At 40.4% G+C, this 72,089-nt stretch overlaps 3 protein-coding genes across 3 annotated transcripts in view; 1 reads left to right on the forward strand and 2 right to left on the reverse strand.

The window, feature by feature from the left end:
- Positions 1-4,662, reverse strand: part of LOC143285793 (large ribosomal subunit protein mL52-like) — a 7,646-nt gene extending 2,984 nt beyond the window's left edge. The window contains exons 1-3 of the mRNA XM_076593214.1: positions 4,599-4,662; positions 1,264-1,366; positions 649-719 (exon numbers count right to left, since the gene is read on the reverse strand). Of these exons, the coding sequence (XP_076449329.1) occupies positions 649-719; positions 1,264-1,366; positions 4,599-4,635 (211 nt within the window). The 5' untranslated portion in view covers positions 4,636-4,662. The remainder of the gene's footprint in view (positions 1-648; positions 720-1,263; positions 1,367-4,598) is intronic.
- A 419-nt stretch (positions 4,663-5,081) lies between these two features.
- Positions 5,082-11,490, forward strand: LOC143286146 (F-box/LRR-repeat protein 8-like). The gene is made up of 4 exons (XM_076593750.1): positions 5,082-5,131; positions 6,559-6,782; positions 7,179-7,274; positions 7,695-11,490. The coding sequence occupies exons 2-4, from the start codon at positions 6,576-6,578 to the stop codon at positions 8,610-8,612; spliced, it is 1,221 nt and encodes a 406-aa protein (XP_076449865.1). The 5' UTR covers positions 5,082-5,131; positions 6,559-6,575; the 3' UTR covers positions 8,613-11,490.
- Positions 11,491-21,037: 9,547 nt separating this feature from the next.
- On the reverse strand, positions 21,038-53,681 carry LOC143286147 (protein phosphatase 1 regulatory subunit 16A-like). The gene is made up of 11 exons (XM_076593751.1): positions 53,592-53,681; positions 51,406-52,057; positions 48,574-48,644; positions 42,760-42,905; positions 40,910-41,013; positions 40,379-40,503; positions 39,533-39,658; positions 37,903-37,978; positions 36,728-36,851; positions 32,223-32,340; positions 21,038-31,723 (listed from the first exon to the last, which is right to left on the reverse strand). The coding sequence occupies exons 2-11, from the start codon at positions 51,674-51,676 to the stop codon at positions 31,001-31,003; spliced, it is 1,884 nt and encodes a 627-aa protein (XP_076449866.1). The 5' UTR covers positions 51,677-52,057; positions 53,592-53,681; the 3' UTR covers positions 21,038-31,000.
- Between the last annotated feature and the right edge of the window lie 18,408 nt (positions 53,682-72,089).

Consider the following 72,089-nt stretch of genomic DNA (forward strand, 5'->3'; position numbering starts at 1 on the left):
CAACCTTCCATCCCGTTTTTGAGACCCCTCTTCTTCCCAAAAGAAGTTTGGGTTAGACTTTGTAGGCTGCCAATAAACATTTTTTGTTCACCAAAGCTGCTGTTCATAACTACATACATTGTCTGTCATTCCAAGCTTTTATTAAAAAAAAAAGAAAGAAAAAAGTTTTAATAATAAGTATACAGGTGTAGTCTTTGCAGGCTTGTTCTGTTGTGTCCTTGGGGAAAAGCATTTACTCTGATTTCCCTCACTCCAGGCAGATGTGAATATGTACCTGACCTATTGGGGAGTGTTAAAGCAGCAGGAGAGGATTGGGCTCAATCTTTCTATGTTGAGCCCTTGACACAGTGAATATCAATTCATTTCCCCTAGGACCATAAGAGGTCATGGGACCTTTATCCTGTTTCCTTTGCATCTTTGTCTTTTTTGGCCTTTAGCTGCTTCAAGTGATGGCTCTCAACTCACTGACAGTGCAAGCATCATTTTCTGGTATGTCCAGAATAAGAAGACACATACATATAACAAAGAGCTGAAACTTTATTTAAGCTGGGTAGAGGATGGGAGCATGGTGGTAATCCAGAACAAAACAACAAAAGTGAAAAAAGAAAAAAAAAAAAAAGAAAATTTTTTTTTTGTGTATAATATCACCTAAATATGTGAAATCAGGCAAGTCGTACAAAGCACTTCGTTGTCTTGATCTGTCCTCTCGTGGAAAGTTTCTGCACATCAAAAAATAAATAAATAAAATAAAAATAAAAATAATCACAGCATGCTTTAATACTCACCTAATATACTTTGTATTTAGTTGCCATTAACATGACAATAACATCCAAAGCTGAAAGATACTGTCCCAGTCATTTAAATAGCAAAAATCACCCCCACCCTCAAACACATTGAAAAAAAAAGTGCTCAAACATGTGCACACTTACACACACAAACACACACTTACATGCCCACACACACACTAACACACAGTGTTCACACTCCACTGCTGTGTAAGTGGCATCATCACACACAAAGACAAATCCAGTCTAAGAAAGAGTCAAGCCAAAACTCTTTCTGCAGACATATCTTCAATTATAAGCAAATTTTAGGATTTCTGAACAACATTCACAATAATATATATATATATATATATATACACACACTCAGTGACACTGTATTAAGCAGAATAGTGTAAAATGCCCAATGTACTGGATTAGGGATATAACCAGGTAAATCCAAAATCTGATTATTACGTCATGGAAAGTATCAATTACTTACTCCAGGCCCCATTTTCTAAGAGCTGGCTCCTTCCTCCTCTTGCCTTGTAACACAATGGTAGTGCTCACATGTCGGCTGGCTGATGGTATTCTGACACTCACAGCTGAAACATAACAGTTAAAAACAAATTAAATACCTTGCACATGACTGGAGCAAATACATATGTTAAACTGATGGGAAATGCAAGGCAACAATGGCTTGAAGTTAAAAGTGTGTGACTGTATCTTACCAAGAGCAACAGTACTTGCTGTCTTAACCCTTTCGCTGCCAGGAAAATAAGATTTAAGTGAAATCTATTTGCCAGGGCTTTTTCACAAAAAAACGGGTATAAATTTTCAAAAAATTCTGTGCTCTTTGTTATTGGAGAAAGACCCATAAAAGTATATATTTTCTGAAAGGGAAATGAATAAAGAATACAAAACACACGATGTTTTCCCATTATATATATTTTTTGTGACATGCTGTTGTTTTGTTGTTTTGTTTTTTGTCACATTTTCAACTTGTTTATTACAAACATTAGTAAGGTAATTTGCACTAAAATATCATATTTTCTGGACAAATGGATATCTGCACACACAAAACCATACCAGAACAACCACAATATAAAAAAAAAAACTGAAAAAGAAACATACATAATGCACTGTGACTTCTGCAAGTGATAATATGGATGTGAGGCCACGCCCCCTCAGTCTCCACCCCCCTCCTCTTCACCCCTCTCACATGGTCACTTTATCCAGTTCTCATCAGACCGCATTGGCTGAGTGCCAAGAAAATAGCTCACACTGTGTCCTGCTAAAAATTCAGTGACTTCTGTCGTGTGCTAGAGCTGAACAGCCGGCATCACTCACTGATAGTTGTATCTTGGCCACTCTCTTGATTGCTCCCTTTATTTTCTATCAAATCATCCTGTAAATGTTCACCACTGTCTTCTTCAAATTTATGCTTCAATTCTTTTTGAGCATCAGCTAAAGAAAGTAATCTTGGTTGATTTAGTTCACCATGATCGCATGTCTTGAGCACAGAGTCAGTCCGACATTTTGTTGAGCGAGCGAGGAGAGGAGCCAGGCAAAGACTGCGGCCAGTAACCCAACCAAAACGTTCAAATAAAGGACTGCCTTATGATGCAGATGGTGTTTCTAGCTATGAATAGAATCTAGAAAAATTCCCCAAGCTAAGGCTACCAGCATTTTGTCAACGAACTGAATGCAAAGCAGGGAAAAGTCAGAATATTTTGATGACGAGTTATCTCGTCATTGTGGCAGCGAAGCATACATGCTTTCCATGACCAGTTATCTCGTCATATAGGCAGCCTAGGGGTTAACCATTCCCATACGTCACCTAAAATTTTGCATGCTATATGTTGTGGGTGTACAGAAACCCATGCTTTCTATGAAGGAATGAGTCCTTGCTGTACGTTGTGGGTGTACAGTAACCCATGGTTTCTGTATAGGAACTAATCCTTTGCCACACGTCAAAGATGTACAGTAACCCACACCTGTCCATAAAGCAAATTTGACTTTTTCTTCAGCAAACTTATAAGTTATATGTCACTTGCATGCATTTACTCAAGTGCTTGTCCAAGAGCACTGTGAATCTGGAGTGCCTGTGAGATGGGTCTTGTTACTGACGTCAAACATTTTTTCTGTGGATGGCAGTGCACATGCATGTATGTGTGTGTCTGTATGTTTTTGTCATTGCCAGTGTGTGTGTGTGTGTATGTGTGTGTGTGTGTGTGTGTGTGTGTGTGACTACCATCATTCCCACCCATCTCATTTGCAGACAGACATACACAGACAATGTGCTCACTCACGCATGCACAATGTACACAGGCACATGATACATGCAAATGCACCCACAAACACACTCTTGCATGCAGACATACTCACTCACACACATAAACACTCTTATTCTGCCCTCTTAGGTAATTTGTTCTTCCTCAGGTCATGCACTGCACATGTCATTCTCATATTCATAAGTAGTTCAGTGTCTTTAGATCAAGCTGAAGTGGAGGAACTTCCCATGCACCGATTTGGTGTAGTGGACCATTGGTTGGCCTACACTCTGATGTGGTGGACGTTGTGCCCAGGACTGTTTATGCAGCTGTGCAATGTGGTGTCATTTGCATATCTATAGATACAGATTGTAGGTGATTTCATTTGATTTTATATGGATAATTATATAGCGCCTGTCCTCGGTTGCAAACCAAGCTCAAAGCGCTTTACAAACATAGGGTCATTTGCATAACAGGTTGCATTCCTGGGTAGCTCTAGCCGACTGACGGCTGCCATTGGGCGCTGATCGATCATTTCCTGTGTCATTCAATCAGATTTCAGGCATGCACACATACACACAGACTGACATGTAATGTTTTATGCGTATGACCGTTTTATTTATTTTCCCTGCCATGTTGGCAGCCATACTCCATTTTTGGGGGTGTGCATGCTGTTTATGTTCTTGTTTCCATAACCCACCAAAAGCTGACATGTACAGGATCTTAAGATGTTATGCATGAGTATTTGATCTTCTGTGTGCTTATACACAGGAAGGGAGTTCTTCTTCTTTCCATTACACGACCAACATCGACTTGCCGATGATTCTGTCGTGGTTGATGCATGCTGGATATTTTCCTGTCTCCATAACCCACTGAACACTGACATGGATTACATAACATGTGCATTTGATTTTCTGTGTGCATATACACAGGAAGGGGGATCAGGCACTAGCAGGTCTGCATATATTTTGACCTGGGAGATCGGAAAAATCTCCACCCTTTACCCACCAGGCGCCGTTACCGAGATTCGAACCCGGGACCCTCAGATTTAAAGTCCTACGCTTGGCTATTGCACCCGTCAAGTTCAGGCACTAGCAGATCTGCACATATGCTGACCTGGGAGATCGGAAAAATCTCCACCCTCTACCCACCAGTCACTGTTTCAGAAATTCTCTCTGAATCGGTCCTCCTGCTGCACTAAGTATTCCGTTTGTGATGTGACTGGCGAGTTTATCAATTATCATTATTACCTATCTGCTTCAGTGCTTGGAAATCCCACTCCCCCTTTGCGATCGGGTGGGCTGTAACAGTTTCAACAAACTGATTTGATGTTGCAACACAAAAGTTTTCGTACACGTACTTAGTGCATGTTATATCATTCCATGTGAGTGCTGTCCACCACCTTCCCTACTTGTCGCAATCTGAAACGTCAACTTCTTCATTCATCAAACCTTCACAGCGTTCGTCACCACTCATTCATTTAACCATCTTTATCTTCACCAAACCCTTTCTTTCCTACACACTACCATGCGTATTTTTAGTTTAATACGAGACACAAATTTACCTCTCTGAAACAGTGCAGAACACCTTGAGCATGCCATTTTGTTTCAATGTCGCATCTCTTTACCGAAAAGTTTACAATGAAGTGAGATAGGCCTAGTGGTAAATAAATGAGCGACGACTGAAATACTCAGTGTTTGCAAATGAAGTAAACCTGTTTTTTTTGCGGGCATGTAACAAACAATGATTCTTTGTGACAGAAACTGGTCTGGAACTGTTTGTTTAAAAATGTTGTCACATTCTTTATTTCATTGAGCATTGCCAGTGTTATATGATTTTTTGCGGTTCATGAATAATAAAACCGAACAAAAATACTTTTTTGCTTTGGCTTTTATAAATGATAGATAGAAACAGTAAACAAGCAAACAAACAAAAAGTATGGACTTCGCAAAATCAGTAGATTCAGATAATATTTTCCATCAACGAGTACAGCAATGTTTGCACTCCAATAATACATAATAATACCTCCCTTTGCAGACGATTTATTCTAGGAACCCGTGACTGGCAGATTGCTTTCACTGCCTGTGACGCACACAGGTGAGATTATTACGAGCGCAGAAACCACAACAGTGGTTTAAACATAAGCAGATTTTTTCCCAGGGTACTTTTAAGCTATTCTTTCACTTGTTCGATGGGCGCTTTGTACAATTATGCGCAGAAATAACGACTCCTGGAACATTCCCTTAAAAGGAAGTTTTTAAAGTCGTCTGCTTCGTCATAAACACCAGTGACTGCTAAACGTGTTTGCAAGATGCCGTGAGCAAGGAGTAAACATACAAAACAATAGGGTATGGCAACAACGAAGCAGACAACTTTTTAATGCAGAACCGAGGTAAATGTACGCAAACCAAAGCAAAGAGAGGCAAATACCAATCGAGTGGTTACCTACACTCAACAGAGATCTAAAAACACACACTCGAACAGCCGCCTATTATTGTGTGTAAACAATGAAAATTCCATTGAATCAGTTGGTAAATCTTTCCTTTTATTGTTTAAAATCTTTAGTGCACACCAGATTGATTCCAGGCCCTTTTAAAAGTAGAGAAAAAGAAAAGAAACACACACGACATTCCACGACAGAAGTGTGGAAATGAGAACAGACACGCCCCTGAGTTGAGCATGTCATAATGACGAGATAGAGACCAGCAGGATACCCGTTGGGAGAACATGAAAATGTTACATTTCACATAACTAATACAAACTATGAAACACACTTGGCATTGATCTCACAATCAATGGGAACGGCCATACCAATTGATTAGTTAAGAGATAACATTAATTCTGTGGTATTGTGTTCAGACACATTAAAAATCATAGATAAAATGAGAGTGACATTTTGGTTTTCCAGTGATTTTTTTTTTTTTTTTTTTTTTTTAATATTGTCTGTGTGTAAGTCTGCTGCTCATTAATCCTTTAATGAATGATAAATAACCAAAGTCTGCTGCTCTTTGACCCTTCAACTCATTGAACCCTGCGCTCTAGCATTGCTAAGGCATGGAAATTTGTTACATAAAACAGATTCCAATATGCCTTGACAGCAAGCAAATAGTACTGATTTCTACAGTGTGTCTGGCTGTGTCCACATGTGTTATTTGAAGGTGATGAGCGGTCAATTTCATTATACTTCCTGTGTTTTTCAATATCAATATGGTAGGGCCCCAGAGTTGAACAAATGGGTTAACGAATGGTAAATGACTATGTCTGCTTCTCTTTGATCTTTTTTTAATCGTAAATAACTTATGTCTGCTTCTCTTTGATCCTTTGATGAATGGTAAATAAGTATAACTTGTATAAGTCTGCTTATCTTTGATTCTTTGATGAATGGTAAATAACTAAGTCTGCTTCTGTTTGATCCTTTAAATTAGTGAATGGTAAATATATAAGTATGTAAATCTGCTTCTGTTTGATCCTGAAATGAATAGTAAATAACTATAGGTCTGCTTCTCTTTTTCTGCCAATTCCAGCTGGATGACTCCCTGAAATGGCTGCGGATGAAGAATCAAGAAATGAGGATGGCGGAATGTGGGCAGCGTTGCCAGACCACATTCTGGTGATGGTGCTGTCCTACCTGACACCCCACCAGCGTCTCCAGATGGCGCTTACCTGCAGGAGCTGGAGCACCTGTCTCAAGCACCCCCTCTTTTGGCGTCGGTTCCTGTGTCACTTTAAATCACCAGGCCATGAAAAGGTGATTAACTGCATGACTTTTGTATTCTTGTTCAGCCGTTGTGAAGATGTGCACACACACACACACACACACACACACACACACACACACACAGAGATACACACACACACACACACACACATTGACGCACATACAGACACAAACACACACACACACACACTTTGACACACACACACACATTGACACACACACACGCACACACACACTTTGACACACACACACACATTGACACACACACACACACACACACACACACACACAGTGTCAACATACAAACAATTTAGGTATTGGGCACAGTGGAAACTCCATACAGGATATCAAAATTTAACTTTAAGCTACAACAAGATGTCAACAAGTGGTTTTTGATACTAACAAGCCAACTTACAAACTGTTCAGGTATTGAGTGCAGTGGAACACCATGGTCACCGGATTCGAGCCTTTGTAATGGAAATAGACCAAAGCAGTCCAGACAACCGCAAAAATGCCTGCAAAGTGAGTGACCTATGGGTTGTGGGCTGGTTGATTTATTTACAGTCCATTTGCACAAGTTGGTAATTTGACTCTGTAAATTAATGAAATAAGGTGAATTAATTGAAATTACACAGAAGAAATCATCTAGATTATAACAAAAATAATAATAAAAGGGAGTCAGGGAGGTGGGAAAAAAGAATGAAAGATTGAGTTAAGAAACTGCCTTTACTTGCAGCCTTTTTTGTTTTCTCATTTTTATCATTCAGTTGTTTTTTTATGCGCTTAGTGTAATGATATATATTGTCTAAATCTCCCTGTAATATGAATACGCAGAAAGTCAGTGATAAAAAAAGTGGGTTCATATGTCTGTCTGTACACCCATCTCTCTGTCCACTCAGTTGTTTCTGCCAGTCTCTGTTAACCTATCTCCTGTGTTTTCAGGCTTTGAATCGTCTAGCCAAAACCACCGGGCGGAAACTAACATCACTGGAAATTCATTTTGTTGGGCAAAATCCCTACTTCTATGCTGGGCAGGAGTTTGTTGTTGAGTTGAAACTTCTCTTTGGCTGTATTGAGGACAACCCAGAACCATTCAGTCTTCTCACACACATTGATCTCAGTGGGTTGGACATTGCATTAGATGATTCGTTGTTTGACATTCTGGCAGAAAACCACCCTCATCTGGAGTTCCTGAACATTCAAAACAAAAGCTTGGTATGCAAAGTCAGCTCAAGGTGTATGCAGCGCCTGGTATCACGGTGCAGAAAGTTAAAAGACCTGCGAGTCTTTCATCTGAGTTTAACGGATGACATTTTGACAGACATTGCTGAACAGAATGAACCATGCCTTCAACGTCTGTCCATCATTTACAGACGTGAGACAAAGTACACGTCAGATTTGTCCTCAGAGGCTTGGTCCAGGCTGGTCACTCGGATACCCTCGCTGCGTGTCACCCTGGGCTTTGACCACACATGCCCGCTTCACAGAATCAGTGAGGTCATGAAGCCAGAAATCCCTGTGACAGAACTTCGCTTAGAGACCTTCACACGGATCTACGAAGAAGTCAACCTGGCCACAAGCTTTTACAAGGAAACCTTGGAGAAGCTGGTACTGCAAACACGCAACTCAGAAGAGCTTGGGCAGGCACTGCTGAGGCTTGCGGAGAAATGTGAGCAACTGAACGCCTTGTTGGTGTACTGTGTTCTGAGCCAGGATGTCATTGACCGCATTCTGGACCTGCGCCCACTGATGAGGCAGCGAGGATCCTTCATTCTCAAGTCCACCTTGGAGGAGGGGCCCTGGGTTGTAGGAGCAGAAACGAATGAGGAGGCAGAGGAACAGCTGATTGAGCATCGTTGAGCAGGAGCTTTGACATTTTGTGCAGTGATCAGAGTGTGCGTTTACATCTATGAACTGTTGTGAGTATTGCCTGTGTATTTGTATTATTGTGATTGATGCCAGATGTGCAAAGCTTAATTTGTGTGTAGCAGAACAAAAGAGCATGTTGAATGTGTATTGTTGCAAAAGCATGACATTTTGTTGACATAAGAAAAAAAAAAGCTAGTGTCAGCATCTTGCTATATGCCAGGAATTTCTTGCCAAATGCATAAATCATTTCTGACACTTTCTGCATTATGATTGTTACAAGTTGATCAAACAGCTGATCAAAGAGCAGCTGCGCCAAATAAGTGAGGAGACAGAAAGAAAGAACAGACGTATTGTGTTATAATCTGTCTTGATTGTATCAGTTCATCAGTATATGTGTCAGCTAATAGCTGCATTGAAAGGCTCTTTCAGTCTTTGGTAATAAAAATAAATATACAGATTGTTTTTTAGTTTGACCAAAAACAAACAAACAAAAAAAAACCCATACCAATGAAAAAAAGGAAATTACTCATACCCCCCCAAACAAACCAGAAAGAAAAGCAACCACCAAAATGCACCCAAACAAAGAAACTAACAAAAATAAAACCGAATTACAAACAAAATTAAACCTGTTAGTTACTGTAATTATTGTTTACACACACACACACACACACAATCTCCATTCCTGTCTTGCCACTGTGGTTGGAAGCACATTGTGTTAGCTCTGAGAAACATTGTTCAAGCTTTGGTCTGGTCCACATGGTACTAGAACGTACCATGATCTGAGGTAGGCGTACAATTCTTTTCTTCAAATTGTTCTCCTCATTTCAGTCATTTCCTTATTCTTCTTCTGTCTCCTCCTGTGTGTGTAAATTTGTATGGGTGTGCATGCATGTGTATGAGAGTGAGAGAGTCTTTCATCTGTCCTCTTTTTTTGTTTGTTTGTTTGTAAACGACCTTGAACAATATTCCATTTATAGTATAAGGGAGGTAATATATGAAGGGCGACCATGGTCCAGTTATACTTTTGTTTTTGATGTTACTCAACTTGCGGACTAGTATTTTGCGCAGGACATTGATAAGACCCCTGCCAGTGTATGTAAGATTGTGCCACAGCAAGTATATAAAATCAAACATAATTTTGGGGGAAGAATCCTTAAAAACCTGTTGGAACTGAATGCTGTAAATTAGGTCCATCAGATTTTACTTGTGTTACGATTTGTAGATGTCACAATATTTATTGGCTATTATCACTTTATATCTTCTTTACAGAAGGGACTTAATTGATGCCTTACAAGCTAATTGTAAAGAATGTAGACTCTATGTTAATCAGGATAAGACCAAAGATGTTTTATTTTGTGGAAGAAAAATTCACCTGGTATTCTCACTTTTTTTTCTTCTAACCAATGCAAAAAGTTTAGTGGTAATTGGTATGCATATATTTTTCAAAGGATGAAACTGTGCATGTGATGGATTACTGAAATCAATGTTCTCTTTGTTGTAGTTGGCTCAAAGGAAGTGTTTGCCTCAGATTACTATTTCTCAAGCAGAAACTTTGTCAATCAAAGAAGATACCAGTTGTATGGTGGTGAAATTTTTAACACTTGTTCAGATTAATGAATAAACCTGCAATGATCTGCGCAAGAATAGGAATCTGTTATGTTCAATCGAATCAGTGATGGTCAGGATGGCTGGCTGATGAAACCTTCATGTTTCTGTTGGGATGGGTTTTTTTTTCTTCTAAGATAAGATAAGATAAGAAGATAAGATAAGAATAACTTTATTATCTCCACCTGGAGAAATTTGGTCAGGTGCATTATCACAACATAGACAAGTAAACAACATGGGGACCATAACTGTAAAAGCCAACAACAGCCCCAACAAATATTACGAAGATATAAATGTAAAAAATATCACATACATCGTTTCATACATACATCCACGCACTGCAGGTAATAACTAGTATTCTTAATGTAAAAACAGAAAGAATTAAGAAACATTATTTGAATATAATTATAAACATAGCCTACTATACTGCACATTGATTATAATAGACAGATAAGATAAGAATAAAGATGGATTGCGGAAAACCACAACCAGATAATCAGAACACTCCCGCACCGCACCCCCCCGCACACCCCCCACACCCCACCCCACACACGCAGATAACTTGATCAAACAAGAGTAATAAACATATGTTCTCAAATAAAAGCATTTCACATATTCGCTTTTAAAAACATTGCAATTAATTATTACATCGTAATTATTAAACAGAAATATATTTAGAATATGGACGTTAGCATTAGACATATTCATTGTACATTCATCCTGCATATTGCAGATTATTCTTCCTACATATTGCACATTCATTATAACCAATTGTCACGTTTTAAGCTCAGTAAACACACACACACACACACACACACACACACACACACACACACACCACAACTAGAACAAGGTACAGCCTATCATGCACGGACTTTCACACGTCTCACATGAGAGTGCGCGCGCGCACACACACACACAGAGTTCTCAAGAATTTAAAAGGTGGATTGAACGTGGAATAAAAGTCTTCAGAGCTCTGGATTTCAACTTAAAAGTTCTGTAGCGTCGTCCTGATGGCAATAGCTCATAATACTTTGCTAAAATATGGGTGTCGTCAGTTGCTATCTGCCTGCTTTTTTTAACCACTCGACTTTCATACAGCTCTTGCATACTAGCTTGTTTCACTCCCACAATTTTACTGCATACACTCATGACATCGTTCAAAACACGCTTACTCCTCACTCCCAAACTTCCATACCAGCACATAAATGAAACTGTAAGCACAGACTCGATACAACATCGATAATAACTTTGAAGAATATTTGAATTTATACCAACATTTCTAAGCTTCTGTAAACAAAAAATTCTAGATTGACATTTCTTATGAATGGAATCAACATTTCTGTCAAAAGTCAGCTTATTGTCTAAGATGGTCCCTAAATATCTATATTCATTGACCCTCTCCACTGTTTGACCATCAATAACAAGGTCAGCTACAGGCAAGGGGTCTTTCCGAAAATCTATTAACATTTCTTTTGTTTTCAATACGTTGAGATCCAGATAGTTTTTCTCACACCAGGAACAGAACTTTTTAATTTCACTGAAATAAATAGCATCAGAGTTGGACAGATCTTCAATTGCTGAATCATCAGAATATTTTATGACAGGAGTTTCCTCCGTGCCTCTGCAGTCATTTGTGTACAGTGTAAAAAGAACAGGGGACAGCACTGTACCTTGGGGTGCACCAGTAGAAGTAGATTTTAGAGAAGAGTGGGCAGAATGAAAGCGGACGGACTGAGTTCTATTGACAAGAAAACTTATTATCCAAAGAGTAAGCTTCGGATCAACATCCATGCCTAGCAGTTTGAGAGCAAGGAGATGAGGTTGTATTGTGTTAAAAGCAGAAGAGAAGTCAACAAAAAGGATACGAACGAAAGATCCCGTGTTATTCAAATGAAGGAAAGCATTATGAAGGAGAGTTAGGATAGCATCGTCAGTACTTCTGTGTGCTTTATAAGCAAACTGAAGAGAGTCAAGCTGCTGTTCAGTGAAAGAAAGAAGATGTCGGGAGAATAATTTTTTCAAAGCATTTCATCACTACTGAAGTCAGGGCAACAGGACGGTAATCATTTAGTGCGGCTGGGTTCTTTTTCTTGGGGATAGGACAGATAGTAGATTTTTTCCAGATGCTGGGGACAGAGCAGTCCTTCAGAGACCAGTTGAAAATTTTACAGAACACGTGACACAACTGGGAAGCACATGTTTTCAGTAATTTTCCGCAGATATTGTCGGGGCCAATTGCCTTCGTGACATTCAGTTTTAAAAATAAAGATTCAACAACTTTTGCATCGATCTCAAAGTCTTCTACTGTTTGTCTTCTTTATGAATAAGTTGGTAAGTTCTTTATTTAGTGTACCAATGTTGTTGTTTTTATGGGTTTTTTTTTATATTCTGTTATATTTATTTCATTTGTGTGTGTGTGTGTGTGTGTGTGTGTGTGTGTGATTGTGTGAAGGGGTATGTTGTTTCATCTTGCTTGCTGAATCACCACAAACAGGTACACATGACAAACATTTTTCTTTCAGTTGTTAAGTTCATCCAGATAGAGCATGTGTGTACACCACTGGATAACCTGTATGAATTAGTGTATTATACTGTATATACTGTGATGTTTAATGTTTTCATCTGGGATATGAGTGTGTGTGTGGTATTGTTTGATGTGGTGTAGTGTGTGTGTGTGTGTGTGTGTGTGTGTGTGTGTGTGTTTGTAGGAGGGTGGACTATACAGCTCTGTATATCTGTCTTAGAACTAGATGCTGGAGAGATGACAGGAAGGAAATGTATACCGGTACATATGAAACCAGCCATAGGTATCAAAACTTACACAAACAAATATAGACAAGCAGAGAAAATAGAAACCAGAAATTCCTTGTCCGTTTTGTTAGTTGCAAAAGATGTGACTGGTAATAAACATGAATAGTGGCAAATATACTGGAATGATATGTTACATTGCATGATTTCTCATGTTTTCACCATGTATGGCATGTTGCTATAATATCTGCAATGGCATAACTGTGATGGACTATTGCATTGATTTTCTAGCAGCAAGTTTGTTTCAATAAAATGAAATAAAAATAAAAAGCACAATGTGCTACCCATCTCTTTGGCATACAAATCTTATTCTGTGATAGAAAACAAACAAACAAAAAAACCAAACAAGAAACAAACAACAACAGAATTCTATTTTCTTAATACTGAATTTGGGTTAAGATGTTTAATTTATCATATCTTAATCTTACTATGGAAATTCATGATTTTATGATGAACTTCCATTACCTTTGAGTGTTTAACAATTTAATACAGTATTGATTTTATATTTAGCTTAACTTTGTATTTGTCCAATATTCCATGCAAGTGCTTAAGCATGTTACAGATGCAATTTACCTCATATTAAAATAAAAATAACCACCACAAATTCAGTCACCAATGTCTTTCAATTCATTTTTAGTGTAAAAAGAAAGGGAAAAGAAAAAAAGATAGGCCATTGCATAAATTTTCCAACAGAACAGTCTTATTCTCCAAGTGTTAAAAAACACAAACAACTATTATGTTGCCGCTCCTAAAAAAGAAAACAGAAAATAAATGGCATGTAGTCAATAATGCCATTTTCTTTTTTTTCAAAACAACAACAAAATCATAAAAATATGCATAGTCATAGATGTCATTAATTATCTTGGTAGTAAATGAAATATTAAACACACACACACACACACACACACACACACACACACACACAGAGAGAGCAAAGTATACATTCTTCAGTTTTCTTTTTTTTTCCCCTTGCAAAACGTTCTTTTCATTTCAAACTCTGTTTTTGTCATGATAAAAAAACAACAACAAAAAACAAAAACAAAAAAAGCACCCAAAAAACCCACCACATTCCCAGTTGTCAAATGACTTTGAAATTTCTATTTTTGACCAACCCCCCCCCCCCACACACACACACACAACACACACAAACAACAACAACAAAACCACTCTCATCACTCAAAAGCATGTTGCTGTAAAATATGCACACACATGAATTTTCCATGTTCTTCATAAAAAGAAAAAGAAAACCCACTGTAACAGAATGATTATAGATAGGTAGACTGGTAGGTAGATAGATAGATGCCAGTCATTGCATCGTGCTCAGAAACATTTCTGGCATTGAGAATATAATATCATGGATAATGCAAAACTATCCACCTGCTATGTTTTATTTACTAATTAATCATCCCCAGCCCCCATCACCCTTCCATCCCGTCAACTCATTACTACAACAGAACAATACCACCACCACCACCACCACTACTGCTGCTACTACTACTACTACTACTACTACTACTACTACACACACACAAAAAGCCCAAGGAGAGATGTCATACATGCAGCAAGTACAGCCATACCAGAATGGTGACATTGAAATGAAACCGACGTCCAAATGAGAGAGAAGTTGCGCTGTGAACATCAGTAATTATTTCATGTAAATGAATCATTGGTACTTCATTAAATCATTTGACATAATATTATTATGCAAAGATTTTACAGTTGAAATATTGTACTGGTGCTTCTTGTGTTTGAATATGAAAATTGTGATACTATTTCATTTTGTGTGATGACTAGGAGGGGCATATAACGTACAAAAAAATAAACTAATCAGTTCACAATGGTTTATAATATATACAAATTGCTTTGCTCAAAACTTATTTTGTTTTTTCTCAGAGCCAGAACTGACACAGATGTGTGATGGTAAGAATTTGTGCATTAGTGAACTGAAGGTTAATAGTTTTCTTCTGTGAATCATGATTACATCGGTTTATTTCAGATGAACATGCTGATCAAACAAAGCAAAAAACTTGTGGATCTTTTTTTTTTTACATATTTTATTGATAGCTGGTTAAATCTTTGTTTACACTTGTACAGTTAATAAAGTAAATCCAACAGTACAAAAAGTTCATGAAAGATCTCAGACAGGCATGTGAAGGTATGTTTTTTTAAAAACTAACCATGGAATGGGACAATTTTCTGAGTGCTTCGTGCAGGACTAACATTTGCAATATTATATGGAATCTATGTGTTTATGAATACTTGTTTTGTACACATTATTTTCATGTTGAATGATCAATGTTCTGAGCAATAGTCTGTTTTAACTTCCCAATATACACATTAAATTACAACAGTTGAAAAAAAAAATTAAAATGTCTACAAGTAGCAATATCCTAAAAACTGTTTAACTGTTGAACATGATGAAAAGTTTATAATTTTGGGCTACATTTTGGTGTTTTATCTATTTGCATGAAAGTTATAGTGTGTGTGTGTGTGTGTGTGTTTTGATGTATGTGCATGAGAGTGTTACAGTGTGCATGCGCATGTGTGTGTGTGTGGGAGAGATAGATAGATAGAGAGAGAGAGGGAGAGAGAGAGAGACTTCCTTTCACAACACATACAAATATAGATTAACTACTTTACCCACTCTTGACAGTCTTCACCCATCTGTTTTATTTGGAAGCATCGGCATCACTGTACACGACAACAAGAACCATCCATTCACCACAGGTGTTTAGTACACCCGACATAGGTACAGCTGTTTTACATCATTACTACAGAAGTTCAGGAAGGCAGGGATATTGCCAAAGAATGCCTCCCACATTTAAGGCAACAAGACATCAGTGTGATATTTATTTAGCTCCATCACAAACACTGTTCATTTTTGGGTCTACACATACGCAAAAATGTGTTTTGGTGATTTGTATAATTCTTCATTATTTGTTTTCTTATACTCTATCATCACTTTCCTGTCATTTGAAGAAGAAGAAGAAGAAGAAACAACAACAACAACAACAACTACTAATTAAACAACTAAAGTGGACAAGGAAAAAGAAAGAAAAAAAGCCTGCAGAATCCATGGTTGCTTTTGTTAAAAGTTGTCCCTTCTCAATATCTTCAAGATGAAAGTATATCCTCCTTTAACAATGGCAGTTTCAATGAAGAGAAAACTGAAAGTTGGATGGGGTGTAAGTGGGGTAAGGGGTTGGGGGAGGGATTTTGCAGGTAGAAATGTTTTTTATTCGCAAATATCATAAAACAGTTTCCCTGCTTCCACAAAGATGACATTACTTTTCTGACTCTCACTGTGATTTGTATAATTCTTTATTATTTGTTTTCTTATACTCTATCGTCACTTTCCTGTCATTTGAAGAAGAAGAAGAAGAAGAAAAAAATATCGTCACTTTCCTGTCATTTGAAGAAGAAGAAGAAAAAAAACCCAACAACAACTACTAATTAAACAACTAAAGTGGACAAGGAAAAAGAAAGAAAAAAAAAAAGCCTGCAGAATCCATGGTTGCTTTTGTTAAAAGTTGTCCCTTCTCAATATCTTCAAGATGAAAGTATATCCTCCTTTAACAATGGCAGTTTCAATGAAGAGAAAACTGAAAAGTTGGATGGGGTGTAAGTGGGGTAAGGGGTTGGGGGAGGGATTTTTCAGGTAGAAATGTTTTTCTTTTATTCGCAAATGTCATAAAACAGTTTCCCTGCTTCCACAAAGATGACATTACTTTTCTGACTCTCATCCTTGTCCCTTAAAATGGTCACACACTGCCTGTACTTTACCCCTTTCCCATTATTTCTGGCTGGTCCTTGTTTAGTTTCTAGTGAATTAAGTCAAACTCGCTCCTTTCTCAAAATCAGACTTGATGAAAACAGAGTTAAGGAAGAGATCAGACAGGATTTTTACCTGTCCATGTCCCCGTTTGGTCACCCCCCCCCCCCCCCCCCTCTTTGTCAGTGAATCATGGAGTAGTTTGGGCACTTCTGGTTTAAAAAAAAAAAGGATCATGGGGTGATTTGGGCACTTTTTGGTTCTTTGTCAGCCAATAATTGATTTGGGCACTCTTTGGGTCTTTGTCATGGATCATGAAGTAATTTGGGCACTTTTGGGGATCTTTATCAATTGATCACATGAGTAATTTGGGAGCTTTTTTGGTCTTTGTTTGTGGATCATGGAGTAATTTGGGCACTGCTGGTGTGTTTGTCAGTGAATCATGGAGCAGTTTGGTCACTTCGTGGGTCTTGCTATCTCTCAACCAGTCACAAATTTAATCACAACTCCATGCAGTAAAGTTGTCCATTCACAAGGTGCTGCAGAGAATTTTGGGCTGAACCTTGACCTGTTCTTAATTTCAAGTTGTGACAGAATTCCAAGGAAACTCTATTTGAAATGTATACAAAAATAATTTCTGGGTCCGACTAAAGAATTTTTTTTTTTTTAAGAAAGGCAACAACCAACAGTTTGACAGCAACTGTTAGCATGCTCCTCACAGACAGACATACTGACAGACTGATTTTGTTCCCACTTTCCTTCCACTGGCAGAAGAAACGTCAGGAATGCCTTGCAGTAACAGACCAACAGGACTGATGTTTATCTGCTCTTCATCAGCATTACATGTAGCACAGCAATAATCTCAAGCAATAAACAACAACAACAAAGAGCAGAAACACTGACATCACACTTGAAATATCAAAACTGCATATACAAAATATTTACAGATCAATTAATAAAACTAGAAATATATAAGTTCGTGAGCAAACTTTTTTCTATTTTTTTTAAGCAAACAAATGAAATGGAACACACTATCTAATTAAAAATACGAAAGAAAATAAATATAGCTTACAAAGTGTACACATTCCCAAATGGAATATAACTGCAAATGCAAAGTAAAAGCATCATATAATACTACCACTAATGTAGAAAACAGTGGTGACCTTGAGTATGAAAAGAAAATAGTTTTGATTCCATTACAATTTACCCATGTGTAGCATTAACTTAGCAAAAACTTGTTTGTGCACTGTTGAGTGTTACCACAGAGAGATTTCTGGTGATTTCATTCCCATGTCAACGTTACATTAACACAACACCTTAACCAATACACATACATATATATGTGTGTATGTATACATATATGTAAAGTGTAAGTAAATTGAAAATGATGTTCTGATATGTTTTCAAAAATTTTTGATAATGGAAAAGATTGAAAAATGGGCACAATAGCCAAGTAGTTTTGAAGCGTTGGACTTTCAATCTGAGGGTTCTGGGTTCGAATCTCGTAACGGCACCTGGTGGGTAAAGGGTGGAGAATTTTCCGATCTCCCAGGTCAACATATGTACAGACCTGCTAAAGCCTGAGCCCCCTTCATGTGTGTAAGCATGCAGATCAAATACATTAAAGATGCTGAAATCCATGTCAGCATTTGGTGGGTTATGGAAACAAGAACATATTCAGCATGCACACCCCAAAAATAGAGTATGGCTGCCCATATAGCATGGTAAATAAATACAAGAGAGGCAAGGCCTTCAAGACTCACTTGTGATAAATTAAGTCCCCTAGCATTAATTACAGAGTAATTTCCCTTTTTTACTATCTCCACCAAAACGTTTGCAAAATAAATAAAAATTCCATGCTTAGCAAAAGAAGTTCCTGTTTGAACAAAAAATGATAATAATGACTCCTCTTGTTGTTGTGTCAGAATAAGAGGTCAAAGTGCCAAGTTTAGAGAATATAAAAAATATAAATATAACAGTAAATGCAGTTTGCATATAATTAGGCTTTTTAAAAAAAATATTTTTTGTGCCCATCCCAGAGGTGCAATATTGTTTTAAACAAGATGACTGGAAAGAACTGAATTTTTCCTATTTTTATGCCAAATTTGGTGTCAACTGACAAAGTATTTGCAGAGAAAATGTCAATGTTAAAGTTTACCACGGACACACAAGACACATGGACACACACACACACAGACAACCGAACACCGGGTTAAAACATAGACTCACTTTGTTTACACAAGTGAGTCAAAAATGGTCATACACATAAAATGTTACATGTCTGCATGAGTATTATGTGTGCGTGACCGAAAAACCTGATTGAAAGACACAGGAAATGAATGATGAACGCCCAATAGCAGCTGTCAGTCGGCTCTACCCAGTCTGTTGTGCAAATGACTCCATATATGTATAGCGCTTAGAGTTTGGTCTTCAACTGAGGATAGCTATATAGGTGCTATATAGGTATCCATATCATATCAAAAAGATGGACGGATATGCTTGTTGCGTGTATGAAATGGAAAATACTATAAAAAAAAAGAAAAAAAAGAAGAAAAAAGGTCCAATGTTTAAGTGCATGGATGTTCATAACTTTGTATGAATGTTCAGAAATTTGAATAAATGTCAAAAAGGGAAGGCCACGACAACAAGGTTCATGCAATCCTCATGTTGAAGCAGTGGGATTCTCACCTCGGCAGGACAGAGGGTCACCAGTGCTGATCACATCAAAGCTAAGACACATCACCGCCAGCACCACAGAGAAATGCATCTTAACCCCTGCACTGAGCCACTTTACTGCTGCTGCTGAGTACGCTTGTCAGTGAAAGCTGTCATCTCACTGTGATAAAACTCAGCCAAGGCTACATTCACACTATGCCCAGCCAGTTACTGATACCCAATTGCCATCAGCCTAACACAGCAACACATCTCAATCAGAAACTGCAAGTTGCTGTCAGCTACGGCGCTCTCCAGAAGACAGAAACAAATATTATTGGGATTCACACTGCTTGTATCACTGAAGATTTCCATCCCTTGAACCAGTCATCCTTATCTGCCAACACAAATCAAAAAGCAGGCTGGAGGTGGCTGGTGAATACTTATCGATGGCATTCATGGCAGAATTTCACAAAATGATGTGAGCACAATTTCTGGCCAGGTGCTGTCAGTTGCTGTTATTTGGAATTATTTCTCTTGGGAATTAATACCTTTCACTAGAACCATTCAATAAAGAGCTTAATGCATCTAGAAAACAAAAAAATCAATCAAAAAGAAGAAGAAAAAACAACAGAAGTGATGGAAATTGAACAATTCAATGGGATATCCGCCAATCTTTTTCATCAGTGATGCAGCAGACAAATGTTGTTTTTTAAATTCTTTTATATACAATTTGGCTTTGTGTTTGGAAGGGTAAATTTTCAGTCTGGTGTGGAAAAAAGTGTAGAATTTTGTTAGGCCACATGTGTGTGAACCCTGAACAAGAACAGGAACAAAGTGAGCACACTGACAACACAGGACTACAGTAGTCTGGTGCTTTATAAAAGCTAAGACAGGAGAAAAATGCTCCTGAAACACCTTCTACAGTATCAGAATAAATGTCAGGATATCAGTACAGATGTCTTCCTTTAAAAAAAAAGTAATCTTTCATTCACAGTATCAAAATAAATGTCAGGATATCAGTACAGATGTCTTCCTTTAAAAAAAAAAGTAATCTTTCATTTATGAATGATAATTGTAAGCCTTTATGGAGACTGAGCTTGGCTGTAGTTTATTTCCATTTGCTGTTGGAATTATGTTATTGCAAAATTCATTGCATTCAGTGTTTTTCCAAGAGAAGGTGCAAACAATTCCATTCTGAAATATTTAACAAGTAATAAAGAGTGGTAAGTCTCTTCACACACAAGGTACACTTCCTCAAGTGTCGGGGTTTGCTCCAATGTACTTGTTATTTACCTGTGTGCTAGCTGAATCAGAAGCATAAGCAGCTAAATGATTTGAAGTTGTGTATCTTGTGTATAAAAAGAGTCACCACCCTTTATTATTTGTTAACCATTTATTTTTCTTGTGTTTGTGTTCTTTCATTCTGAAATATTGTTTGCATTCATTTTCACCTTCTATTAGAATTATTCTTTAAAATAGTTTGTTCTTGCTAGTCCTTTTCATATATCTATAATAATAATTTTACATGATTCCCCCCCCCCCTCCCCCAATCATTCTTAAGTATCAGGTGCATGCATTTCCAAACACATCATTGGATCAGTACTTCCTTGACTCGCAGAGAGCAGCCAGGGGCAGAGGAGGCAACAAAAAAAGTGGAGTACCTCTACTTCACCTGTTTCCTGTTTTGCCTACAATTTGTGGCCACTTGAAAGTTTGACTCTTTGTCCTGCTTCAACACCACTCACGGTTCACACATTCAGCCTACTCTCTCTCTTTTTTTGCATTTGTGGACTGCACCTCCCATCTTCACTTAAATGTACAAGCAGGTTTTATGTGCATGAACATTTTTACCCCTCCATGTAGGCAGCCGTACTCTGTTTTCTGGGAAGTGCATGCTGGGTATGTGCTTGCTTCCATAACCCACTGAATGCTGATAAGGATTACTGGATCTTTAACGTGTGTATTTCATCTTCTGCATGCATATATAAATGATGTGTGTGCAAGAATTAGCAGGTCCGCACATACCTGTGAGATCAGAAAAATCTTCACCCTTAACCCACCATGTGGTGAAGACTGGGGACTGAACCCCAGTAACTCTGGTGAAAATCCAGCACTCTAACCATTCAACCACCACACCCATCCCTCTCTAACACACACACACGCAATCTAGAAAGTGTTATTTTTTGTTTGGTTATCAAAACACATACACACACATACGGACACACTGAGAGCACCTACGTACACAGGTGAACTAGGAAAAGGTAAACTGGGATCAACAATTTAGTGACTGGTGAATCAGGAACAGGTGAACTGGGATCAACAATGTAATGACAGGTGAATCAAGAACAGGTGAATTGGGATCAACAATGTAATGACAGGTGAATCAAGAACAGGTGAATTGGGATCAACAATGTAATGACAGGTGAATCAAGAACAGGTGAACTGGGATCAACAATTTAGTGATTGGTGAATCAGGAACAGGTGAATCAGATTGATACCGAAAAGTGCGGAGAGAAAAACTCAAAATGTGACTTGACTGGAATCTGTTGATGCCAGACCGTATGGATGATGATGTCAGTGTGTCAAGCACTTAAGCCACACATCATCCACAGCTCCTGGACACCCATACCCCTCCTCACATTTTGCATCTCTCTCTCTTCCCTTTTCTCAAACTACAGTGAACTAGGAGATGGATGTGGTAGATCTTTGTGAGACAAGTGAAGAAACGGAGGAAGACGTTTCGATGATGAATGATAATATGTACTGGGAACTTCTAACCAGTATTCCATTATTTTACTAAACAAAATGAATCAAACAAAAAATTCAGGAATGTTCAGTGGGGAAGGGAGACACGGAGAGAGAGAGAGAGAGAGAGAGAGAGAGAGAGAGAGACAGAGACAGAGAGTGAAAAAGAGATAAGAGGGAGAAGAGAGGGATAGAGGAGAGAGGTTGAGAATGGGGACAGGGAAGGGTCCAGGGAGTGTGTGTTTGGTAAAAATAACATGACAGTGTAACAGATGATGCAGTCTGACAGAAAATGGAGCAGAATCCACAGCTATGGACCACCAACATTCAACGCATGTATTACCTGAATCAGCACAAAAAACAGTCTGAATCAGAAAAAAAATCACAGAAAATGTAAATCTTTAATGTAAACACGATACAATACACTACTTGATCCTGAAATTCTGGCTATTCAGCAAGCATAAAATTGATATGTCTGCACAAATTAAACATTTAAAAACAACAGATTTACAAAACATAAATAATTTTTTTGTGTTCAAATGAAATTTTCTAGGGGTTTACTATTGATATGTACAAATTGCTTAGAAAATAAACAAAATAATGTTTTCAAGGCTGAATGTATAAACAACTGGAAGGTGGGAAGTACATCATATATACAGAAACAATGTATAAACATCAAATTCTGACACGTTAATTATTTTCACAGACATGTTAGCAAACAGTCCCTGCAAGCGTGAAGCAAAGAAACATGAATGTTGACATACAATAAAAAGACCAAGAGACAAGGAAATGTAATTCTTCAGTCCTCAAAACGCTTCACTATGTCAGGGCACTTGCACTCACTTTGAACAACTTTACAACACCCTGAATCTGACACGTCAGAATAATAATAATAATAATAATGATGGATTCATCAGTTACAATGTTCCTTGCAGTGCAGCCACCCCTAAAGTACCTGCTGGGGCAATTCAAAGGATAATGATAAAAGATAGTGCTGATGGCAACATCTCTTTCTTACTTCATAGTTCAAAAGGTGTTACTGAGACACACTGTTAAACTTACACATGCTGGTTGAAGACATGTTGCTAAGATTCATTAACCTCACACGTACATATACCAGCAAACATATTTCCAGCCCCCTCCATAACCAGGCCATTCACTGAACCACTACAGACAATCTACTCATTCTTTCGTCAATGAAACACACACTCACATCCATAAGAGCAATAGAAAAATATCTCTTATCACATGTAACCGATGAAACTGAAAGCAATGGGGTTAATAAAATCAAAATCACAGGGATATCCCTCCATCAGATATTTTGCTCCAAACTTCGGTAAGTATCAACAACTGAAAACAGTGGAAGATGAATTACTGCATGTACTCAAACCAGGATGTACATCTGCATCAAGCATAGACCAATAAAGGTTGAGAAAGTCCAATCATTTTATTGCTGAAAAGGGCAAATATTCCATTAACTTTTCATCAATTTCACTGTCCAGTATGTTTCTTTGTAAGCTCCGACATTGTGTGACAAAACTTCTGTAACAAGTTGATCCTCCCAAAACTACCAGTTCAATCAGAACATGGCCAGCATATAACTGTGCAAGCAACATCAAGGCAATTTCAGCCATTGTCTTAGGAGTTTCATCAAGGCCTGATCACCACATCAGGATTATGTGAACGTCAGGCTTTTATATTCTATATCAATACATATTCTTTTTACAGCAAGCAGATGTGGTATAGCACATATGGATCAGTCTGCACTCTCTGGCACAGGTCTCTTTCAAACTGAAATCTAAGAGTTTGATTAACCAAGATGAAGTGTCTTCTGCATGTGCAATGGACAGGAAAGTATCTGCTTTTTGTTTTCTGCCTGAGCAGTTTTGGCCATTCTTGACATTTCTTAAGAAAACATAAAGTGTTTCCAAGGATCTGAGACCTTTGGCTAAAATTTCTTGAACAACAACTTGGAGGTGCAATGTTATGAATGTTCAAGTCAAACAGCTTTGAGCAAGAAACTGCTGTGGCCTCAACAGTGACTATGAATGTCAGTGTTGGTAAACCATTAAAGTTTTTCAGTGCATTGTTGAAAGTCTTCAAATTGGAAGTGCTCATTAAGGGAAATGTTGGAAATGAACAAAACAAGTCAGAAAATATGTGATTTTTTTCCAAATCAGTTTTTGACAGAATGACTTTCAGAAGTAAAGAGGAGAGACTGAGAGTAAAGAAGGCTAGAAAACATCAAGAAAGACTTCATTTTTATATTCTTCATTTGCAAGTCTTTGATTTTCATCCTCATTTTTCAAGACTTAATTTCATATTATTCATTTCCAACACTTCATTTTCAGTTAATCAAATGATGTGTCTTCAAAGCACAGCAGTGTTTTTGATTGTGGCATGTTGATATTGAGAGACATTTTGTTCATTTCTATCATAGCTGATTAACAACTTTAGATTTGATATTGAAAAAAAAATGTGTTGACCAACTGGTTTCAGTGTCCAATTCATCTCAGTGTGAAGAGGACAAATGTCCTGTTATGTCAGTCTGGGTCAGGACATTCATCCCATTGTTGTCCTCAAGGACACAGTATAGTCCTGCTCTGTGTGTTAACGATGGTTGCTTTCATACTTTTGTTGGATGACATGATCGTTCATAGTTATTGATGAATGATTTACTAATTTGCTCACACCTCTTCAAACTGGGCTTTGGCCTTAAACTGAAAAAATTCAATTCAACTCTGTGTTATTGGTACACCAGCACAGATGCAACAGTCAATGTGAATGGTTTTCTCAGCACTCAGCACTGACTGTGTCATCATGTTCAGCTGCACAGAACCCACTCATGCTTAAACGCAGTGGCCAGAGGATTTTCAACTTGGTACAGTTGTGTTACTGGCCTTCTTTTGTCAGAACAATAGTCTGTGATCGTGAACTTCTTGCTTTAAAGAGGGTGATATGAAATACTCAAATCAAAAGGCATTTCAACCAAATCATTACACTTCAACAACAACAACAAATATAAAAAGCTGGAAAAAAAAAAACAGAAGAAGAAAATACTGTTTTAGGAAACATTCACAAAGGCAGCCTCACCACAAGCTGAACAGATGTAGACACTGGAAATCATGAATCACAAAATGATTTCACTACCGTCTCTAAAAACAGTCCTTGCATTGTGTGGAATGTGTAAACAGCAAACAAGTCACCATTTACACAAAGAACATTCACATCAGTAAATATCCACCAATCAGAGTAACAAGTATCTGTGCACGGTGGACATAAGTAACAAATGTAATACCAAAATGATAATGGCATGAATGAAGTATAAGTACCCTGATCTGAAAGAAATACTGCCAGACTAAAACTACAATCATTACAGAATGTTTAATGGTAATGCCAGTCAGAAACAAGCAGAGAATCATGTTTATCTGTGTGTAGCATTAATACAACTGGTGACCATCTCCTCCTAAAACATTTACAGGAACAGGCTGTGATAATTGTACCACAATTGGTCTCTTTGTACACACATTGCACCATACAAAGAACAGGGAGAGGACGATGATGACATAGTAGCAGTAGTTGTTGAAGCAAAGATGAGTAGGAGACAAAGCCGACCAATGCCAGGAAAACGTGCAAGACATTTGACATTGTGGCTTATTGTCCAGGCGGCTGCACAGGGCCAAAAACATAAGAAGAATCATAGTGAAACACTACGAAGCAAGACACACACACGGGCCAGAAATGACAGCAGAGTCCAGCTCTTTTAAGGCAGTGACTGGACACTGGCTACCCCTCTCATCTCCATGCAGTGATGTCATGGTAACCAGCCTGTTCCTTTCAGAAACTGGTACCATTTTTGGACCATAGTTTAGAACACATATACACACTGATGAAAAGGCACTTTGAAACAGAATGATAAGGAGCAGAAAGACATGACAATAATAATGCATATTTGTAATGCACTCTACCTCCTTAGGAGAGGGGCCCAGAGCCAATAATAAAAACAGATGTGTTTGTTATAACTCTGTTATAAAGATCATGACAGTGAAGAACAGCCATGTATAAACATCACACAGGAGCAACATCAGGTGACATTACTGCAAGAAGCTTTTTGTTGTCTATGCTGGCTATTTCACACAGAAAAAACACACCAAAACATGCTAACTTCATTCTCTTAAAGTATAAGTAATTAATTAAAATACACATGTCTACTGAAATTTTTTTCTAGACAGATTTTCTACCTGTTATATCAGTATAACCTGTACTCATCAAGCAAACCAACCATGAACACACACACACACACACACACACATGTATACAAACACACACTTGTGTGCACACACAGTGACATACACAATAGAAGAGTAAGGGTAAGCAGACTGTTATAGTTTACTTGCACAACACTTCATCATGAAAATGTGTGTGTCATTGAAGTATGACATGTGCATCACAGACATTACTCACTATCTACAAGACAAAATAAAAGTGAAACCAGAAATGACGGTGTATGAGGGATTAGAAATGAGCAATACCAAACTGAGTAATGGAAGGAAAGACAGAAAAAACGCTGGACTCACAGCATTGCAAAATGAGCAGGAAAACCATTCGCAGTGACCCAGGCTTTGAAACACAACTCACAGAGGAGGAAGTCCTTCTGTGAGGCACCCCAACGACTCGTTACAAAGAGAAAGGGAGAGAAGAAGAAGAAGACGAGAAGAAGAAGAAGAAAACTGAGTGATGCCATTGCGGTGACTGGCAGCACAAAAAAGCTCCACAGAATGTAGAGGGGTGAACAACACAAACATATAAATACATGTCTGATATTTATCAACAGAAAGGATTGGATGATGGGAACTGACCCCACACAGAACCAGGTCACTGTGGAGGACACACCTTCTTCCCACATCTACTGCAGACCCTCTACCACTGAGTTCAGTGAGCTAGTTGACTGAGGATGCTTTTATGAGCAGCACCTGTTATCATTATTTCTTTAACTCTCTCTCTCTCTCTCTCTCACCCTACTTTACTATTTCTGCATTGGGTCTGACAGGAGAGTTCTTTTCATGTGCATTTTAAAAAACCAAGATCAGAGCAATAAACTGTACTTACCTATTTACTGCCTGTTATGCCCTGTGGCTTGTAAGGCAGCAACGGAGCATTAATTGCAATAAGGTACAATCCACAGCATCTGGCTATAGCATACACTCTTTGTGAGGTACAGTGTGCCAACAAGTGATGCGGAACAAGTCAATGACACTAGTGAATAACAAAGCAAGTCATTATATGACAGAGCCAGACAAGAAGTGACATACTGTGATCAGTGGGACATTCACTCTTGCTGTCTTCCTTGTTACTGTAATTATCTGTGACAATGGCCGAGGCTCAAGACCCGCTTGATTCTCAATATCTTAAGATCACCCACATAAACTTTGTAACAGACGGCAAACAAAAAAATCATTCAGAATAATATTCAGCACTGACTCCACCCTCCATCTACCCCTGCCTCACCATTCAGCTCCCCACTCTTCTTGTACCTTGTCAACAATAACATTCAAATGTGAAAATTAATACTTTAACAAAATGTCTACAGTCACCAGTATGTGTGATAGGTCGTCAGACAAAATCCCTCCTCCTCCTTCACCGGAAAAAGCCTTTGTGATTATGTCAAGACTTCAAAATCATTTTGACAAAGAATGTTACATTTAACATGGTAAAATGAATAGAAAATGGATTGGCAGATACATAGAATGTTGACTGAAAGCTTTTTAGTGTCAAATGAGCATACATAAAATGTTGACTGAAAGCTTTTTAGTGTCAAATGAGCATACAGGAAGTCATGGTCATGTCTGATTTATTGTGAAATTTGCCTAATAACTACTTACACATTCACAATGTCATAACTCAACTATATTTTCTTCCTGTCTGTTTAATCCCACATAGCCTTGAATAAAGTGTGTTCACAATTCAAGTTAGAGTGTTTTCAAAGAAAAGAACAATGACCAAAAATAAAGTAAGAAAGTGAGAAGTACTTCCACACTCAATCCATAAATCTGAGGCAGTGAGAGTGGGTGAACATGTATGGGTGAGTGAGGGGATAAGTAGAGGTGAAAGTGAGGGAGTGACAGAAGAGGGAAGAGGAGGACGATCATGATCAATTGACCTCACTGTTTCGTCCATCATTCACAAGATATATAATTATAGTAAATTTATAAACAAAGAACAGTAACTCATAATGATCAATTTTGTAATATTTGTTCTATGGAGAGATTCTGAAACAACTGATGTAAAATAAACACATACATATATACAAACATTCTGAAGAGATACTCATAGAATGGCAGTCAAAAAACAAACAAACAAACAGTAAAGCTTTATATTTTATGTAAACTATACAAAGAAAAAAATTGCCCAAAAAGCACCAATCCACTCCCCCCCCGCCCCCCTCCCAAAAAGGCCACATCAAAATCTTATAAGATACATTCAAAAAATGTCAAAGCAGAAATATTACTTAAAGACAAGAAGACAGTCAAGATTTCCAACTCCCCCCCCACTTCTGACGTAATATTCCAGATGTACTAGTATCATTATAAAACTGGACCAACTGATGTAGTACTACATGATCATGATTTTTTTTCAGCATGTTTTAGAACATGAAATTAGTGCAGATTGCCCAAGTGAAGACCCCTTTGTTGTTGTCAAACACTTAACCCCTTGTTGAAAATGCTTTGTTTTTAAGTTATAACCACTTGTTGAAAATATGTTGTCAAACTGTAACCCTTTCTTAAAAATGTGTTGTTGAACTCTAGACCTTGTTGAAAATGTGTTGTCAAACCCTGTTCCCTTACTGGAAATGTGTAGTTGTTGAACACTAACCCCTTCTTGAAAAAAGTGTTGTTGTCAAACTCTAAACCCTTCTTAAAAATGTGTTGTTGTCAAGCTCTAAACCCTTGTTGAAAATATGTTGTCAAACTTTTAAACCCTTTCCTTGCTCATGTCCAGTCAGGTACACTACTAAGTAACCTGCCCACTAACTGGATTCATGGGGACACTCAGCTGGTTAACATTCAGGCAGCTCAGACCATCAAAATCATGACCGTCTCCAAGTAAACAGAACAGGTTGACTCACTCCACGATATATGATCTCATGACTTCCCCATTTCATGATTGGAGAATGAACAGAATACACAACAAAAGCAACCAACAACACAAGCTTCGAAAAAAAGACTTTCACAAATACAATCAATGGCAGTCATGGAAGTACAATAATTTATCTGCATGCAGCTACTTATCACACAGTTAAAAAAAAAAAAAGGAAATACTAATGTCCAACAAACCAATCTAAATTTACAAGGTTTCTGGATTAAATACAGTCCTCTGGCTTACAAGTGAATACAAGCAAAATAATGGATAACAACAATAATGACAAGTACCTTCTCTCGCTCCGTCATTGCACTTTGACAACCCCTACACAACACAACATCAATGTCATTCTGCAGTATCACAGAACTAACACACCAAGAAAATGGCCACTTCCAGCCATCATTTTTTAGTTTCACCTTTCACTGCCACACTGTGACCATGCACTTTGGAAAGCAATATACTGTACACCAGAGATTCTATTCTTTCTTCTTTCTGTTACATGACCAACATCGACTTGCCAATGACTGGTTGATACATGCTGGGTCTTTTCGTGTCTTCTTAAACCCACTGAACACTGACATGGATTACAGGATCTTTAACATGCGTATTTGATCTTTTGCATGCATATACACATGACAGGGGTTCAGGCACTAGCAGGTCTGCACATATGTTGATCTGGGAGGTTGGAAAAATCTCCATCCATCACCTTCCAGGTGCATTCAGAACTGGGGGCTTACCTCAGGACACTCAGGTGAGAATCCAGTGCTCTAACCATTCAGCCACCACACCTGTCAAATTCCCATAAATTCATTTCATCGAAACAGAAGGGGTTGGGGCAAATGCCTTTCATGCTTTCTAGCAACCAATACCTGTTTGTTCCAATCTGAACAAACTTACATTCCGACTTGACTTCATTATCAAGATTCCTTTGAAGTTACGTATTAAGTATAAAATTCACTTCATTGAAATAGAAGGGGGTGGGGGTAAATGCCTTTCATGCTTTCTCACAACCAGTTCATGTTTGTTTCAAACAGAAACCAACTTTCATTCCAACTTGACTTTATTGTCAAGGATGTTTTTGAAAGTAGGTATGAAGTATAAAATAAAACACAATAGCTTTAGTAGACAGCAGACAGTTGGTCACACATAACATGAGGGATGTGAAATGCACTGTTAAAGGTTATTTTAAAGCAAATCTTATTTTCTTTCTTTTCTAATTTTTTTTTAAAGCCCTGTGGCAAAGTCTTTGTCACAACACTCACTTGGGTCTGAAAATAAAGTTCTTGCTTAAAATATTTGTCTTAGAATGTATCCTTAGACTACTCTTTACGTAGCACATAACTCACATTCCATGAACATTAAAGGCGAAAAAGGCATCAGGAATGTGAGTCACTTGCTCTTGTTCTTTCTTCTTCTTTTATATAACAATCTATCATTCAGCGTGGGTGAAGGAAACAAAAATGCTAGGTAAACCTTTCACAAAAGAGAGGTGGGAGAAGACAAGGCAGTAGCAGTGATAACTTACACACCAGAACAACACAGCAGGTCTGGAAACAACAGCATCAACACCTGATTTTTGATAGCAATGCATAAAAACTGCCACTGTTTCACAAAATAACACAACAGTTCTCCTTCTCATTGTGCCACAGTTTCACAAAATAACACAACAGCTCTGCTTCTCACTCTCATCTCCCCCAATCACTTGAGCGTGTTCTGGGGCCACAAACCTCCGCAACTGGCCGTCTGTCGTGGAGTTAAGCACAGAAGCAGCACTACTGTTGTTGTTGTTGTTGTTGTGTCCATTTTTGGTCTTCGCTGCTATAGAGTTGTTCCCTTGCAGAGTGCCGTCGGAGTGTTGGCGGCGGCCCTGAACACTCTCCAAGAACATGTCCTGAACCGCCAGATCCACCAGGTTCTCCCGTGAGTTGGACCGCTCCCGCTTCAGGGAGGGCAGTGTGGGGCCCACCCCCACCCCCTTCTGCTGCCCGCCCACCGGTGGGTGAAGGGGCTGGGGGTGGGGTGGGGGTGGTCCTGAACCCCCCCCTGCCCTGTGCGAAGAAGAAGAGGAAGGTGGACTGGGGTATGGACCCTGAGCAGGTGTTGAGGAGGGGATGGAGCCCGCGGAGTCTGGATGGGGGTGAACAGTGCTGCGTGGTTTGGGGGTGGGTTTGTTGACCTGAATGGTGGTGACTGCTGCAGGAGGGGAGATAACCTGCCCCTGTCCTCCGTCCACACTGTTCACTTCAACGGTGGCAGACATCGCGGCAGGAGAGGCAGGGGGAGATGGAGACTTTCTGTCCTCGTCATTTCCCACTGTGATGGTCACCTCATCGATGTCTGTGGCTGGTTGGTTCTCGTGCTCTTCCTCAGCTTCCTGTGGTGGAAATCAATCAATAAATCAGTCAATAAACATGTCAAATTTAAAAATAATGTCTGGGTTAAACTGGTCCGTGTGGCTGCTGAAGGGCGAAGGTGAGTACCACCAAGAAATCAATCAATAAATCAGTCAATAGACATGTCAAAGTTTTAGAAATAATGTCTGGGTTAAAATGGTCTGTGTGGCTGCTGGAGGTTGAAGGTGAGAACCACCAAAGCTGCCAGCATTCAGACACATACATCACGATTTGTGGAAAGTTGCAGGGGTAATTTTACACCAAATGTAGACTCAGAAATATTTCTTCCAGACTAAAAACACAACAAAAACAAAGTAAATACATAAAACTAACATTTTTCAAAACGTCTGATCATTTCACTGCACGTTCTTATTTAGAATAAAGTGTTGAAAAGTCCTGACCACTGTTCTCTCTGGATGTGATGACTAAACCTCAGAACAACAGCAGCATTATTATCACAATTCCTGGCCCTCAGCGTACCATGAGGGATTCTTCATCCTTCATGAGGTTCAGCCCAAAGTGCAGAGCCTCCTCCTTGTGCTCCTTTTTGAACAGCTGGCTCTTGTCCCCACGCATGCTGCTACGCCGTATTGACGCACTGCACACACAAACACACACATAGAATTAATTTTTTATCACTTTGGTTAGAATACACAGAATACACTGCGTGATGCTGCGCCATATGGAGGCACTTCATTCACAAAAGATAATATACTTACATGCATCACTTTCAAAAAAGCATTTTTCATTCATTAAAAAAAAAAGCGAGAAAAACAAAACAAAAACCACATTTATAGAGATAAAAAAAAACATTGAAAAATATGTACATAAACATACATTGGACCAACATGAACAGAGTTTAACCTATCGGCTTTACGCCCTTAAGGTCAAACATGAACAGAACCAATTTACAAAAATTATGCATGAATTCTAATCAGTCACCCCCCTTCCCCCATCTACTCTCCCCCACACGTAAAGTTAACCTTATGCACACCAAACACGGAGTTTGTTGAATGCCCTGTTTTCACAGCAGAGAATATATTGATCAACTTTGTTTAGAATTTGTAGAACACACTGACAATATGCAGCAGGAACAGGCACTGTTTATAATTTCCCCATCTTTTTTAACATGATGTGCTGTGTTTTGTGGCATGTTTATACATGCAAACTAGTGTAAAAATAATTATCACATTGATAACTCAAGATTATTATCCCTCACCCCTACAATCATTATCTCTTTCTGCACATCATAAGGCAAATGTAAACATAAATCTTTTATTGTCTGCAGGAAAAAAAGGGAGCAATTTATCAGTGTACATATGATCAAATGCTAATGAATGCCCTAAGTTGCTATGATTTCCCATCAATGCATACTGAAATGAAATTGATATAAAGAATTTGGGAGCAGCTCACAAAAGCTATAATTGCAATGAAATAGGTTAAATTTATCCAACATACATACCAAGGGAACCTCCTCCCCTCTCTCTCTCAGTTACACACACACACACACCAATGAAAGCTCATTCCCCCCCTCTCTCTCTCACACACATACAAAAAAGAAATCTCTTTCTTTCTTTCATGCACAATCACATACACATAAGCACAAACCAAATCAAAATATGGACTTGCATATGAAACACAAAAATCATTTTAAACCTGTAATATAATCTTTTCAACTTCCAATATACAAGCAAACAACAGTAACAAAAACTCAGTAGTATCCCCTAAAATACTCCCCAAAGAATTACACCCTTTGTAAACATTGTGTTAAAAAAAATATCAAAAATTATAAGGTGCAATAGGACTGAAACCAACAAATGACTGACAAATGCAGAAAGCAGTCATTTTTCCACATCCCTCTGGCAAACAGTACAGGAATAGGAAGTAACAGAATGAATATGCTTCATTTCATACAGTGCCACAGCCAGCACAAGAAATTCTATGGAGAAAAGGTTAGTTTGAGATGAAAGAAAAAAGACAAACCAAGAAACCAAACTAGTATTTACTATAGCAAAAAAGAAGAAGAAAGAAAAACTTTGACGGAAAAAATCCAAACATCCAGTAGACTATTTTTCTGTAATTCTGACTGGCTGTCAGCAAGAGAAGGAAGAAAACAAGTTCATTAAAGAGAGACAAGACATTTCAATCACTCAAAAGGTGCCCAGCTCAGCTTCTCTCTGGGTCCTCCACAAGAAAGATACAGAATGAGTTCCACTGGTATGAAAACAGGTGATGGCTATTTCATCATTTGAGGACTTGTCAAGCTCATGATCTCTGGTTTCCAACCCCACAGTCTCAAACATAAGCAAGAAGCAACTCCCCAGTGTGGTGAACTAACCTATTGTGTTCAGGATACATCCCACCTATATATCTGCTTCGTCACCAGACGGAACTTTAAGAAAGACATTCTGAATCAGGCACTCTGACAAAATGAGTTAGGTACTGGACTTCTGATCCAATGTTCACCAGTGACTGGGGTTCAAGGCCCCAATCTGGCATGGTGGTGTGTCCATAGGTAAGGCACTTTACCTGATTTTCCTCACTCCACCCAGGTGTGAATGGGCATCTGACTGGTTGGGGAGGGTTAAAATGGCGGAGGGACAGGACAGGGCTCTGCCTTTCTATGCTGAGCCCCTAAGGCTGTAAAATGCTATGGGACCTTCAACCTTCATCTAATTCTGAATTACTGCATAACTTGTATGACTTTTCTCCACTCAAGTATCTGAGGAATACTGAGCTACTCACTTCATAAAGAAATAGAAAATAATTCAAGTCAGGTGAATCCAACACCACTACGAGAAACCTACTCATAAATAAAAACACAGAATACATTATACAGTGAAATTCCTCACTCAACAAAATAGGTACACAGTGTACATTAATTCCAAATCACCAAATGGATTAACCAAAGAAGTCTGGCATTCAGGAAAAGAACAAAACAGCCCAGTGAACTTTACTGCTATGTCACTTTAGACCGAAGTATTCACTGTACCCAAAGGATTGCTTCTTCATTGTTACCTTAATAAAAGAATGTATGTCAAAGACAGATTAAAGACACATCAGATATGATATGGAAAAGATGGGAAACAGACAGATACAAATGATTAAACATAACTGTACATGAATTCACAACACAAGTGTGAGTGCACTTCTCATCAGATATGTATATACTACCAAAGGTGTACATGTGTGTATGTCCTCCATGGACAGACATGTTCACAAGTTTACACAATACAAAGAATGCTGGTGAAGTAAAGGTCACACACATGTTACGCCTATGTAAAAGGTGACTCATGACTCATGAGCTAACAACATTTGTTTTGCTCAGGGTGTTGGTCATGTCGTTTGTGTATTTTTTAAGGAGGATGGTGGCAGAATGTTTAAGATGCTTATTTTGCAAAATACAGTGTCTGTGACAGTTCTTGGTTAGAATTCCAGTCATGCCCTTTCTCCCAAGTTTGACTGGAAAATCAAACTGAGCATTTAGTCATTTGGATGAGACAATAAACCCACTTGGTGTATAGAAAAAGAAGACATAACAACATGAGTGCTTTCCTCTGACAAAAATCTGTAGATGAAATCCCCAATGACTGGAAGGTACACAAATATATATGCAAGCACTCAAGGCCTGACTAAGTGCACTGGGTTATGCTGCTGGTTTAGCGTCTGCTTTGCAGATATGGTGTAGTGTATACAGGTGTTTCCAAACGCAGTAACGCCTGCTTTAGAAACTGAAACTGAAACTGTCCATGCTAGATGTTCTGAGAGGGTAGTGAGGACTATGGGTATGTAGCCAAAGGGAAAATACTGATCAACTTTATTATTATTATCATTTATTTTGTAACAATAACATTGTTGTTGATAAACTTTTCTTTCTATTCCAAAGTACCAGGCCCCTCTCTTTGGTTAATCAAGAATAGTATGCTAAAGGGAAAATATAGACAAAAAGTAGGAGGTAAATTAATGGAAAGAGGTACATAATTTCTTATGTGTATCACACTAATTTGCAACACGAATGAGTTTTACCTCCCAACTGATAAAAACTCTGTGACATGGCCTCTGGGATTCACACTACATGAAAAAAAGCAAAGAAAAAAGAAGGAAAAAAAACACAACAACAAAACATGAAGTACTGTGACAGTCATTCCAGAATCATCAGTGAACATTACTATAAACACACACATGTGAAAAGATGTTAAATGAAAGTTCTGATACTATACACACATACACACAACACACGCACACACTCCACACACACACACTGATAACAAATAAAGAACAGTAGTTATTGCTCCTAACAAAAAAAAACAAAACCTCAAACTGGTGCTGATTCACATTTCCCATCAGCCACTTCACAGGTGAATCAACACCAAAGAGATACAAATAATAATAATGATATTTTCCTCTTTGATTACCGCATCTTTATTTAGCTGTGGATGACTGAGGAGAACAATATCTTTCTTCCTGACTACTAGTTGTTCCTGGCATGATATTTTGTTTTCAAGTAGTGCTTGGTCAGTCCTAAAATGGTCAAAGTACATTTTTTTCTGATCTAGAATTTTAGTTTTCTGCATAATCTGTACCTCCTCCATTATTCAGTTTAATCTGAACTGAAAGGCGACCATGCGTCAGTTTTTCTCTTCTTTAGTTGCCATCAAAGCAGTAGAATTCTTCCAGCTGATGAATGCCAGTTTACGAAATACTTACGTCTCATTCAACGCACCAAGAGATAATCATATATACTCTGATTCAAGACTGATGAATTAGAATCAGAAAACTCAAGCACTCTCCAAGAAATGTTTCTCCCCAGAAATATGCAAACACAATGAAAACAATTAAAACATCAAAGGCAAATGCCATACAGTAAAGAATGATAAAACCATAAAAAAACAATAAACTTTATTAACTATCAAATCAGATGATGATCACGTATGTACGGAGGCAGAACTGTGACCAGAACACACTGACACATGACCAGTCCTTACTTTCTGGAGCTGACGCGGTGTTTTCTCTGTGATCCCGGCCGCTGTTGGCGAATAACACGTTTTGTTTCAATCTCATCCTTCATGTCCAGGATCTTCTGTTTTAAGTCTGGCTCCTCACATAAATCTGGAACATGCAACAAACCCTGTACAGGGACACTGTTCCTTGTCTGCCGGTGGGGAAGAGGACAACTCTGTCCTGGAACCTCTCTTGCACATTTGTTTACATTATCTCCCTCAATCGACATCATTGGGGGGAGGGAGACCAGGTGAAGAAAGCATCTTGGATGCTGCACAGATTTTTGTTTGACTTTTACATGCTACAGTTACTTTTCTGTGTGCACTCTTTGTGTTTAATGCCTCTCCCATTTTCACCATCATCTCTTTAATTCTGGCTACCTCCATTTTTCAGACCATCACCTTGTCTAAAAGCACACAGAAACTGCATAATCAATGCTTTCTCCATACATATCTTGATCTGTTCTATGCCACATCATAATATCACAACTGAAAAAGAAACAACAGTAGAACTTTCTACACACATATCTTGATCTATCACACACCAATTCCAAATACCACAACAAAAAACCAAAAAACAAAGGAACAGCAGCAACATCACACAAACATACTGACGACACAAATATGACTGGTTATATACACGAATAAATAGGTCAGTCTCCACAAGGGGTGCAGTGGTAGAATGGGAAAGCATTTAACTTCTGACCCAGTGATCAGGGTTTGAGGCCCTGTTTCAGCATCGTGTTAGGGATAGACAGTTTCCGCTGATTTTCCTAACTCCACCCAGGTGTGAATGTCAATGGGTACCTGATTTTGGTTGGGGAAGGTTAAGACAGTGGAAGGAGAGGATTTGTCCCTACCTTCCTATGCTGAGCCTTGGACACCGTGGATATGAATTCACTGCCCCAATGGCTATAAAATGCCATATGACCTTTAAACTTTCTTTCAACCTTTCCAAACATTTTTTGTCAACTTGCAAATGAATATACAATCTCCCTCACCCTCCACTATGTCTAAAGTTTTTTCTTCTTCAAACTTTTGGTTGCACACCTTCACACAGTCATTGTTTCATGAAACAATTTAAATAATTATGACGGAGCAGAAACAAGGACTATTCTTCAAGACTGGAAGAACACTGTTCATATAAAACTGCACATTACCAAATGGAGTCTCTCCGCTCTTTGTCTTAGCGTCCAAGTCAGCACCACTGTCCACCAGAAGTTCCAGGATTTCTTGCTGCAAGGAAACACGTTTTATAATTACTATTACTATCATAATTATTAGTGTTACTTCTATTATTATCATTATCATGAAAATATAAAGAAAGTTAAATGGAAACAGAATGACCTTGCTGCAGAACATCTGATCACATGAAGCGTGGCTGTGAACCATAATCAGCTGATGACTCAGAACAGAAGAAAGGATTAAAGGATAGAGTGCAAAGCGCAAATATGAGTGAACAGCAAATCTGATTATTGCCTTGATGCAAGATTGTTTCAGACTGTCCTCGTTACTGAACCAAGAAAAGTCTAAGAAGAGGCACATATGATGGATAATTCTGTTCCTGTCTCATCTATGGAAGATGAAATTACAGTGACGCATCATTGGTGTGATCTGCTGGTGTTAATTCTGCAATATTATCTCCTACAATGCCACTGTCTTCTGCAGGAAACAGAGAAGCCACGCACTGTGTAGTGATGGCCTAGAGGTAACGCGTGCGCCTAGGAAGCGAGAGAATCTGAGCGTGCTGCTTCGAATCACGGCTCAGCCGCCGATATTTTCTCCCCCTCCACTAGACCTTGAGTGGTGGTCTGGACGCTAGTCATTCGGATGAGACGATAAACTGAGGTCCCATGTGCAGCATGCACTTAGTGCACGTAAAAGAACCCATGGCAACAGAAGGGTTGTTCCTGGCAAAATTCTGTAGAAAAATACACTTCGATAGGAAAATCAAACTGCATGCAGAAAAAAAATGGTTGGTGCTGTAGTGTAGCGATGCGCTCTCCCTGGGGAGAGCAGCCCAAATTTCACACAGAGAAATCTGTTGTGATAAAAAGAAATACAAATACAAATACTCCTTGACTCCTGACTTTTATCTCCCATATCTTCAACAGGAACAGCATCATGAGAGATTCTAGGGACTGCAACTATTCCAAGTCCCCATAGGGGCCATTATATTTATCAGCGAGTTCTAGGGTAAGCATTACACATATGCACATAATTATTATCATGGTATCACTGTTCTCCTTCTTCTTATTTTGATACTATTATTTGTTTCTATGCTGCTGGTGAAATCCAACACTACAGTGGAAGGTATGGAGCTCATATCACACTCCCCAAACAATAAATGTTGATAAAATACACAGACATCCCCCAGCTACTCACATGTGCCTGCACACACACACACACACACACACACAGAGCCAAACTCTCTTGCCAACCAATACACAGCTATCCCCCAAATATGCACATGTCCATGCACACTCACACACACACATACACACAAACGCTCATGCACCCATACTCTCTTGCTAACGCTCATCCTTAAGCTATGCAAATGTGCATGCACATTCACACACACTCACTCACACACCCACACTCTCTTGCCAACACTCATCCCGAAGCTATGCAAATGTGCATGCACATTCACACACACTCACTCACACACCCACACTCTCTTGCCAACACTCATCCCGAAGCTATGCAAATGTGCATGCACATTCACATTCACATGCACACACACACACACAACCACACTCTCTTGCCAACACGGCTTGAAGGTGTGTGTACCTGAGCCCAGTAGGCAGCAGCATGCACAGCCTGCCAGGAGTCCTTGTCCCTGGTGTCCACACACACATGGTTGTTCAGCAAAAAGTCCACCACCTCAATGTACCCATTGGCTGACGCTATGTGAAGCTGTCCACAAAAGACGGAGAAACACTATTAAAATAACCAATCCAATAACCAAAACAAGGACACACGAACAGTATCACACATTGACTGATGCAAAGTAGAGATGGACAAAACAAGGACATAGAAACAGTATTACCCATAGGCCAATGCTATGTACAGATGGACAAAACAAGGACACACAAAGAGTATTACAATAACCACAAAGTTAAATGACAATGATATGATATTACATGACATGTGACAAAGCAAGTCAACCTACAGTGTAAGGAAGGATTGTGACTGAAGGTTGCTGGCACTACCATGTCTCATAAATTAATACTTCTGATTTATATATAAAATAATATGCTCCTGAAACAGGCCAATTTTATAACAGCAAATGATAATGTTTTTTTTTTTCACAGTGAATCAAGAAAGAAGCATCATTAACAGTGTGTGAAAGTATATACTGGTGTAGTCAGCTCTGGGAAACAAACATCACATCAGAAGAACACATCTCCTGCTTTTCTTGCGAAGAGTGTAAGAAAATTTATTCTTCAAGAATCCAATCACTTGAACACAAAATCTAGACTTTGCCAGTTTATTTTCTTCTGAATTTCTGCTCTAATTCCTCTTGTTTGCCACCACCAACAAATAAGAACAGAAAAAGATGACATTCTGTTGAAACACACCTGTCATCTCTTATCAATTAATTTTCAGTCTTTGGATATAGTGACTTGAACTTACCAAAGTAGCACCTGTCTGGTCAACTATTTCCAGATCTCCTCCTTGGCTGACAAATTCTTTGAGGTCCGCTAACATCTGGTGTTCTGTAGCAAGCCGCGTCACATCAATCTGCTCCTGAGTTATACCTGTTTACACAATCACCACACAGTCTTTAGTTAACACAGACAGACAGACCCTCCCCATCCCCCATAGAAGCTGAAGTCTATCAAATATAACCTGTAAAACAGACCTACAAGTTTCAAATCTATTTCATAATGACTTAAAAAAAAAAAACCCAAAAAACCAAACAACCCACAACACTAACATTCAAGTTAGTATGGCTAGCACTCACTTTTCAAAACATAAATTTGAGGTAACTACAGCTTCAAATTTAGATCACAATTAAACATTTTCTCAACTATAGCATACTAATCAGATTTAGGATGGGAACTTTCATTCTTAATAACTGCTGAACTGTGGAGCATTCTTAACTAAGAACAACACACAATCACATCAAGAACTACAAAAAAACAAACAACAAAAACAAGCTACCTCTTTTGGACATTTCTGTTTCAATGTAGTCCAGAGTGATTTCATCCTCACAGATATCATACGGCATGTTTCCATCAGCATTGACAGCCAACAGTTCTGCTCCCCTGTCACCAAAAACACAATGCTTTTCTGAACATGTTCAATCTTTCACTCACCCACTGCCAGAAACAAAAAGGAATGGATATTAATATGGGGAAACCAGAAAGCATGAACTATTATCTAAACTGTGATCACTGTATTCTGATCATCCAGTCTTATTCAGAAAGAAACCATATGTACTTTTAACAAGATGATTGTGGAGTTTTCTTTGACAGGTTTTCCAGTCTGTGAAGACATCATCAAATGTGGAGGACTTAGCATGGTGTTCACTCCTCTTCCAGACCATAGGAATCTACCTCACATCACATGATGTCATCAGCACACTCTAAGATATTTGTTGCTTTTTGGCAGCTTACAAGCCACATGTTAGTTCAGGGAATATGATTTCCACCTATTGCCAGTGTTCAAGAAGGTGATGTGCATCACTTATTGTTCTCAATCATAGCATAGCCTTCTTCTCTATGAAGCTGATGCTTTTTTTCTGGTTGACTTCTTCTTGCTCTGAGTTTGGTGAGCTGATCTGCTGCTTTGTTGCCTGAGATTCCAAAAGTGGCTGGCACCCACTGCTGGACTACTTGTCTTCTCTTGGCAACTTCTTGGAGTCTTTCCATGAGGCGAGGAAGTTTGTTGCCTGCAAGGGCCTCCAGAACAGACAGTGCATCAGAGATGAAGACAACTTGGCGACAGTCGCTCTCTGAGTCTAGAACCATGGCGGCAGCCTGCAAGAGGGCCTGAATTTCAGCCGAGTAGTTTGAGCAGTGTTTCCCAGTTGGTATCCCTGCCATGGAGGTGTGTCCCTCAGGATATCTGATTAATACACCTGGTCCTCCATCAGTCACAGACTTGGTAGGTGAGCTGTCAATGTACACTTGAATCCAGGATTCTTTTGGGTACTTCTCAGCAGTCATGGCCAGTGTGAGGGTGCGTTTGACCGTGACATCCTGAGTGTCTCCTGAGGTAACCTTAGGAACTGTTGTTGATATGTGAAGATTTTTATCATCTTATTTCCATGGCTGTGGCAGGTCAGAGGGATTTAGATGGCTTGTGGTAGGTGGCAAGCAAGCCAGGTGCACCCTGGCAAGTCTTGCTTTCATGGATGAAACTACCACATCCTCTTATTCATCGGGATGCTGAGTCAGGCACTTGAATTTCTCTGCCTGAACCATGATCATTGCATCTCTCCTCTGATGGAGGGGCTGTATCGCAGTGACTTCCTCCATGACCTTGATAGGGGTGGATCACATGGATCCAGTGATGATCTGGGGGACTTGGTTTTGGACCTCATCCAGGGATTGCTGGTGGGTCTTTGGACTGATTTTCTTAAATCTTTCTAGTGTTGAATAAAAACTCCTAAAATCCTAGCATATTATATTGTATATATTTTAATCTGATTCGATGAACACTTATTGACTTTAATATGTACATTATACAGACTGGATGCAGTGTATAGACACAGACTCGCACAAACATGTGTAAATGAACAAATAAATGAGATAAACAACTCTAGCCTACCAATCTATGTGTAAATTAACAAACACCCCCCCCAACCCCCTCCCCCCCAAAAAAAAAGAAAAAAAAGGAAAGAAAAAAAACATTAATCAATCAACAATCAAACAACAACAAATCAAAGCAAATCCCACAAAATTGTACACACACAATTAGATAAATAAACAAATAAATGACTGTCTGACCAAACCACAAAGCCCAACACCCAGTCCAATGTGTGCAGGTGAAGGCACACCTGAGCGTACCTGTCAATGAGGTGTTTGCACAGGTTCATGTGACCACAGGTGGCTGCAGCATGCAGAGGGGTCCACATCTCGCTGTCGCAGGCATTCACATTGGCGTTGTGGTCCAGCAACAGTTTCATCAACTCTTCCGAGTCATCAATGCAGCACTGTAAAAGCATTGTTGGACAACATAAATTATTACAACTTTACAGTTTATTAGTCTATTTTAACACACTCATTTATTTTCTTAAAAATACTTTGGCCATGTGGCTTTGCAGATGATGTTTCAGCTGTGTTGGAAGTGGGAGGGGCCAAGGGGGCCAATGAAAATTTGGGGGGGCCAGAGTATCTTTTGGCCCCCTCAGTATTTTCTGTCTTGTTAATTCGTTAGTTGTTTTTTTTCGCAGCAGATATGCCAAGACCGTTTTTTCTCTTACAAGGGATGACAAACACAAACACACACAAAACAACCCCCATTGATAGGTTTGCTCTCTCTCCATTTTCACTAATACGAAGAGGTTTTCTTTCTCAACTCTGCTGGTAACATCATCAGTGGTGGGTAGGGGTGGGGGGAAGGGTAAGGATTTTTACGTCATGCTTAGGTAACTACTTTCTGTCTGGGTTGCTTCCTGTCTGGGTTTCCGGGGTCTCTCTCTCTTGCGCTCCAGTTCACTGACAGTCCTTTCAACAGAGAACACAGACATTACTGCAGTGCTATTACTATTTCTGATGATCAAAGATGCCTCCAAAGAAGAAATGGAAAGCAGACAAGAATCAGTTGTTTTGGTGTGTGTATGTAACATAGATGTAATGTTTTATGTTAACAAAAGCGTTTTTGTAAAGCACCAAGAGCAGATTTCTGGATAGTGTGCTATATAAGTATCCATTATTATTATTATTTGCGAAAAATACTGATCAAAGTATGCGTCTTGCGACTGGTGTGAAGAACAAGAATGAAGGTAAGTGTCAATGCTTTAACTTCACGGGCAGGAAAAATAATGTCTAATAAAGCTGGTGAGAGGGGAAGGGGGTGGGGGTGACATTGCAATCATTTTAAATGGCACTAAATGATGCAAGGAACACTTAGATCTAGTTTGATAGACTTTGAATGAAAAAATTAAACAGAAGATACGGATTCAGAGATCTGTGTGAAGACTCTTCAGAAAATGCGTACGGATGATGCCTTTGAAACTGTCTTCCAGGCATCCAAGGAAAAAGCTAAAGATGTTTGTGATGAACCACACCTTCCCAGACAACAATGCATACCCAAAAGACTTGATGATGGCTTGCAGGCTCATCAGTTCTCTGATGTAGCTTCATACTTCAGATGGCAATACTATGAAACTCTAGATACCATCATTGAGAACATCAAGAGAAGGTTTCACCAAAAAGTTTTGATGTGCCCAGACAGATGGAAGCTGTTCTTCTCCAAGCAGCTTCAGGGAAATGCCACATTCCAGAATCTCTTCGTAGGACATACAGTGCTGATATTGACTTTTTGCGACTAGAAACTCAGTTAAGAATGGTCCCAGATGCACTGGAAAAATCACCAACAACCCAGAGAGCTGACTCCATCATCAAAGCATTGTGCTCATTGTGCTTCTCAGCACTCAAACGAGTGAAGAAATACCATAGAACTTCCATGACCCAAAAACGGTTAAACCACTGCTTGATCATGCACGTCCTTAAGGAGAAAGTGGACAGTCTTGACTTGGCAGCAGTTGCCAGAGAGTTTGCTGGTGTGAATGAAAAGCAACAGAAATTCTCTGGCAAGGACAGCTTCTTTGGCAAGGACAGCAAGGACCGATGAAGTCAAGAGGTATGACCATTCATTTGTTTTTCTGTGGTGTCCAGTCTGTCTGTTTATTCCTGGCTGACTTACCATCTGTCTATGTAGTCAGAAATGACAAATGGACCTATTAATGATGTCACTGCCCATAACTTCATTTTTGCCTGACAAGAAATATATGTTGGAAACGATTTCACCTTTTATGACAATAGTTTTAGTTCGAGCATGTACATATTAATGTGGACAAAGTAAGTTTTAAATTAACATTAATCAGTCTGCCTTACCCCCACCCTCAAACTCTGTGCCCCCCCTCCTCCCCACTGCAAATCTGCTTCAGTCGCCACTGATGTTTGTAGTATAAGGTATGACCTTGAGGCTTTGCAAATGTATGCAGATGATGTATGTGTATGGCCTTGTGGCTTTGTACATGTTGTATGCATAATGTATGGGTTTGTGGCTTTGCACATACTGTAAACATGTGTATACTGCATGGCCTAATGGCTTTCCAGATATATGATGTATGTGGGACGGGCACACACAGAATTCCTATGCACTAGGTCACAAAACATCTACAAATCTCACATATTCTGTAAGAAAGTTATGAACTTGAAAACTTACAGGTAAACCACAACAGAGTAAATATCATAATATTGACCGAATTCTGTAACTTACTTTATATTCTTATACATACATAACACTATAATTCTTGAAATTATGCAGGTCATACATTTGGAAAAAAAGAAAGAAAAAAAAACCCAAGTTATATACACTAACAAGGATAACTAACAATTTATTGAATAAATTTACAATGTGCAGATACACAACATACACTTCTAAAAAAACAAACACCCCCCCAAAAAAAACCAACAAAACAAAAAACAACATACACTTGTCAACACAATACCTTTCACCAACCATTAGAAAATTCATCTGACATGACTCTATGGTTAAACTCAAAGGGTCAAATAGATAAAACAATAATTCAATGGGAGGTGGTTGGGCTGGAGGGGTTGGGGGATGGATTTATGGTGAGGATGAAGGGGTGGGGTGGGTGGGGGGCTAAATTCTCAAAAGAAAGGAGACAACTGAAAAAAAAAAGCAAAAAAAAAAAAAAAAAAAAAAGCACCAAATAAGATTGCAGAATATCTTGTATCCATCTAGATGTACTATCCATCTATCTGTCTGTCTGTCTATATATCTCTCTTAATAAAATAAAGAAAAAAGAAGTTGGAAAAACAGGGGGTTGAGGGGGATCCCTACTCTCTTCATACACATGTGCAAAGTGATACACACAATGGAAAAAAAAAAAAGGTAAGATAAAATAGAAGGTAAGACAATTCCCTCCCTGCTCCAAACACATGTGTATACAATTTTTACATGAACAATGAAAAAAACAAGGTGAGACAAAACAGGAGGTTGGAGGGCCCACAAAAAAACAAACCAAACCCAAAATGGAGCAGGGAAAATTGCAGAAAATATTTAAAATTGAAGATTAAAGATGCTGAATATGAGAGAGAGAGAGAGAGAGAGAGAGAGAGGGGGGGGGGGGCTGGTGTGTGTGTGTGTGTGTGTGTGTGTGTGTGTGTGTGCGTGTGTGTGAGATTTCCCAATTACCTGATTAATTGTTCTGATATTGACAATGTAGGAAATTGACTGTAAAAATGGCGGTTTCATTTCTTTTCATGAGATTCTTCTCTACAACCTGCAGAGCAACTTCAAGCCCCTGTTTGTTTTGTTCACATGCTGAAGCTTATCAGTTTAAAAGCTGTGTAGAAATGGGCAACATTAATCATACATGTTTACACAAAAGGACAGGCCTAGACTGTGAACTAGTATTGAAAAGTAGTGTTGAATCAAATGACTTTATGAATATTCTGTGAACTAGTATTGAAGAGTAGTGTTGAATCAAATAACTTAATGAATATTCATTTTGTTGTTCTGCTTACATTATTCTGATGTTGGAGTCTCAATGTTTTAAGCTGTGTTCTGTTTTCACTTTTCAGTTTACAATACAAATTCTCTTTGTTTCGATATGCGAGCCTTTGTATTAATAAAAACAGTATGAAAAAACAAAAAAGAAAATAAAAAAGACATAAAAAGTTATATACTCTGACAAGGATGAATTTTACTGATTTTATACAAAAGACAGAAACACACATCAGTGACATGACAAATAATCTGAATGAAGCGCCCAACAATGACCACAATAAAAACATTTCAGGCTCCCTTAACTGATTCAGCCCTATGCCAATGCACTGTCCTAACATCAAAACTCATTTCATTAAAATGGTGTACACATTCCTACAAATACAAAAACCGTAAGCAAAAGAAAATAACTTCTGTAGTATTTCTGGCTGTGTCCCCACATGTACATTTGGAGGAAAATAACAGTTGATTTCAGTTTATTTTCTTTGTTTTTCTGCATCAATATGGCAGGGGAACATGCCAAGGCTGTAAACTCCCTAGGGTTGTATGGGTTAACCGACATTATTGATTATATATCAAAACTACCCTTTTCTGAGATGAATGGTAATAAAATGATGAGTGCGCACAAATCTGTACCTTTGTGCACATCCACAAAAGTATGAAGCTCCAACTATGATACTTTAGTATTAAAAAGACCTTTCTCATACAGAAGATATATATAATTCAAAGTAGAGATTAAAAAACAACAACAACCACTTTGTGTGATTGTGCTTTACGTACTTAAGTCTGCATTCAGAAATATCACATGATACTGAGAAAATTTCTACTTTGTTATCACCCATTTCATGAAACTTGCAAGTTACATGCGTAAAAGATGTATAAAATATGCAAAATTTATCATCATTTCAAATTCTTCAAAGTAAAAAAAAAAAAAAAAAAAAGAACATGGAACTGGTGTGACCAAATAAAAAACCAAAGTCATTGTGGTCACAAACAAATGTAAAAGATGAACACAACCAGATAACTAGCCCGCAAAGTTTATCTGTAAGCCAACAAAACAAAAAGGAAAAAAGGTAATGTCCAGTCAAATGCTTCCAACCTGACTGCAATTGGGACAGTCACTTACACAGAAATAAAAACAAACACTAGGGGCAGATAATGGGGACAAGAACATGTTACCTGTTCGTGAATTCTTTTTTTGTCTGCAGACAATTAAAAAAAACAACATAACAAACAAAAAACAAAACAATTTCCCCTCTGTTTAGTACTCCTTGGAAAGTTTAGGCATTGTCTATGATACATAAAAAAAGAACGAATTTTCTGATAATCATGAGGGCCAGTTAATGTCCATGAAAATCAATGAGGCTCCTTCTCTGCAGATAGAATGCAGCCACAGAAAGCAACACTTCTGAATGCAACCCCCCCCCCCCCCCCCCCCCCTGAGATCAAAGATATTGTCGTATTTCATATTTTGGATATAATACATATCTTATGCTGCCTTAAAAACCATGCATAACAGAATGGGATATCTGCTGTATTTCAACAGATGTCAGTAAACTATTAGTTCACAGCATAGAATTCTCTCTCTCTCTCTCTCTCTCTCTTCTTTCACCACAAAATAAAATAAAACTAATATGGAATATATGTATATACAAACACTGTGCAGAGCATTCCATGAAGTGTGATCACTCATCATTACACAAACACATAACATCGCACAACACCAACAGAAAGCATGAAAAATAAACCCATACAAAGCATCCATTTAAAACAACAGACAGACAAGGCAACAAAATAACAGAACCAGCCAGCCAACCATGTACACCTATACTATAGATCACCTACAAAACAAAGGGAGAAAAAAAAACCAAAAAAACGGATGGAGTATCACTAGCATTGTTATGATATCCATGCACTTAACAGCAGAGACTGTGACACCCACACCTACCAACACACATGTATGTATAAACACACACACGACAACTGAGACAAACACACACACACACACAAATACACTCAATCCATCCATTCATGCCAACAACTTGTTCTCCACACATGCCATGGGTGTGGAAACTCCCAACTGGCATGAGCCAGATAAACTCAAGCACTGTGATACTGACCTGATGAAGTGCTGTCAGCCCATCTTCGTTGGTGACATCAGGATCCACACCACTTTCCAGAAGTCTTTTCACTGTCAACACAAACAGATTTCATCAAGGATTATACAAAGACTTTCAAATTGTACTTATTATTCTGTGTATGTACAAGTCCAGAGCTGTCCTGCTATTCTAAAACACACACACACACACACAGAGAGAGAGAGAGAGAGAGAGAGAGAGAGAGAGAATGGGATCATACAAATCATGAGTATCATCCACTTCATGGATGAGTCTTTGGGTGTGTTGCTTTTCCAAAACAACACTGCAAATGTCTGTATCTCTCAGGCCTGGTGTCGAGCACATGAATATCATTATCAAAGAAAGCACAGTTTACAACTTTGTTGCACTGTCCTAAACATAAAATGGACAGGTCTCCACAGCAACATATTCATCATCAATATCCAAGACAGACAGACAGAGACCTTTTTTATTCAAGGATGAAAATCTTTGTCCGTTCTTCTTATCTTTCCTTGCTAAATTCAGTATCATGTACTTCTACTACAAAAACTGAAAAGAGAAAACACATACTTGTCTATATGAAGAAGAAAGGAAGAAAGAGAGAAAGAGAGAGAGAAAGAGGTGGGATGGGGAAAAGAAGGGGGAGGTTGTTGGGGGAGATGGAAACAGTATCTGTGTGTTGAGTGAGGCAATAATGCATCAAAGTTTGCATCATTTGGAGGATCACATATGTGCATGTGTGTGTTTCAGTGTAGGTCTGGAAGTTTCTGTATGTGCAAATAAATTAATCTTTGAGCACATTCATGTTTGTGTATATAAATTCACATCAACAGGTGCAGATTCATAAACTGCATACAATGTCAATGTATCAGTGCTCATCTTCATTTGTGTGAGGTCAAGGGACTGGGTGTACATGGTTATAAAATTGACTTTGCCATCCTACTTTCTGCAGGGTTCAAAGGCCAGACCCTTCACACCAGAAATGTCATTAAGTCAGTAAATATTTTCAGGTCCACAAGTTGATGAAACAAAGAACTGGCCAAGTAAAAGATCTTCCTGTTGGCTTTGAAACACTTTTTGTGGAGTGAACTCAGCTGCTGATTAAAAAAAAATCTACTGCTGTTTCAAGTATCATTTTCACCTTCTTCACCCACCGACTGCCTTCTGATAGACTACTGACTTGTTAAAAAAAAAGTAGTTTTCAATCTGTTTGTCATCACCATACATACATATAGTTGGTATATATACAAACTCCACAACTCCACCTGCAAATACTGACAGTTTTCGTCATCGCATTCATAGGAAGCTAGTGTAAACAGTCTACTGTCTGGTGAATCTGAAATATGTGCTGTGGTGGAATGCAGTCAATGCACAAAATTATACAGGTCTGTTTGCCCGTGGGAGACCCAAAGCAAGTGGTTTTCTCAACATCCCCCTCCTCTGCCCCATTCTCTCTCCCACCCCCCACCACCCTGAATTCTTCAGGCCACAGGTCCAACAGTCATGCAAGACTGACTTGCTGGGTTGGTCACTGGTCATGCTTCATTGTATATTGTGGGAACTCCAAATTCTACTGTGTGTGTGTGTGTGTGTGCGTGTGTGCGTGTGTCTGTGTGTGTGTCTGTGTGTGTCTGTGAGTGTGTAAACATGAGCACACAAAGAATAGGTTGCAGAGAGAGAGAGAGAGAGAGAGAGAGAGAGAGAGAGAGCACAGGACAGGCACATATTCCCACACAAGCATGCATGCACACACAGACATGCACACACTGTCACACATTCCTCCCTCCCCTCCTCCCTGCCCCCACCTTCATCCCACACAGTCCAACATCACATGGAGTGGAAAGACATAAAACTGAAGACTACCACACAGACACACCAGCAACACTGTCGTCACCAGACACAGAGCTGCACTTGGCAAACAATACCTTTCTGCCCAGAAAGTTAAAGACATAACATATCTGAACTATGTTTACTGTGCACACAAAGCATATCGCATATATCTTAACTGTGCACACATTTTTTGTCTTTTAAATCAGTACATGCATGTATGTGTATAAACTGAGCGAATGATGCATAAAATAGCATAGAACATGTGCATACATGCATGTTTCTGTTAGGCTTTTGCAAGCAGTCTGATTAACCCCCCCCCCCCTTTTTTTTAAAGCCTTTCATTCAAATTCTCCTTTTCATGTTGAAATCTCTTTTTCTAACTCTCCCTGTTGACTTCGTTCTTTATTTACTGATACTGATCAATGTTAGAGCTGAGGAAGGTGGCAGAACTTTATGGTTTGAATCCCGGTCTTATACTTTCTCTGAAGTTTGACAGGAAAATCAAACAAAGCATCTACTACATATCTATCTATATATCTCTCTAGTCATTCAGATAAGACAAACTGCAGCAAGCACTTGGTGGAATGAAAAAGAATCCATGGTTACATAAGTGTGAAATCCACTCTGAAAGGTACAAAAATATATGCCTCCAGGCCTGACTAGCACAATGGGTTATGCACTGAGAAACTGAGAAGAGAACTGAAACAGAAAAATTGATCATTTGATGACACGATGTCATGTGTGTTGCCAATTACTAGTGAGTAACTTTAGTTTATAATAATGATAGTGAAGAGCTCTTCAAAAGTGCTGTTCCCTCACAGAGAGGCTAATGGCACTTCAAAAATTAAATATAACAGTAAAGAAACAACAATTCTCAAGAAATCTAAAATAGCAATCACTCATGGCACTCCACAAATTACATGCTACAAAAGGGAAGCAACACTCATAAGAAAAAGAATAAAAAAAGAAACAGTCACACAGAGACACACACACACACAGACTTACCTTCACTGAGGTCGTTCCTCGCCGCAGCCTCCAGCAGGACAATGTTGGGAACAAACTTGATGTTGCCCTTGTTGCTTTTCTTGGGTTTTCTCTGTGACTGGTGCTTGTCCTGGTGCTTCTTCTTCTTGGAACTCTCTTTGTCCAGTTGTTTTTCATACTGGTTCCATTTCTTCAGCTGCTGTGATCTTCGTTTTCTGGCATGCTTCAGCCTTTCCTGCGTGGTCATGCGTTCAATGGAAGGCATTTCTTGAACCAGTTCGTAGTGCTCCATAGTGCTAAGTTGTTTTGCTTCACTCTGTTCTGAACAATGCTGCACCTTCTCTCACAGATTCACACTTTTCAGAAAAAACACCCACCACGTACACGATAGAGATTGAGAGCAGTTGGCACAGCAAGGTTCTGGGCTCCAGACATCATTCATATTGCTTTTTTTTTCTTTTTTTTTTGTATCTGAGCTTTGATCCAAACTTACACTGTCAGGCTGTAACAGGGTCAAAACTCATGCTGGAGGTTGTGTGCTGGAGCAGTACACTTGACAGCAACAGTCAGTAACAGACACAGACACTGTGATATACACGGCCGACCAGTTATCCTGTTGTCTGTGTTGTCAGCATGCTTGTCATGTCTGAGCCTAAAGTCAGACTTGGGCGGTCTGGAAAAGACATACACTTTAACAATTAACATACGCATTCAAACTATACTGCAAATTAATAGCAACTTCTGAAAGTCTATCAAGATCAGATTATCAAGAACAATCTTTGATCAGGGTATCGAGAACAATCTTTTTTTCTTCTATCAGCACATTCTACAGCATAATTTGACATTTTCCTGTTATGGACAACACTTTGCTCAGCATGTGGTGGGAGTGTGTAATTTTAGTTTTAGTCTGACATGAATGTCAAGGACAGACAGAACATGATCTCCTGCAGAGAGTGTTGCAGCCATTCTTGCTGGCTGTCAGCTCTCAGTCTTTTCAGATGTTTCCAACCAAAGAACAAAAGAAGGAAATGTAGCATGGAATATTGTTTAATAAAAGTTTCATTATCACTGGAAGGGTAACTGAATGGGTCAACCCCTCTATGTCTCGAAGACATAACTGTTAACAGAACAGCATTGTGTCTGCATAAAGTAAGAAAAGAAAATAAGAAGGCAAACAAAATTTTAAAAAAACACTTATACTGACAGCATCTGTGCTCATCACAATAACTGTCAATAGCCATTAAAAAATCTCACATAAGTTGATCAGTCTCACAAACTCATGTGCTATTCATGAATCAACAGGTTTTTATCCACAAGCAGGAACATAAATGTGCACAACACTAAAGGCCTTCAGTGTGCACCCGGTATGCTGAGCAAAAAAACCTGTGTGGCAGGTTCTCATAAGGATGTTCTATTTACAAAACATCCACAATGGGGAATGCCCCTGTGCAAACACTACCGGTCACATTATTTCTGTCTAGACTGCGCAACATCTGTATAAACACATTGTGATCATTGGTGCTGTTCTAAACTTTTATACTGAAAATTTATGTTCACACACAAACTGACAAGTAAGTGTCATGACATGACATTGTGAATGAAATATATCTTGTCAGCAGTCATGGTAGTTTGTGTGCGGGCTCTTGACACTGATACTTTTCGCTGCTTCCACTCTTACCTACAGGATATATTAGTATTTGAGCACTTCTAAGCACTTCCTGCAGTGAGGCAAAGAAATGGCTGATACGTCTACTGTCGTCCTTGTAACTTATGTCACCTTCCGCATATTTTGCAACGTCTATAACTATGAGTATGCCCCTCCCACGCACACCACCCAAGACTGGAGTGGCATGCCAACGATAGATTTGAGTGAACCTGGACAGTCACCCGTTGACTGAAACGACCAGATCTACTGACGGTCTGTGTCAGGTCTGTATCCTGCTCTTCTGCCCCAGATCAGAAACGACGTGCACGGCTTTTGATGACCGCTACGTTACTGGCTGCTTTCCCAGGAACAGAAGCAACAAGGGTGTGTTACGCTTGAGTAGCCAGTCAGCAATCTTCGAAGTTTGACAACAAATGGGTTAAGTTCGCGACAAGCACAGAGCAGACGACACCACGGTGCATCTGCACCTACAAGGAAGAAAAACTTGATAAAAATGCAGATACCGTAGAACTGTCATAAATACAGAGATAAGACGACCCACCTGGACGACCTCACGTAAGTGTATCTGTCACTCGATCAGGTTTGTGTTGTAACGGTCGACATTTTCTGTGTCGCGGTGTGTCAGTAGATGGCGCTGCCGAGACTCAGTTCCGATCATGTGACAGGTGCAACTTCAGGTGTGCCTCTGTTGTGCTTTGTCAGTTGTACCGTGTGTCATGGATTTTTCTGACCTTGGGACTTTCTTGTTACTCACCCTCCAATAACATCAGCACAAAATTTACACCGATAAAGCCTGTCTCTTTGCGTCATTTTACGAACACCCAGGCCGCGGGTGAAGACTGACGGACCCCCCCATCCCTCGTTACCTGCTTACAGTCGTACGTACCGCATATTATAAGAGCCGGCGTGTTTCCCCTCAACGGATCGCTATAAATACTGATTTGTTCTCGAGTTTCAGTCTTTGACAGGAACACGTTGGAACGAGTTACATGTAACAGACGTTCCCCATTGCCGGCATTATGCCGCCCAGGCGGAATATTTCCACTAACTGTTCGGCGAGCGTCCGCACCGGCTTCACCAGTTATCTAATCATTAGCAGGCTGGTCCGAGTTACACACACCGGACTTATACGCGCGCGCGGACACACACACACACACACACACACACACACACACTGGCCCGGCGGCCAATTGGCCGCATACACACACACTGAGACGCCCCCCCCCTCCCCCAACCCCTCCTCCGGCGGCCCCTCCCCCAACACACCCATGGCACACACACACACACACACACACGTGCGCGCGCGCGCGCACACACACACACAGGCTGACGGACACACTGACACTTGGACACACACATACACACACACAGACACACACACACACACACACGTGACCGTGGCACACTGACATACACACACACACACACACACACACCGGCACACCAGCACACACACACACACACACACACATACACTGATACACTTACACAGTGACACACACACACACTAGGAACTAGAAACAGACACACACACTCTGACACGCACACGCACACACACACACACACAAACACATACTGACACACTTACACAGTGACACATATACACCGTGGCACTGGCACTTGACTGAATACACCGTGGTACAGACACACACACTGACACGCACGCACGCACACACACACACACACTGACATACACACACAGTGTCACCCCCCCCACACACACACACACAGAGGCACACTGGTACACTGCACTCGCGCACACACACACTGACACACACACACACACACACACACACACACACACACACACACTGACACAGAACGTGTCACTGACGCACGCACACTGACACTGACACAGAGGTTGTCACTGACTCACACACACACACACACACACACACACACACACACACACACACACACAGACACATGCGTGCGAACTCCATGCATGTACACACACAGCTATCAGAATACACTCTCTCTGCCTCTTTCTTTCCACTGAAGACTTGACGAGAACATGCAATTGAAAGACACCACATCAGACGGTGCAAGGGAGATAATTACGCATGCAACCTTTGTCTAAGGAAGAAGATGGCAGAATGGTTAAGACCCTTACCTGCCAACACAGTGTTAGTGAGGGTCTGGATTCGATTTCCGCTCTCGGCCTTTGTCCCAAGTTTGACTGGAAAATCTAACTGTGTGTCTGGTCATTCGGATGAGACGACAAACCGAATTCCCCTGTGTGCAGCACGCACTTGGCGCACTGAACTGAAAAGAACAGATTGGAATGTAGGCCTAATAAGTAATAGGCCTGGGTACACCTATATACTATGCATGCACTCAAGGTTTGACTAGCCCGTTGGGTTATGCTGCTGTCAGGCATCTGCCTAGCAGATGTGATGTGGTGTAGCGTATATGGATTTGTCCGAAAGCAATCACGTGACACTTCAGTATCTTGCGAAAGTCAAAGTTAAAAAAAATATATATATATTTATTGATTTTTTTCATTTATTAACTGTCGGTCATAAAGGTCAAAGACAATAATGCCGCTTCCTTCGAACTGGCAAGAGAGATGGAAGCACTGCAACCTTTCCATAAGTAAAGAATTATGTACACACACACACACACACACACACACACACACACACACACACACATATATATATATATATATATATTTTTTTTTTTTTTTTTTTGCTGCCCCATCATCTGCACCGTTTCAGTAGCATCACCACCACGCCGCTCTGATTTAGATTCCTCCATATTCATCCAAATCATTACGCTGGCTTGGTATGTCACGTTCTGCTGATTCTCTTGATTCAAGTGTCTTCTGGACATGTATTATTAATGTAGCGAAGCGCTCAACTGGCTTCACAAATTGTTTCGCACACTGACGAGCTGTACACGCGGCAGACACCTTTTCCGCAGCTAACGGCCGGTCTCTAACGGCCATTTCCGGTTTGACTGAATGCAAACTGAAGCCCATTCTAAACCTATTCTCTAAACATCTATTAACTGATCAAGTCTCTGTATCGTTCGCTGCAATATTATATTTGTTGTGCTCACTTGATTTTAGTTTAATCGTTCGTCAGTGTGAAGATTTCAAATGACGCTAAGCTTAAGTCATTTTGTCTTCTCGTCACACACAGTGCTACAGTTACATCTGTATGTGACTGCTGTTGGAAACTAAAAGCACACCATTATAATGTTTGGATGAGAACAGATCAGGTATTTAAAACGGATATAACGCCGATTTTCATTGTGAACACAGTTAACGACAATCACTCCACAACTAGCATTGCTTGACGGCTTTGACTGAGGTGAAATCTGTGTTTCTGACACATCGTTTGTTGGCTGACTGATAAGTAAACTACAAATATTATATACTGACAGAATCGTCGCAATTCCATCTTTAAATCTATACCATTTGTGTTTGCCTACGTCAAACTCATTTAACAGTTTGTCATTTTCAGCAACAAGCTCGCTCAGTAAAACTGACCTTTTTCAGATGATTTAAATCAACTGAGATTCATGATAAATTCATCTTGAATAATCAACACTTCATTTTATACTCATTAGAAAGTAGGTGTTGAGCTGTTTCTTTTGCGACCAATCCGACGTAAATCAGTTCAGGAATCATTTTGAAATCGATCACTGAACACCTTGTAACAAACACAATTCTAATCAAATTTAGCCTGATCTGAGCCGATTTGCTCAGATGTTGCCAGTGGTGGTGTCCTAAGTACGTTAAATCAGAACAGACACCTCTGAACACCACCGAAATGACTCAGCAGCAGTGCAGGGTCTCCTCTGGTGTGTGGCCTCCTGGCGACCTAACATTGATGGTTCCCTGTGGATTGCCGACGCTGGAACTGTGACGGACGAACCCGGGTTCGGCCATGTAATTTGCCTGCAGTTTTCCCGACCAGACCGTTATTTGTTCTGCTGACTTGTTGTGGTATTTATGAAATCCGCTTTTTTTGTCTGTTTTTGTTTCTTTGTTTGACCTCACTCGACAAAACATTGGATCAATTGGGTGGTTTGTTCACGTTAACACCTATTTGATGAAGCCACGTCATCTGAAGATTTTTCTGGCATTTTTGGACTGAGTCTGGGACTATATGATGCTGTTGTCAGCGACTCATAATTAGGTTTAGATACAGACGAACGTGTAAACGCTTTATATGCATACGTATTTTTCTGTACAACTTTTATGAATTCTAAGTGTGCTTTGGGCACCTTTCGCTGGTCAGAATTCTCCAGAATTACTCGGTTCCCGACAAAAGCATGTAAGAAAAGTGTTGTAAGGGAGGTCAACCTGAGCAATGATTACAGATGCCTCTGAATATGGTTGTTTCCCCTTAATGATCCGTTGACTATCATTTTTCTCTTGGACGCTTTTGTCAGGAGAAGGTGGAACAAGGTATAACCACTTAACTGGGATTTCCCTCATTTCTCTCCACATTCCTCAGTTCCAGTTCCTACGTGGATGACCGTTTTTACCCCCCGCCCCCCCCGCCCCCCCGCCCCACACCCCCCCTCTCCCCTCTCTTTCTGGCTGGGTATGTCAGTTCTTACATTCTTTAACTCGAGTCATCGAATGTCTTACTGGATTATGATCGTGCGTATTTGGTCTTCAACGTGCATACACAAACGATAGTGATTAAACCACAGGCAGGTCTACATACGTATGCTGACCTGGGAGATCAGAAAAAGAAAAGAAAAGAAAAAACAATTTCCACCCAAAATACACCAGGGAAATCGAAATCGAAATTGAAATCAAAATCGAAACTTTTTTTTATTGAGGGAAAAGGAATAGGCACTTATCGGTCTGTTTTCATCCTACCCTCGTAAAGAAAACGTATAAACTAATCTAGGAAATAGAAGAAGACTGAAAAACAGGAGGAAAAAAAAACCATACACATCGCATGGCAACAACAACAGTTTCAGTTTCAGTTTCAGTAGCTCAAGGAGGCGCCACTGCGTTCGGACAAATCCATATACGCTACACCACATCTGCCAAGCAGATGCCTGACCAGCAGCGTAACCCAACGCGCTTAGTCAGGCCTTGAGGAAAAAAAGAAAAAAAGAAAAAAAAGGTGAATAAATGATAGATAAGCTTACACAAATAAATAAATAAATAATAAATAATAACTAAAAAAAAAAAAAAAAAAAAAAAAAAAAAAAAAGCAAATAGATGTAAAACATGAAGACACACATTCACATATACACCCACACATGCATAACAGATATGCACCGAACATGCAGTTTCACAGATATGAAAGCACAGTCAAATACATATAAACGTACGTGAGCTCCAACACACACACACACACCACACACATTACCCTGCACCTCCTCTACCCCCCTCCTCCACACACTCATTTCTAGTCTACGTATCACAGCTTCCACGGCACACACACACATACATACACACACACACACACACACACACACACACACACAGAGATGAACACTTACTTGTACAAGCGCACACACATATGCCCATATCTCCACACACATATGTACAAAGATATATATATATATACGTTCCAATATCCTGTTGCTCCCACAGTGTAGGCATGCATACACTCACATACCTCATCCTCTACCCCACCTCCCTCCGCACCCCCACCTCCCCCTCACACACACACACACACACACACACACACACACACACGCACGTGCACAGAACTCTACTGACACTTGTGTACACTTACACTCTTGCGCATGCACAAACGCACTCAAAAATACAGACCCACACATGCACACAAACACACACATACACACACGCACAGAGGCTGCCACTGATTGGCCGCAAGAGGGATGGGAAAAGATCTCTGATGCCAAGAAAGTGGCGTCTAGTGTGTTGCTCAGTCTATTGTATTTGGAAAAGCCCACAGAGACTCTGTTCCGTTTTGAAGAAATTTGCGCAATGTTGTGCGCAACAACAACAAGAACAAATAAATGGCACAGAAAATACACAATTCCCCACTGGTACAAAATAACATAGTATGCATATGCGTCAAGGAGAGAGGGAAGGAAGAAGGTAAGGAAGAGATACGAAGAAGGAGAGAGAGGAAAACTGTTGAGAGAGAGAGAGAGAGAGAGAGAGAGAGAGAGAGAGAGAGAGGAAGATAAGGAGGAGGGAGGGAAGGAGGAAGGGAGGAAAGGAGATAGCCACATAGACAAGGATATTGAGAATACATCATTTGTTTATCAGTCTCAGTAATTTCAAGGATTCGTAGAACTTAGTTCTGACATTAGATATTTATGATATAGTCTTTTGAAGACATTGAGACTGGAGTTTATATTAAGCGTTGATGAAATAGAATTCCATAAATATCCACCAGAGTATGTGAGACTTGTTTTGTAAAGATTTCTTGGCCGAGGCAAGGTTATTTTATGTGTGTGACGGTGACTATTTACTGGAAAAGTACTTATGAGAGAGAGGGTGATGCATAACCTGATAATATTTTGAACATAAATATGGATTTATTATATTTAAGCTTAATTTTCATTGGCAATATATCAAGTTATATGTAACGAGAAACATATAAAGAGGAAGATTTTAAAATAACTAATTTAACTCTTTCCATACGAACGGCGAAAGAGACGACGTTAACAGCGTTTCACCCCAATTACCATCATCAAAATACTGCAAGCGGAAGGCTCTTATACTGAAGAGGTGAATGTTGACAAAGAATACCACAATTATGACGACGGAAGCTAAAGGTTGGGTCATTCAGACACCCACTGGACATCCGAGGGGTCTGTGTAGAGGAGAAGAGAGGACTGGCCGTACTGAGTGAGTTAAGAGCACGCCTAACAGGGATCGAGCCATCAAACTCGGCCAGGCATGACCCTCAGTGGGGTTGAAATTACAGTGTCCTTAAAAAGCGGAAAAAAAGAAGAAAAAAAAAGAAGAAAAAAAGTGAGAATAATCAACAAAAAAAGTAAGAAGATAAAGGAGGTGTGGGAGCGGGAGGTGGGGGTTAGGTTTGTTTGTTTGTTTGTATTTATTTTTATCACATCAGATTTCTCTGTGTGAAATTCGGGCTGCTCTCCCCAGGGAGAGCGCGTCGCTACACTACAGCGCCACCCATTTTTTTGGTATTTTTTTTCCTGTGTGTAGTTTTATTTGTTTTTCCTATCGAAGTGGATTTTTCTACAGAATTTTGCCAGGAACAACCCTTTTGTTGCCGTGGGTTCTTTTACGTGCGCTAAATGCATGCTGCACACGGGACCTCGGTTTATCGTCTCATCCGAATGACTAGCGTCCAGACCACCACTCAAGGTTTAGTGGAGGGGGAGAAAATATCGGCGGCTGAACCGTGATTCGAACCAGCGCACTCAGATTCTCTCGCTTCCAAGGCGGACGCGTTACCTCTAGGCCATCACTCCACTGGGGGACTGTATCCAATTTCCGAAGGAAGATACTGTCCCCGGGAAACTGATGCAGAACTGAAGAAAAGTTCTGATGATAAATCCGGGCAGGGCACAATGTCTCCCTTCTTTTACGAGAAATAAAAGTGCAACAAGCGTAACCTGCCCCGTATATTTGGTAATCGTTGTACCTCAGTTAACTGATACATACTTGGACAAACAAGAAAGCGGGCTAGGAGAAGAAGGCAACATCTTTGTTCACTGACTGCACTGAAGGCCGGCCTAGAGTTCCTCCACAAGAAAAACAGCATGACCCACATTGGCCCGTCACTGAGGCTTCTCACCACCTCCTGCCCGCTGCCAGCTGAAGACAAGAATCTCTCGGTCGATCTGTGTGTGTGTGTGTGTGTGTGTGTGTGTGTGTGTGTGTGTGTGTGTGTGTGTGTGTGTGTATCTGCCTTACTGTCTGTCTGTCTGTCTGTCTCTGTCTCTGTCTGTCTGTCTGTCTGTCTGTCTGTCTCTCTCTCTCTCGTGCGCGCGCGTGTGTGTGTGTGTCTCTATATCTCTGTCTGCCTGTCTGTCTCAGTTTCTGTTTGTCTGCCTGCCTGTCTGTGTCTGTATGCTGTCTGTCTGTCTGTCTGTCTGTCTGTCTGTCTCTCTCTCTCTCGTGTGTGTGTGTGTGTGTGTGTGTGTGTGTGTGTGTGTGTGTGTGTGACCGGTCCTTGAAATTCTGAAGAGAGAGAGAGGGCGGAGGGATCAGGGGGGAGTGGGAGGGGGAAGGGGAGGCTAGGGGGGCTGGAGGGGATAACACACACTGAAGTAGACCGGGTATGCACAAGCAAAATACCCGGGGTCGGAGGGCGAAAGAGGGGAACTGAGGTGGGGTGCCACTTGCAGTATCAGTCAACTTGTGCATCATGCATGTTGATGCCATGACATTCCAAAATGCAGCAACAACAACAAACAATACCTATTATACTGACAACCAACTTGAACCAACCATCAAGGCAACCAAATGAAATGAACAATGTGACCAAACCCTTAAATCTCCAACTGGTGTCGCAGGTTGAGGTTATTTTGTGCTTTATCGTCCTCTTTTCTGACCCAAGTCGTGCGTTGTTATCCCATTTACGGTCGTGTGCCGTCGACAGAGAGAGAGAGAGAGAGAGAGAGAGAGAGAGAGAGAGAGAGAGAGAGAGAGAGAGAGAGAGAGAGATCCACACAAAACGTTTACGATCATGGTGGGTGGTGGAATCGTACATAATTCCGGCAAACGGATGTGCTCGCCAGGCGAAAACACTGACGACGGCAAGCCGGTGAATCCTGAATCCCATTTACGTGGATTGTGATCCTCTGGTTTCGTTTAGTAAAGACATTTTGCCGAGTGTTGTCTGTCTGTTTTTCTCGCAGTTTCAAGGCCTCCGCACGGCTGTTAGTGACAGACGCAGCGACCATCAGTATGCTACAGAAAATGAGCTCTCTCGAGTGTATATCTAAGTCTGGAAAAGTTGCCTCCATTCCTTGGTTGATCAACAGAACACATGCAAATCGTCTTTAGTTTCTCTGCCACTGGTTGTTTCTGAGAAGAACCGTCATTAGTGTTAAAATGTGGGGTTAAAAATGCACGAGTTTGGGGACGTTGGTAACTGGAGAACGCGGACACTGACTCATTACTGGTGGATTACGACAAGAAACAGGTGGAGCCGCGCATGTGGGATTTCGTCGAAACGTAAGATGACCGCTCTATCGACCCGCGATCTGAGCTGGGGCCAACGTCTTCTTTTGACAGAACACAGTGGGAGTTCAGCCATGTACTTAAGAGTCTTCTGCCGCGGTACTTTCCCAATCATCTGCTTAGCGTTGCCCCTGCAGAGAGCTTTGGAAGACGATGTAGTCATGGTCATCTGGTTGTGGCATGGTTCTACCATATGCTGCAGTTATATACTATGTTGCTGCGGCTAGTTACTAAAGTGCCCGGTCGGCGCCGCGGACTACAGCCAGCCAACTGCAGACACCCTGCGGTTGGTGGACGGTATTTTGTGCACACATTAAATGGAGCCTTTCTGATCCTCTGCTTATCTCCCCGTGTTTATCTCTCTCACTATTCTCTTTCTGAGCTGGGAAAGAAAGAGAAAGATTGTGGAAGAAAAGAGGAGAGAGAGAGAGAGGGACCGAGACAGAGACAGAGAGACAGAGAGACAGAGAGAGACGGACAGACAGACAGACAGAGTTACGATGTAGTAAAAGGTCGAAAAACTCACAAGGTATTCTACTACTACTACTACTACTGCTACTACTACTACTACTTCTTCTTCTTCTTCTTCTCTCTATCTGGCCATGTCACAAGCCCGGCTTTCAGAACAACATTCGTGTCCTGTTCAAACATCGAACTGATGTAACACGCCTTTGTTTTTGTTATTTTGAAGTTAGTAAAATCAGTATTCCATACCTAATTTCATTTGACCAAAAAAGACAAAATGCATGTAAATATGATGAAAAAGAGAACGAAAACAACAACAGCAACAAAATAACACAAAACAACCCAGCAACAGCAATAAGAACACGTTTCTTAATCGGTAACCATAGCTAATCAACACGTCTGCATGCTGTTTGTCGTGCAAATTTCATCTCTTTTTTTTTTCGATCAAAAATTTCCTGACATCTTGAACATTCTTAATCAATCAGTATCGTTTTCGGTTCCTTTCTTTTCATTTGTATATTTCCGACGTGGTTATTGTTTAACGTTGGTACTGACTGCATCTTCAAGGCCCTGTTGGACAGAACTGGGCACGTGCTGTATGAGAAGAGACACTTTAACTGCATTGTTGTTCTGCCGGGGTTGAAGGGCAGGGCAGGGCAGGGCAGGGTAGGGCATAACAGGACGATCAGTCTTCTCGTGATCAGCCATGATACTGCTCCGCCAGAGAAAACCATTTTCCGTCAGTAATGGAAGGAGAAATGTGGCCACTTTTGGAGGAGTCTGGTTCGTATGGGCACATTGTTCTGTGCTCCACTGCTGTGTGGTGCGTTGTGCTTGTCGAAAAAAATGCCACTAGGCCTCCGCTCCACACACACACACACACACACACACACGCACACACACACACACACACACACACACACACAGAGAGAGAGAGAGAGAGAGAGAGAGAGAGTGAAAAAAGCCAATTTAAAAGCAAAAATAAAACAAAAGAAAGTACACGTACATATGTACGTTGGTATGTTTTAGAAAAATAAGATGTACAGCCAAGTACGAACTAGAGCCTTTCGGTACCAAAACAACAGCAGCAAAAAAAATTATACATGTATGTACGTATGAATGACAAAAAATAAAATGAAATATACAGCCTAGTACGAACTAGAGCCTTTTGCAGTGTTGCTACAACCACCACCACCACCACCACAACCACCACCACCAACACTGTGCTGCGTGCATTACCCCCCCTCCCCCACCTCCCATCCCCACCCCCACCCGAGGGGGACGGTTGTAATGACCGGATGCTGTATCTGACCTGATCTCCTCCCATCATCTGCCATTTCCTCACACCCATCGCATCCATTACCATTGGCCGCATCATCCAGGTCTCCGCCACCGTCTTCGAGGATGGTGAGCATTGAAAAACCTGTCACAGGGACAGTACAGACCATTTATTTATGCTCAGATTTTCTGACTGACTGATCGGCGGCATAAATGAAGTATAATGAGCAATTGATGATGGATAACGAATGAAGAACTCCACCTACCCCTGGGAGAGGTGGAGAAGAACCATTGGAATGACACAGACCTTTATTTCAAGTCTTGGAACATGACGTCAGATGGACTTGAAAAATTTTTTTTCTTGGAGCATGACGATAGGTGGGCATAGATATTTAAATCTTTGTCTTGGAGCATGACGTCAGACGGACATAGACATTTAACTCTTTGTCTTGGAGCATGACGTCAGACGGACATAGACATTTAACTCTTTGTCTTGGAGCATGACGTCAGACGGACAAAGACACTTAACTCTTTGTCTTGGAGCATGACGTCAGACGGACATAGACACTTAACTCTTTGTCTTGGAGCATGACGTCAGAAAGACATAGACTTTTAACTCTTTGTCTTGGAGCATGACGTCAGATGGACATAAACCTTCAACTTTGGTATTGGAGCATGGCGTCAGATGGACATAGACCTTTAACTCTTTGTCATAGAGCATGACGTCAGATGGACATAAACCTTGAACTCTTTGTCTTGGGGCATGACGTCAGATGGAGTTAGACATTTAACTATGGTCTAGAAGCATGACGTCAGATGGACATAAACCTTTAACTCTTTGTCTTGGAGCATGACGTCAGATGGACATAAACCTTTAACTCTTTGTCTTGGGGCATGACGTCAGATGAAGTTAGACATTTAACTCTGGTCTGGAAGCATGACGACAGATGGACATACACATTTGAATCTTGTCTCGGAGCATGATATCAGATGGCTGGAGAAGTTAAAAGCATAAAATGGCGTTCCACATCCAGGGCATAGAACAGTGATATTTCTCTCTTTTTCTGTAGTTTTTGTGCTGCTGCTGCCACTACTCCGTGTCGGACTGTGATAACTCAAGTTGTTTGCTCCTCTCTCTCTCTCTCTCTCTGTGTGTGTGTGTGTGTGTGTGTGTGTGTGTGTGTGTGTGTGTGTGTGTGTGTGTGTGTGTGTGTGTGTGTGTGTGTGTTGTTTTTGAAGAAGAAGAAGAAGAAGAAGAAGAAGAAAGACAACAACAACAACGACGACGACGACGAGAAGAAGAGAGGAGCAAGGAGTAACCCACCATATTTCCCTGTCACTTAGAGTGGAAAGATGTAACACTGACGACGACGACTACTACTACTACTGGTGCTGCTGCTGGTACTGCTACTACTGCTACTGCTGGTGCTGGTGTTGTTGTTGCTGCTGCTACTACTACTGGTGCTGGTGCTGCTACTACTGCTACTACTACTGGTGGTGATGCTGGTGCTGCTGCTACTACTACTGGTGCTGGTGCTGCTACTACTGCTACTACTACTGGTGGTGATGGTGTTGTTGTTGCTGCTGCTACTACTACTGGTGCTGGTGCTGCTACTACTGCTACTACTACTGGTGGTGATGCTGGTGCTGCTGCTACTACTACTGGTGCTGGTGCTGCTACTACTGCTACTACTACTGGTGGTGATGCTGGTGATGCTGCTGCTACTACTACTACTACTACTGGTGTTGGTGCTGGTGCTGGAGCTGCTACTACTACTACTGCTGCAGCTGGTGGTACTATTACTACTACTAGGTGCTGGTTCTACTACTACTAGTACTACTATTACTACTACTGGTGCTGGTACTACTACTGGTGCTGGTGCTGCTACAACTACTGGTGCTGGTTCTGGTGGTGGTGGTGCTGATACTACTACTACTGATGCTAGTGCTGGTGCTGGTGATGCTGCTGCTACTACTACCGGTGCTGGTGTTACTACTACTACTACAACGGGCGCTACTACTACTGGTGCTGGTGCTACTGCTACTACTAGGTGCTGCTTGTGCTGCTACTACAACAACGATTACTACCACTGAAAACTCCCCCCCCAAAACCAACAAAAACAAACAAAAACAAACAAAAAAACAAACATACAAACTACAACAACAACAACAGCAACACATCACAGGCGTCAGTGGCGTGTCTCCTATCGTCAGAGCGGCCATGAAAAGACAGCACGATAGGAGCACGAATCAACTGGTTTGTTGAGGGGTTAGTATCGTTCTTTGTCATTCTCTTCGTCTGTGGGCTTCACGAACTCCCATGATATCACTCTTGTATTTGTATTTGCATTTCGTTTTATCACAACAGATTTCTCTGTGTGAAATTCGGGCTGCTCTCCCCACTACAGCGCCACCCATTTTTTAAATTTTTTCCTGCGTGCAGTTTTTATTTGTTTTTCCTATCGAAGTGGATTTTTCTGCAGAATTTTGCCAGGAACAACCCTTTTGTTGCCGTGCGCTAAGTGCATGCTGCACACGGGACCTCGGTTTATCGTCTCATCCGAATGACTAGCGTCAGACGACCACTCAATGTCTAGTGGAGGGGGAGAAAATATCGGCGGCTAAGCTGTGATTCGAACTAGCGCACTCAGATTCTCTCGCTTCCTAGGCGGACGCGTTACCTCTAGGCCATCACTCCACGAGTGTACCTTGAAGTGTGACATTTTGTTTTTATCTAGCAGGTGTGATGTTGAGTATACCTACGTGGATCACCGAGTCCACGCGCTTTGACACTGCTTTGAAACTGAAACTGAAGCCTCGTCCAGTCTAAAGACCACACAATTCCCGCACTGAGCCGGCCTCTGTCAAAGAGAGATAGGGCACAGCACTTGGGGATGAGGATGCCTTTCTCCTTGGGCAAGGCTGCAGGACAAGGCACCGAAACATCTATTCCTACTGTGGATGCAGGCTGTTGGATGACACCAACTTCCAGTGGGAATAAAAGAAGATGTCAGCTAAAATAACACACACCGAACTACACTTGAAATTTCTTATATTCTTGAGACATCTCCCTCAACAATGGAAAGCTGCAAGCTTTTAAAATTAACCATCGTGTTGGCCAGTCCTTGAGTCCCTCGCAAATGCTGCCTGCTGTCTCAATGTGAGCACGATACAATACAATACAAAACAATACAGTGTATATGTATGACAGTCAGTCGTGTCCGACTATAACCATCAGAAAGCAGAGGAGGCAACTGCGGTTCCAACTATCTGGGCTAGAATTTGATTATAGTGGAAAGCGTCTTGCCTAATTCACATCTCCTGTGACTCTCTCGGCCAAGAGGGTTTTAGGACAGTCGGCATTGGGGATGGTCCCCAAAGGCCAGCTAGCCCCCAAGGCTGCAGCTCTAAGAGCCAGCGCAATCTTGCCTCCTAGTTTGAGAGTCATAGACCTTCACAAAAGACTAAGCTGTAAATGACTTCCCACTGCAATGAAGAAACCATTGATGATACAGTTGTCACTTTGCTGTTGGCCCAACTGTAAGCTTATGTCAGTCTGTTGGGATGGTTCCCAAAGGCTAGCTAGCTCCCACGGCTGCAGCACTAAGACTCGAGCCAGTGCAATCTTGCCTTCTAGTTCAGTTGAGTTATAGACCTTCACAAACGACTCAGTTGTAAATGACTTCCCACCGGCTGCAGTGGAGAAACCATTGATGATACAGCTGTCACTTTGCTGTTGGCCCAACTGTAAGCTTTTGTTAGTCTGTTTACAATACAATACAATACAATACAATACAATGCAATGCAATGCAATGCAATACAATACAATGAAGGACAAGATCTCCGACATGAAGCACATGATCAGGATCCTGTGAACACCGTTACAAAAACGTGTCCATCATCGCACTTCATGAACAGACCCTACCTACCCACGTGGTCTGACTGAACTTTCCGCCCACTGTTTCCCTGGACGCTGGCAGAGAACATTTGGAAATGGCAATAACGAGCATCGTGGGAGTTGAAAGGTCACCCCAGTGAGGCAACCCGCGTGATGCTACAGAACTACCCCCGCACCCACCTCAAGATAATACCCAGGACATCATCTACAAAACCATCCAGTGATACCGCTCCGACCGCCTCACTTCCCCCTGTGCCTTCTGGGAGAGTCAGGAACGGTCGTCATTCTAAAGGTCTATGAATTAGTTACTGTCCACGAAGGGTGTGAAACTTATCCTCGCATCTGGAACGTCTGTGTCAGTAAGCTGATGTTTGATATCATGTTTTGGTTGTTGTTGTTGTCCTTCTTCTTCCTCTTCTACCTCCTCCTCTCCCCCCCTCCCCCTCCTCCTCCACCTCCTCCTCCTCCTTCTTCTTCCTCTCCCTCCTCCTCTCCCTCCCCCTTCACCTCCTCCTCCCCCTCCACCTCCTCCTCGTGCTCCTCCTCCTCCTTCTTCTTCCTCCTCCTCCTCCCCCTCCCCCTCATTCTTCTACTGTGCTTGTTTTGACACTGTTGGACTGCATTGTTATTTTATCTTGCACATCCCAAAAGGGACAAAAAGATTAACTTGAATAATTTCTTTGATTCCTTCAATGTTTCTGAAGCTTATCTGTAGTATCAAGATATACTGGTGGCGAGGGGAAGGTGGTGTGGTGGGCAAGATGAGTTGGTTATGTTGGCGTATTCCAAGGGTAATTCATTATGCATGTAGCGAATAGAAGGCCTACTCCCCCCCAAGCCCCCCCCTCCCTTTTTTTTTCTTTTTGGTGGGTATGTATCAATTCTCGTGGCTTTTTAAATGTTTTTGTTTTTTCGATACGTCACTTTGTTTCTTATCACAATTAAGCTAACATTCCATGCTCTGTCTGTCTCCGAGGCTCTCTCTCTCACTCTCTCTCTCTCTCTCTCTCTCTCTCTCTCACTCTCTCTCTCTCTTATTCCTCTCTCCCCCCCCCCTCTCTTTAAGGTCACATCTTCACATTAATCACATCTCCTTCCCTCCATCCCCAATCCAGCTCCTCAGTGTGTGTGTGTGTGTGTGTGTCGTGTGTGTGTGTGTGTGTGCGTGTGTGTGTGTGTGTGTGTGTGTGTGTGTGTGTGTGTTCGTTGTCTGTGTCTGTGCGTGCGTACGTGTGCACGCTGACGCGTTGCGTGTTGTGTGCTCATCAGTGCTCATATTTTGTTTTGACGACACATCACAGACTTAAAACCTCCTGCCGGGGGAAGGAATAAAACGCAGGAGAGGGGCACTCACTTGCCGTTCACCGCTAACCACCACCCACCCGTGATGGGAGAGAGAGAGAGAGGGAGAAAGAAGCAGCGAGGCGGAGCACAAAGGAGGGGGAGGTCATTAGCACGGTAATAGTGCTGACAACGACCCCCCCCCCCCCCACACACACACACATCACCTAACTCCACCCTCCCCCACCACTACCTACCCCACTGCCACCCTCCCCTCCATCACCACCACTCTGCACTTTCCCCTCCGGCCCCACACAGACACTTCACACCTCGCCCACACACCACACAGCGCCTTGGGGGCCACTACAGCACTGGCAGTGACCGTGTATTTAGTCCAACAGCAAAGATTCCCTATTGCTTTCTCCACTGCTGGTATAGTGCTCTTTGGACACTGACACAGTCCATAGGGCTGAGGGTTTTATTTTGTTCAGATGGGTGAATGGTACTTCAGTGACTGGTGAATGTTTTGGCTGTCCTTTCATTTCTTTAGTGTGTGTGTGTGTGTGTGTGTGTGTGGTGTGTGTGTGTGTGTGTGTGTGTGTGTGTGTGTGTTTACACTTCAGTGATTTACCCTTCCCTGCTACGGGGTCAGCCCGACACTCCCCCGAGTCGATACTCCCCCGGCTCGTTAATCCCTCTCGAAAAGATCCAAAAACAAGCAATTGTAATTATACAGTTGTGACTGATAATATGTTTTCTGCTTGATCAAAGATGTGTTGTGGAATGATCAATGTGTTATGCGTTCTCTTCTTACAACCGTCCGCCTTCAGAGTTGAGCAACAGTGCGCGACGTGTGTTGGGGCCCGCTATTGTGTGGGCTCGCTACTGCCGTCGTCATGACTGTGCATATATGGGGGAACGCTCTCTCTCTCTCTCTCTCTCAACAGAAACATCCTGTAGAGTACTCTAAGAAAGAGCGGGGTACATGGGAAGTTTCACATGGCTGTGAAAAGTATCTATGATTCTGTACTTGTGTGTGTTCGTGACAAAGGTATTTATTCAGACTTTTTTCAGTGTCCAAGAGGGGTTAAGCCCACAGCTGTTTTCCTTTTTCATCAATGAACTGGCAGTGGAGTTATCCGGCAAAGAAGGGTAGACATCAGTGGAATACAAATGATACCTGGCGCAACAGAATTGTTCTTAATGCTATTTGCAGATGATGTTGTTCTCTTGTCTGACACACCCATAGGGTTACAAAATCAATTAAATGCCCTTAAGCAAGAAACAGACAGACTACAACTAACAGTAAATCTCGATAAGACCAATATTATAGTTTTCCGCAATGGAGGTCATCTTTCGACTAGTGAAAAATGGTGCTATGGTGATAGGGAAATAAAAGTCACCACACAGTAACCAAAACATATAAATATTTGGGAATGTTATTCACAACAAAATTGAGTTTGACGTCTGCGTGGGATGAAGCAAATAGAAAAGGGGAAAAAGGTGTAATCCAAATTATAAAATCACTCAAGAGACTGCCTTCGACTGACGCACAGCTTTTTTGGAAACTTTTCGACACACAAATTGAACCAGCCTTGAACCGTATGGAGCGGAAATATGGGGACTCATGCCAAATAACCAAATGGAAAAGGTACATACATTTGCAACGAAGTGCTTTTTTGGTGTCCCTTTACACTCATCAAACACTATAACTAATGGTGAAACCGGCAGGTACCCATTGCATATTAGATCAATTGTAAGACGCAAAAAATATTGGCTCAAACTAACAAGACTGCCAACATCACGATTGTGTAGACAAGCATTCGAGATGCTGCTACTGCAAGAGGAGAAGGGCAAACAGAACTGGGTATTCCACATCAAGAAAACACTAACGGAACATGGATTCAGTCTTGTTTGGATGAGCCAAGGAGTAGGGCACGAGAGCGGCTTTGTATCGGAATTTAAAGATAGACTTATAGCATGTTACAAACAAAATTGGCACGGAGAAATAGAGAGCAATGATAGATATAAATGGTTTTATTCATTTAAATCAATATTTCAAACAGAGAAGTATATTAAGATTATAACAAATAAATGGCATAAAATCTGCTTTGCGAAGCTCAGATTGAGAACACTTGGACTGAATGCCAACAGAAGATGGTTCGATTCAGACGTAGCAACATCTCCTTGCCCAATGTGTGGCGAAAGCCCAGAAGATGAAAATCATTTCATATTTAACTGCAAAAGATACGATGAATTACGAAAAAACTGCACCATTTTCAATACAGCTCCAGCGCAGAGAAAAGATTTGTTCGGCATACTAATGACAGAAAATGAAGATATGATACTTTCACTAGCAAAATATGTATCTGAGGCAATAAATATATGGAAAACGTCCATCATCGGTCCAAATACTCATTAGTCAATGAACAGTTAGTATGGATTCTATGAGAAAAAAGCATAGGCCAAAAAAGGAAGGGCTACATTTGGATAGTCAATGTCGACATTGTAATTATTTGATGTGTTCGTATTGATATGATGTGTATCGATGTTACATGCGTAAATATTTTTTATATGATTTATCTGTACTTTGTTTTATGTGTACTGTCCAAACCTTGGAGACAAACGACTGAAAAAAGGCAAATTACCTCCTGTCACATTTACTTTTAAGCTAATGACAATGAGCCAAAGTGTCGCAAATCTCTTATTAGTTTATTTTGTTTCAATTCTGGTTTTGTTTTTTGGGGGTGTTTTTTTCTGTTCCATTTCATCTATTTGTACTATTTTGTTCTTATTTGTACCTACTATGTCACCAGAGCTTTTCAGCTAATGACATTATACATTTCAGTGTTCAGAGTTCAGTGTTCAGTGTTTAGTGTTCTCTCTCTCTCTCTCTCTCTCTCTCTCTCACACACACACACACACACACACACACACACACACACACACACACACACACATTTACTCATTTCTTGGGGTCTTCTTCATACCTTTTCTTT

Source organism: Babylonia areolata, chromosome 9, assembly GCF_041734735.1.
Source record: "Babylonia areolata isolate BAREFJ2019XMU chromosome 9, ASM4173473v1, whole genome shotgun sequence".
In the NCBI taxonomy this organism is placed as follows: Eukaryota; Metazoa; Mollusca; class Gastropoda; order Neogastropoda; family Buccinidae; genus Babylonia; species Babylonia areolata.

What these genes read in the sequence shown, in the direction of transcription:
- LOC143286147 (XM_076593751.1), bottom strand. Translation starts at nt 51,676, where the DNA reads ATGGAGCACTACGAACTGGTTCAAGAAATGCCTTCCATTGAACGCATG. An exon ending in TGCAAACACCTCATTGACAG is followed by an intron (nt 41,014 to 42,759) that starts GTACGCTCAGGT and finishes TTTTGGTGACAG; the next exon opens with GGGAGCAGAACTGTTGGCTG. An exon ending in AGGATGAAGAATCCCTCATG is followed by an intron (nt 31,724 to 32,222) that starts GTACGCTGAGGG and finishes TTTCCACCACAG; the next exon opens with GAAGCTGAGGAAGAGCACGA.
- LOC143286146 (XM_076593750.1), top strand. Translation starts at nt 6,576, where the DNA reads ATGGCTGCGGATGAAGAATCAAGAAATGAGGATGGCGGAATGTGGGCA. An exon ending in AATCACCAGGCCATGAAAAG is followed by an intron (nt 6,783 to 7,178) that starts GTGATTAACTGC and finishes CAAACTGTTCAG; the next exon opens with GTATTGAGTGCAGTGGAACA. An exon ending in ACCGCAAAAATGCCTGCAAA is followed by an intron (nt 7,275 to 7,694) that starts GTGAGTGACCTA and finishes CTGTGTTTTCAG; the next exon opens with GCTTTGAATCGTCTAGCCAA.